General features: G+C 45.7%; 1 protein-coding gene across 1 annotated transcript; it reads left to right on the forward strand.

Annotated features, from left to right (window-relative positions):
• The first annotated feature begins 37853 nt into the window (after nt 1–37853).
• Nucleotides 37854–56603, forward strand: LOC112220938 (cystine/glutamate transporter). The gene is made up of 13 exons (XM_024382932.2): nt 37854–38370; nt 38627–39070; nt 40285–40411; nt 44673–44788; nt 44966–45091; nt 51886–51985; nt 52153–52197; nt 52306–52429; nt 53088–53191; nt 53664–53760; nt 54603–54752; nt 55006–55183; nt 55465–56603. The coding sequence occupies exons 2-13, from the start codon at nt 38788–38790 to the stop codon at nt 55518–55520; spliced, it is 1506 nt and encodes a 501-aa protein (XP_024238700.2). The 5' UTR covers nt 37854–38370; nt 38627–38787; the 3' UTR covers nt 55521–56603.
• The last annotated feature ends 10284 nt before the right edge of the window (nt 56604–66887 follow it).

Raw genomic sequence — 66887 nt, forward strand, 5'->3', positions numbered from 1 at the left:
AAGTGGTAGATAAAACAATATAGTACATCTTGAATGAACAATCCACCAAAGTGGTTGAGTTTTTAGAAATAATTCCCCAAAGGGTCCCCTGGATGAAATGGTGTGAGCTCCCACTGGATCTAAACAACCTGTATTGTGTATGGTTAGGCAGAGCTCCCCACAATACTATCTGTACTGCCTCACACAATCTGTGTTTAGCATCTCTCTATCTCTCTCCTGTCTATCGCTCTCTCACTCCCTCCTGTCTCTATCGCTCTCTCTCTCTCTCCTGTCTCTATCGCTCTCTCTCCCTCCTGTCTCTATTGCTCTCTCTCTCCCCTGTCTCTATCGCTCTCTCTCTCTCCTGTCTATCGCTCTCTCTCTCTCCTGTCTATCGCTCTCTCTCTCTCCTGTCTATCGCTCTCTCTCTCTCCTGTCTATCGCTCTCTCTCTCTCCTGTCTCTATCGCTCTCTCTCTCTCCTGTCTCTATCGCTCTCTCTCTCTCTCCTGTCTATCGCTCTCTCTCTCTCTCCTGTCTATCGCTCTCTCTCTCCTGTCTCTATCGCTCTCTCTCTCTCCTGTCTATCGCTCTCTCTCTCTCCTGTCTATCGCTCTCTCTCTCTCCTGTCTATCGCTCTCTCTCTCTCCTGTCTATCGCTCTCTCTCTCTCCTGTCTCTATTGCTCTCTCTCCCTCCTGTCTCTATCGCTCTCTCTCTCTCCTGTCTCTATCGCTCTCTCTCTCCTGTCTATCGCTCTCTCTCTCTCCTGTCTCTATTGCTCTCTCTCCCTCCTGTCTCTATCGCTCTCTCTCTCTCCTGTCTCTATCGCTCTCTCTCTCTCCTGTCTCTATCGCTCTCTCTCTCCTGTCTATCGCTCTCTCTCTCTCCTGTCTATCGCTCTCTCTCTCTCCTGTCTATCGCTCTCTCTCCCTCCTGTCTCTATCGCTCTCTCTCTCTCTGTCTCTATCGCTCTCTCTCTCTCCTGTCTATCGCTCTCTCTCTCTCCTGTCTATCGCTCTCTCTCTCTCCTGTCTATCGCTCTCTCTCTCTCCTGTCTATCGCTCTCTCTCTCCTGTCTATCGCTCTCTCTCTCCTGTCTATCGCTCTCTCTCTCTCCTGTCTCTATTGCTCTCTCTCCCTCCTGTCTCTATCGCTCTCTCTCCCTCTCCTGTCTCTATCGCTCTCTCTCTCTCCTGTCTCTATCGCTCTCTCTCTCTCTCCTGTCTATCGCTCTCTCTCTCTCCTGTCTATCGCTCTCTCTCTCTCCTGTCTATCGCTCTCTCTCTCTCCTGTCTATCGCTCTCTCTCTCCTGTCTATCGCTCTCTCTCTCTCCTGTCTATCGCTCTCTCTCTCTCCTGTCTCTATCGCTCTCTCTCCCTCCTGTCTCTATCGCTCTCTCTCCCTCCTGTCTCTATCGCTCTCTCTCCCTCCTGTCTCTATCGCTCTCTCTCTCCTGTCTATCGCTCTCTCTCTCTCCTGTCTATCGCTCTCTCTCTCTCCTGTCTATCGCTCTCTCTCTCCCTCCTGTCTCTATCGCTCTCTCTCTCTCTCCTGTCTATCGCTCTCTCTCCCTCCTGTCTCTATCGCTCTCTCTCCCTCCTGTCTCTATCGCTCTCTCTCCCTCCTGTCTCTATCGCTCTCTCTCTCTCCTGTCTATCGCTCTCTCTCCCTCCTGTCTCTATCGCTCTCTCTCCCTCCTGTCTCTATCGCTCTCTCTCCCTCCTGTCTATCGCTCTCTCTCTCTCCTGTCTCTATTGCTCTCTCTCTCCCTCCTGTCTCTATTGCTCTCTCTCTCCCTCCTGTCTCTATCGCTCTCTCTCTCCCTCCTGTCTCTATCGCTCTCTCTCTCCCTCCTGTCTCTATTGCTCTCTCTCTCCCTCCTGTCTCTATTGCTCTCTCTCTCCCTCCTGTCTCTATCGCTCTCTCTCCCTCCTGTCTCTATCGCTCTCTCTCCCTCCTGTCTCTATCGCTCTCTCTCCCTCCTGTCTCTATTGCTCTCTCTCTCCCCTGTCTCTATCGCTCTCTCTCTCCCTCCTGTCTCTATCTCTCTCCCTCCCTGTCTCATTCGCTCTCCCTCCCTATCTCTCTCCCTCCCTGTCTCGCTCTCTCTCCCTCCCTATCTCTCTCCCTCCCTGTCTCGTTCTCTCTCCCTCTTTCTCCTTCTCTCCCCTCCCATCTCTCTCTCCTCCCTCTTTCCCTCTCCCTCTCTGCCCCCTGTCCGTCTCTCACTCTCATCAGAGATATATTTTTGGATTGGCATAACAATTATCCTCAATTGGTCATTTCAACAGCCCTTGACATTCTGTCAGCCATAGAGGCAGTGATTTCATTAGACGTTTCTCAACATAATTGATATTCCTCTGTATCAGGACAGTCTCAGATCATGTACAACCTTCTGATTGGTCTCAAGTGCTAATTTGTGTGTGTGCGTGTGTGTGTTTTGGAGTGTTCTGTTCGTGTGTGCGAGTGTTACGTTCGTGTGTTTTTGAGTTTTACGTACGCACGCGTGTGCCCGCATGTGTGAGCACACCTGTGTCGTCTTTATAACAGCTTCATAAGAGTCGGGGGTCTTAAACCAGCCCAGTGCCTGCAGTAGTCCGCAGGCTCCAGTTTTCTTTACACACTGAGCCACTGATTCAGAGCCAAGCCGAGACGAGGCTGCATAGTCGTACATGAATGCCCCAGAGCCCTAATGAACATGCAAAAAGACGAGAGGAAAAAACAATTACACTAGCAAACTCCTCAGCCAGCCAGTGTTGTCTGCCTCCGGCCCAATAAAACCAGTGACCTGACAGAGCGCGGATAATAATTCAGATACATATGTATGCATGCATATACCGTGTTAATAGTTCTGTATTCGTAAGTACAGACATATGCATACAGTAGGTATGGTAATCTGGCAGTCATGGTGTTTTTGCTTCCTCTGGTCTTTGACAGTAATATATAGAGAAACATAATGGAGGGTTCTTCCTGACTGTGAAACTAACAAGTCTGTCAGGTACACAGAGTCAAGACGCAGACGGAGTGTCACTACCTGTGTGTGACAATGTCTGCATCTCAGTGTCCTACTGCCTGTGTTTAGCACCGATACACACATATTGTGGCAAGGTTGCTTTCATTGACAAAGACAAGACAACGTTGGCTTTGCTGGTCATTTGGTATCCATACTGTTACATGTATTCTTTAGTAGAAAAATATTTATTCATGACTAAACAGACTCATCTTTGCATGCAGTCTTTATAAGTATGCCTGGAAGCTAAAATATGAACCCATTCCCCTTTGACATTGACAATATAGACACTGTATACATGTGCAATTAGAGGCTCACCAGACATGACTGATCTAGTCCTCATGGATCTATGCTAAGGCAAGCGGAATCAATAGAGGGTTATATTAACATAAGATAAAGCCTGTTTGTCTCTTCAGAGATAAAGTGACAAACACACTGTGCATTTCTCTCATTGACATTATGATGTATAAACAGTTGGATGGATCACAGACTTATGTGCTCACACACACAAAACTTGGCATCTGTAACATCACTCTTATTAAGCTGTGCATCGGAATGCCAGCTCTCAGAGATTACTTGTTCAATCGATTGAGACGAGGCTTCTGGACAGGAATCGAATAAAGAGAGAGAGAGGGTCATGGAATATATTGAATGTAATTTCATCATCCCAACTTCCGTTACCCTCTCTGTCTCGGTCTCTCGGTCTTTCGGTTTCTCTGTTTCTCTCTCCATGCTCTGAATTATCACTCAGTCAAAGAGCTTTGAACTGTGAAGCCAGTGTCAGTACGAACAAAACATGAGCCGATATGGTATCAACACATCAAACCGAACACATCTATCAGACATACACTGTTGTTTTGGGTGAAATAGTACAGAGAGAAACAAAGATTAAAAAAAAGAAATCTTCCTGACAGATAAAATATTGTTAAAAGGTCATTATTTCAAGAGATGCATTATGACAACGATATGGAAGACTTTCCCGATTTCTGATTGGTGAGTCCCTACAACTGTAGAATGAAAGGAATTTCTGATGATTACCTCTGCCTCTCACTTACTTCTGTTTCCTTCCCACTCTATCTTTCATTCAACAATAGTCTCTATCTCTCCTCCTCTTCTCCTCGCCAGCTGTTAGTACCTCAGGACATGTGTCAAGGGGAACATGCAGCACATTGTAGGTGCATGATCCAGCGAGGCAGACTTCAGTGCCAGTAGAGACAGAGAGGCAGAGACTGTGTGTGTGTGTGTGTGTGTTCTGGTCTGGCAGGAGACTTTGATCCACACTAGAGACAGGGAGAGAGCGAGAGATAAGGAGAGAGAGAGTAGCCGCCTCAGCCCAGTGGAGATGAACAGGCCTTCAACCCAGCTGTCGGGAACCCCGCTCCCCCTGAGAAACACACACACTTGCAGCGCTGTGAACGGATGCTGATTTAAACACCTCAGAGGGATGGGGGTATTTATTAGCTTGGCGCTAAAAGATGCTGACTCTCGCCTTGCTGCGTGGTGGCAGGTGTGTGTCTGTTGGTGTGTTAGCCTGTGCGTGAATGTGTGTATGTGGGTGAGTGCGCTATGCCATGTTGTGTGTGTCCGGGGGGTGGGATGATTACATTTCACGGCACGCCGACCCTGCCTGGCACAAACATCTGTGCACTAAATCAGACTGTCAGGGAGATTTGCCTTCCCTTCTCTTCCCCTCCTTCCTCTCTTATCTTCCTCTCCTCCTTATCTCTTCCTCTCCTCCTTCTCCTCTCTTCCACTTCTCCTTCCCTTGCTTCCTCTCCCTCACAGACACATTGCGGGAGAATTAATCATGTCCTTTACTTTCTGTCTCCGAAGACATGCTCACACACAGGGACTGGTATGCTACTCAGCTCACTTGCACGCACAAGTGTTACCAGTCAACGCCCTAGCCCGAGTACCTGTCATGACTAGGTGTGTGTGCATATGTGTGTAGTGTGTTACAAATTGTGTTTGAATGAGTCTCAGAGAGCTTCATCTCCTCGTGAGCCCTATTGTTTCAGCTTGACTGAGCAGTGTCAATTCTCCTCTTGGCCACTTGGGGTCACTGCAGCACCATGCAGAACCCCTTAACAAACCCACCAGAGGTCTGTATCCTATTGTGGATGGATGCATAACGCTGCTGTAAGTGAAATAGAACATTAGGTATTCAGAAAAGATCAACATCCCATCAGGAGTGCAGTCATATCTAACCACACAAACTGGGCTATCAAAAACAAAGGCTTTCCCTTCAATTCTGTTCAGCAGCGTTTAACCCTGAGTGGTTGATTCTTACTGCAGGTGATGTAAGATACAAGTTGTGTCTTTACGTTGTAAAGCAATCAGCCTGAGCAAGACAAATGACTGACTGGGATTATTAGACTGAATAAAAGATCTTAGATGTGAGTGACGTGAAAGATCGAGATCTAGAATACTACCATTTTTCTTTGTGGTGGATGGCTAGGTTAGCATCGCGCAGTGATGTTACCTTCCTTAGACTTGAGGTACTGTAGCCCTGGACCCATGTCTTGTGTCATGGTTTGAATATGTTGTGATGAGTTCTTCTGTTTGGGTGTTGGATGATACTTCCATCAGTTGATTCCCTGGAGTCACACACTCTCTCTACCCTCTACTCTCTACTCTCTACCCTCTCGCTGGCAGCCTTTCCGCTAGAGTCCACATCACCTCTGTCCATCTTCTGTCACTCAATAACCAACAGGCAGGGGTCTACTACTCACTCACACACACATCCAGGGTTACTCCCATATCCCGACGCCTTGACCTCTAAATGTGTTATTCTGTTCAATGAAAATGTAATGTCTTAGTGATATCAAATCACATGTGATGAATGAAGCTCTGCAGTAGCTAGAAGCAACTTATTTAGCATATTTAGCAAATATGTCCCACTGGAGACAAGCTATACAAAACAGCTAAATTAACTGTAATTTCTCTGTCTGTGTTAAGTATCTCTAAAGATGTTTCCAGTAGTTATGGTGTCAACAAATAGATTTTTTTCTCATATAATTTGTTTCCAAATCATATTAAATATTCATATCTAAATCTCAATTATATTTAAGATATGAGTGGGCCAATCAAATGTGCTGGCCCATTTTTGGTGTGGAGGCAGCCAATCAGAAGCTCGGAACCAGAATGAGAAGGTGGACTTGGCCAATGGGCTGTGTAGGAGCACAGTGAGAGGTTAAAGGGTGGTGTGTGTGTGTGTGTGTGTGTGTGTGTGTGTGTGTGTGTGTGTGTGTGTATGACAGACAGACAGTGTTTGATGGGTCAGATAGAGTTTACTGTCCTACTCAGTGTGGTTCCTCAGGGCTCCTCTACCTTATTGATCGCCCTGAGGTGCTCCTGTCTACAGTGAAGAGAGCGAAAGAGGTGTGTGTGAGTGTGTTCATATGTGTGTATGAGTGTGTGTGTATTTATGTGTGTGTGAGTCAGAGAAAGGAAGAGAGAAAGAGTGTGTGAGAGAGCGGGACTCTAAGCATTGACTTCTAGGCTACTCTCCAAACACAATAAGAGTCCGCAACAGGAAAGGCTCTTTACGCCTGCTCTGCTCTTGGTTTGCTGTAGCTCCTCCGGAGCATATGGAGGATCTACATAGGGTGTGTGTGTGTGTGTGTGTCGGTGTGTTTCTGTGTGTGTGTTGTTGTGTTCTTGACCACGGTACCTCACCAGATGCTCAGTGTTTAAGCGGTGAACAAGGAGTAATCTGTGGAACCATCTCACAGCGCACTGAGACAAATAAACAGTCTTCTCTCTAAAGTGTGTGTGAGTATAAGTGTGTGCATGTATTGTCAGTTCCTTAGCATTGAAGGAAAATTCAAGTAAACCTGGTTATCGATTTCTTTCAAGATGGGGGTGAGAGAGTTGGTGTGATTTTGGCATAAATAAATAAAAGGGAGCCTAGAGGGTTAGCCGGGACAGGATTGAGATGTAGATTTAAGCACAACGTTTTTCAGTTCAGTTTGCACCTGTGCTATAAATCAATAACCCCTTAGCTCAGCTGGAGAACTCCACAGGCTAACTAACTCACACACACACACCAGACAGGTCGCTCCAGATTCACTTTGAAATTGGACATCCATCCATGTCCAGCGGACGTTGGGAGATGCTTTCAAAATCCACCACTAGGAGTAACGGTGAGCGCTATTAATATCAAGTAGGCTTGGGTTTTACTAGGGTGTTGTGTGTTGTGGACGCAAGCTCCGGCTCCGAGGGTCATGTATTCAGTCCCAGTACTAACTCTATCCCAAACCTTAACCTTTATCTTAACCATTCAGAATGAATTCCTCAAATGAACTCTTAGATGTTTTTGTTTTAACACTTTCCCAAACCTCAACTGTAGAATTTGACTTTTGGAGAAACGTGGAGAAAGGTCCGAATCTGAAGTTAAATTGGTAAAACTTTGAGATCTTGTTGTACGCACACACACACACACACACACACACACACACACACACACACACACACACACACACACACACACACACACACACACACACACACACACACACACACACACACACACACACACACACACACACACACACCCAGACACACAGACACACAGACACACAGACACACAGACACACAGACACAGACACAGACACACACACACACACACACACACACACACACACACACACACACACACACACACACACACACACACACACACACACACACACACACACACACACACACACACATAGACACAGACACAGACACAGACACACACACACATACACATACACATACACACACACACACAGGCAGTGAATACGCTAAATGAGGGTAACACACCCCTGGTCCCCACCTGTCTACATTAATCCAGCATGTCAAAGCTGAGAATCAGAGCTGCCTGCTTCCTGCTCTCCCAGACTGACTGACACTTGGCAGGGGCCTGGTCTGCATCACTTCTAATTTAGCCTATGTGTGTGCATGCGTGTGTATGTTTGTGAGTAAATGTGTATGTGTGTGTGTGTCATGTGAGAGGAAGTGATGGGAGAGAGAAGAGAACCATTTGAACCGCTGCGTCCCTAAAGGTAGGCGTTCAAAGCACTTCAAAGCCACTAAATAACCACTGATAGTTCAAAACAGCAGCAAAACACTGAGCCCAGCTCACCCCTAAACGGATGATGTTTGTGTATGAACAGACAGGCAGTCAGGCAGACAGATCGACAGAGAGGTAGACATAAGCAGGCAGGCAGAAAGACAGGCAGGCAGGCAGGCAAAAAGACAGGCATGCAGGCAGGCAGAAAGACAGGCACGTATGCGCGCACACACACACACACACACACACACACACACACACACACACACACACACACACACACACACACACACACACACACACACACACACACACACACACACACACACACACACACACACACACAGCCAGCTAGCTGACAGTGTGGACAGTGGGTCTGTTCTTGGTGATGGGTATTACAGCAGGCGAGCAGCAGCAGGGGACTCCTGACACTAATATATTTTCACATGAAAAAGAGGAGATAGAAACCATGATGGACAGAGAAAAAGAAAAACAGCAAAGGAGAGTGATACACGGAGAGGGATGAGAGAGAGAGAGAGAGAGAGAGAGACTGAGCAAGAAAGAGAAAAAGCGAGAGAATGAACAAGACAGTAAGGCTGAGGCGGGAGCCCAGGGGAGGAAGACGGACAGCAAAAGATAGTGGATGGGAGGTTGGAGGAAGAGACAGACAGGCGGGGAGAGATAGAGGCAGGCTAAGCTCCTTGGGGATGCTGGGAGTTTTATTATCATTCACATCCACTCTGATCCCTGTCCCTCGCCACCTGCGGCCATTTTGGAGCAATCCTGACCCGTTGGTGCGCTGGGCTCTCCATGGACCACCTGCAATTAAAAAGCCAGGGAGGAAACAGATTAAACAGGAACATCTCAAATCCATAATCCCCCTGCTGCTCCTGCTGCCGAGGCCTTTACGACTCCTGTTGTCCTCCTGAGGGAAGAGTATGTGAAGGAGAGAGAGACAAAGAGAGAGAATTTAGTCTGCACGAGAAAGTCGAGTTTGCTATTATCGGTGACATTCACCAACCTAATGTAAAACAGACAATCTTGCATTTGTCTCTGTCCCGATACCTATGGTTTTTCACCAGTAATTCTCATTAAGGACGATGCTGCCATCGCAAAGTGTGTCGGCATGGATTCGTTTTTAAATGTTAGAGCATGTACTGTAGCATAACGAAGCAAGGCAGGAATGACAAACAATGTGTAATGACATGTAGCATATTATAGTGTTGTACTGTAGCATACAGCATTGTAGCATTACGTAGTGTTAGCCTTGCTTAGTTGTCATTTCCACCATTCACTCCCCATGCTAACTGACTGACAGGAGAGATGACACTAGTAGTGTGAAGGTCAGATCAGGGAAAGAGGAAAGTTGGTAATTATTTAGGTATACAAATGTGCTTGTCTGTTTAAGTGTGCTTTGGAAATCTGACAGGGAATTACATGGACATGTCATAATGCAAAGTAGACAGATCTAAGACTGAGTGAGAGAGAGAGAGGCAGAGAGAGAGAGAGAGAGGCAGAGAGAGAGGCAGAGAGAGAGAGAGAGGCAGAGAGAGGCAGAGAGAGAGGGGCAGAGAGGCAGAGAGAGAGGAGAGAGGCAGAGAGAGAGAGGCAGAGAGAGAGAGAGAGAGGCAGAGGCAGAGAGCAGAGAGAGAGGAGAGAGAGAGAGAGGAGAGAGCAGAGAGAGAGAGGAGAGAGAGAGAGGCAGAGAGAGAGAGAGAGGGGCAGAGAGAAAGATAGGCAGAGAGAGAGAGAGAGGCAGAGAGAGAGAGGCAGAGAGAGAGAGAGAGAGAGAGAGAGAGAGGCAGAGAGAGAGAGAGAGGCAGAGAGAGAGAGAGAGGGGCAGAGAGAGAGGCAGAGAGAGGAGAGAGGCAGAGAGAGAGAGAGAGAGGCAGAGAGAGAGAGAGAGAGGAGAGAGAGAGGCAGAGAGAGAGAGAGAGAGAGAGGCAGAGAGAGAGGCAGAGAGAGGCAGAGAGAGAGAGAGAGAGAGAAAGAGAGAGGCAGAGAGAGAGAGAGGCAGAGAGAGAGGCGGAGAGAGGCAGAGAGAGGAGTGAGGCAGAGAGAGAGAGAGAAGGCAAGAGAAAGAGAGAGGCAGAGAGAGAGAGAGAGAGAGAAGAAGAGAGGCAGAGAGAGAGAGAGCCTCTGCCTGTGAATAACCATTTGGCTTACTCACTGTTGGCCTGCTGCACGTTCTCAGACCGTCAATCTGGATGGAATGTTTTATTCATGTCCTCTATCGCTCATTTCACACTCTCTCTCCCATTCACTCACTCACATACACACTATCTCCCTCTCCGTTGCTCTCTCATTATCGCACTCTCTAACACACTCCCTTGCAGTGGTACTTTACAGTCAGTAGAGGATCGGAAAGAATACTCCTCATCTGAGATGAGCTAAACATATTCATTTTGGTTCCTTGCTTTGTGTCTTTAACAGCCCAAGCAGACAACAGAAACACATCTTCCTTGATTTCCTCCTGTTTCAAACTGCTGTCTCTCTCTCCCTTCTTTATCATATTCCATGTCTCTTGGTATAGAGTATTCTAATATTTCTAAAGGAATTACACATCCCCTCTTTATTCCTTCCCCTAAGGCTCTCTCTCTCTCTCTCTCTCTCTCTCTCTCTCTCTCTCTCGCACTCCCTCCATCTCTCTCCCTCCATCTCTCTCTCTCTCTCTCTCTCTCTCTCTCTCGCTCTCCCTCCATCTCTCTCTCTCTCTCACTATCTCTCTCTCTCTCTCTCTCGCTCTCCCTCCATCTCTCTCTCTCTTTCTTCTCTCTCTCTCTCTCTCTCTCTCTCTCTCTCTCTCTCTCTCTCGCTCCATCTATCTCTCTCTCTCTCTCTCTCTCTCTCTCTCTCTCTCTCGCTCCATCTATCTCTCTCTCTCTCTCTCTCTCTCGCTATGTCTGTCCCTCACTCTATCTTTCGCTTTCTCACTCTCTATCTCTATCTTTTTGTCTTTTTTTTGTCTTTCTTTCTCAGCGGAATTGAATATTGCTTTTGTAATCTCGCAGACGGAAGGCCTTTGGTCATGCATTGGGTTCTGATGGCTGTTCCTGGTGCTGATGCAGGTATGTGTGTGTGTTTCTGCTGCTCTCAGCTTCCTGTGCTGATTAAACCCAGGGTAAAACAGGGGTCAGGTGAAACTAATTATGAGACTCTGACACCTGTAGTTCATTCAAATGTGAATAACAGTTTGATATCTGGGGAAGTATTTCCTTTGCAGCAGTAGGTCTATCTTCCCTCCCAGGGGGCTTGTGAATGCTTTGTAGGCCATCTAGAATACACCGGGAATTGTACATATGTGATCCAGATATTTTGACTTCTTACTTCTCTAAACATGTATTTTTTCTTTCCCCAACAGAGTTCTGAGATTTCTCATAGGTTTCTAATTTCTCCTAGTTACTACAGGATTCCATGTGTTTTATTTAATTGTTTCAATTGTTTCAAAACAACAACCCTAGAATGAGTAGGTGTGTCTGAACTTTTGACTGATACTGCATGTGTTTTTTTTAGAAGTGAATTCTTCCTGTCTCGGTGTACTCTGGCTTTATTGACTGGTAGTAGAGAACGTGGGAGGCAGATTGCTCCCTGATGGCATTGGTATGCATATTGCACATAGCAGACTCTCTAAATCTTATTGAAATATTCAAGACTCTCCTCTTTAATTGTGAATAATAGCATCAGGAATAGAATCAGTATAACGAATCCCTCGTTCACCACTTATACTGGCATCAATTTGCTACAGTCTAGAGAGAAAGGACGAGAAGATGTGTGTGTGTGTGTGTGTGTGTGTGTGCGTGTGTGTGTGTGTGTGTGTGTGTGTGTGTGTGTGTGTGTGTGTGTGTGTGTGTGTGTGCGTGTGTGTGTGCGTGCGTGCGTGCGTGCATGTGTGTGAGATACCCAAGCCCAAGTTAGTGTGTGTATATGTGTTTTTGGGTGTGTGATAACCAAGCCCAAGGTAATAAAACACGCTTTTTCACCCCTCACTTGTTTTGTAGAGAGAGCTGAGTTGCTATGCAGATTTATTCTGAATAATAACAAGATGTGAGTACATCCATACCAGTCGGGGTCTGTGTTCCTTATCGAGGTGAGTCTCACACAATGACACTGTCCTGAGGGACTCTGTCTATCTGGGAGACTAATGGGGAGAGACACATAATAGAGAAACAATTCAGCATAGAAAAGTCAGTAATGTGTTTTGACTTAATAAATCTGCTGTCACTCACTGAGACAAGTTTTGAGTAGTGTTTGATATTCCTGGCATTCGATTCATTTGAGGTATTTTACCTTTGGAAATCTATCATTCTATCAGCAGAGAGACGAAAGGCGAGGAAAAACAGAGTTGAACTCTCAGCTAAGACCTAAAGATAGCAGGGGGTAAAGAGCAAAGAGACTTACCAGGAAGGAGTTGAAAAACATGGCGTCTCACTCACAGGTGTTCTGGGAGGGGAAATGTCAGGGCCGGTCTGATAAACACACACTGTAAACACACAGAGACACAGTGAACCTCTGCCCCCAAACCCCTCCTCTTCCCTTCAATCACCCCACATCTAAATCTCTCTATTTCCTTCCCTGCTTCCCCTTTCAGCCTCCGCAACCCGGAGTCGGGTAGAAATGAATACACGAACAAACTGCGGAACTTCCGTTGACATCCTAATACACTACACACAGGACTGGAGGGCAATTACAAAAATAAAAGGAACGAGAGAGAAAGAGGGGGGGGGGTCAACAACAAATGATTGAGAGGCAGAGAACCTCTCCACATATGAGATGCGTTGGAAATTAGATTTCCAGTTTCCAATGAATTTGTAGCCAGTGCTTCCCAGCCATAGGCATAATCCATGACCTGGGTGTTAATGTGTTGTGATTCCTTTCTTTTCCCACTTCGCTTCCTCAAACAGCATATTGACTTTCTTCAGCTGTGTTTATTAGAATTTCTCATTATCTTGACATTTCGCTGAGGCTTTGCAGCTTATTGGGATCCCAGAGTGGTCTGACGTGTTGACTCGAAAGGAAGGAGGCAATCTTCCCGGTGAAATAAAACACTTTCAGAAAGTCTAACAATGCAAGACGGCTGCGTGTCTTATTGTCATGTAAAAATACAACTTTGGATTGGATGCTGTCATTATGGTGTATGGTAGGGGGAGGCTTCTGAGGGGCCGGAACGGAGCAAATGGAATGGCATCGTACACCTGGAAACCACGTGTTTGATGTATTTGGTACCATTCCTCCTATTCCACTCCAGTCATTACCACAATCACATACTCCCTAATTAAGGTGCCACCAAGTCCCTGTGGTGTATGGTATCTGATTAGGCATGTGTGGATCTGCACTTATGGGTGTTGTTCTAGTGTTATTGGTAGAGTTACCACATATGTTTTAAGAGCCCTTGGTTTCCTTCTCTAAGTGGCTGAAGTGAAATAACTCCAAGATTTTTTACTGGTCATGTCCCAACAGACCAGTTTGATGTTGAGGAAATATTAACAGGGCAAAGGGTTGAAGGACACATGGAACTGGGAACAGATAGTAAAAGATCCACTTACTGGGTCAAACAAAACCAACGGTTAGGGTTTTAGGTTGAGATATAGACCTGCACTACCACTACAACACATCTATAAGAAGATTAAAGACTGCCTTACAAACAGCCATTTATTTGGGGTTAATGTCTGCCTATAGGAAGTTATGGGTTAATGTCTGCCTATAGGAAGTTATGTGGCATCATAACAATATTCTAAAGCCCTAATTGGGGTTTCCTAAATGACATGCAAAATAACTTTTAATCACACATTTTCAGGTCAAGTTCAAGATTTCTAAATCACAACGTTGACATGGGTTGACATATCCCCCCCTCTCTCACTCTCACTTGCTCTCTTTCCCTCTCTTTCTCTTTCTTCCCCTCTCTCTCTCTCTCTCTCTCTCTCTCTCTCTCTCTCTCTCTCTCTCTCTCCCTTTCTCCCTCTCCCTCTCTCTCCCTTTCTCCCTCTCCCTCTCTCTCTTCCTTTCTCCCTATCTCTCTCTCTCTCTCTCTCTCTCCCCCTCTCTCTCTCCCTTTCTCCCTATCTCTCGCTCTCTCTCCCTTTCTCCCTCCCTCTCTCTCTCCCTTTCTCCCTATCTCTCTCCCTCCCTCCCTCTCTCTTTCTCCCTATCCCTCTCCCTCCCTCCCTCCCCCTCTCTCTCTCTCTCCCTTTCTCCCCATCTCTCTCCCTCCTCTCTCTCCCTTTCTCCCTATCTCTCCCTCCCTCTCTCTCTCCCTTTCTCCCTATCTCTCTCTCTCCCTCTCCCTCTCTCTCTCTCCCTTTCTCCCTATCTCTCTCCCTCCCTCCCTCTCTCTCCCTTTCTCCCTATCTCTCTCCCTCCCTCCCTCTCTCTCCCTTTCTCCCTATCCTCTCCCTCCCCCTCTCGCTCTCTCCCTTTCTCCCTATCTCTCTCTCTCTCTCTCTCTCCCCCTCTCTCTCTCCCTTTCTCCCTATCTCTCGCTCTCTCTCCCTTTCTCCCTCCCTCTCTCTCTCCCTTTCTCCCTATCTCTCTCCCTCCCTCCCTCTCTCTTTCTCCCTATCCCTCTCCCTCCCTCCCCTCTCTCTCTCTCTCCCTTTCTCCCCATCTCTCTCCCTCCTCTCTCTCCCTTTCTCCCTATCTCTCCCTCCCTCTCTCTCCCTTTCTCCCTATCTCTCTCTCTCCCTCTCCCTCTCTCTCTCTCCCTTTCTCCCTATCTCTCCCTCCCTCTCTCTCTCCCTTTCTCCCTATCTCTCTCTCTCCCTCTCCCTCTCTCTCTCTCCCTTTCTCCCTATCTCTCTCCCTCCCTCCCTCTCTCTCCCTTTCTCCCTATCCCTCTCCCTCCCCCTCTCGCTCTCTCCCTTTCTCCCTATCTCTCTCCCTCCCTCCCTCTCTCTCCCTTTCTCCCTATCCCTCTCCCTCCCCCTCTCGCTCTCTCCCTTTCTCCCTATCTCTCTCCCTCCCTCCCTCTCTCTCCCTTTCTCCCTATCTCTCTCCCTCCCTCCCTCTCTCTCCCTTTCTCCCTATCTCTCTCCCTCCCTCCCTCTCTCTCCCTTTCTCCCTATCTCTCTCCCTCCCCCCTCTCGCTCTCTCCCTTTCTCCCTATCTCTCTTCGTCTCTCGCTCTCTCTCTCTCTGTTAATCCTCCCAGCCCCATGCAGCCATTCCAACAGGTGAGGGATGTTTGTAGCACAATAACTATTTATACTCTGTCTTACCCAGCCGCTATTTCAAATATTAAATAAATAAAACAAGGCCTTCAATGAATGTGGAATCAGTGCTGCGTTGTCAGTCAGCTTTTCATCGGATTAGGTCTGGAGCCCTATCGCCGTTTCCTCTCGTCTCTGTCTCTGCCACAAAAGGTGGGGGTAGCATTACATGAGAAGCATGTTGTGTTAAAACCCTCAGATTGGGCCTGTTTTCATGAGCTGGCTTGTCAAGGGGATCATGGCATTTACTGTGTTAAAATATCACCAGCATGTCAGATCAGACAGGCCCCAGCTTGAGATTGGATGGGTTTTACAATCACACACACACGCATGCACACACATATAGACCCCCACACACACTGGATCTGTTACTGTACACCATCTTGGAACAATGGGGAAGAGATCTTTACCATTTAGGAAAGGTCAGGCCAGGGTTACTTTAAGAAATGAGGAGATGGGAAACTCTATTGATTCGTATTAACGGACATTGTGAACGATGCCCGTATGTTGTCAGTGGAGATTCTGGGACAAAAAGTGCACTCCTTCAATGAGTGAATGAGAGTCAATTGGGTGCTAGCTCAAAAAAAACAACATTAGCATGAATTACGTGGACAAGAAGCACAACATTACAAATAATATTTTCCGAGATGTGAGATAATGAACTTGTTGTTTATAATATTGAATAATTGTACAAATATTTTTGAGGACAATAGGCATATTTCTCGACTCATACCCCTGACTTTTAGAATAGATTGTGTGACAACTAGCTTAGCAACCGTGTGACGCAGCATGACAATTTGAACATGATTGTCTGCTGGGTGGGGTCTTATATGTTCCTCCATTCATTGGCCATTGAGATCAAATCAAATGTTATTTGTCACATGCTGTCAGGGATTTCCTCCTCTTCTTCCGAAGAGGAGAGGCGAGAAGGATCAGAGGACCAATATGCGGCGTGGTAAGTGTCCATGGTTCTTTTAATATGTAAATGTACACATGAACACTACAAAACAATAAACATGGAAAACCTAAACAGTCCTATCTGGTGCAAAGACAGAGACAGGAACAATCACCCACAAACACACAGTGACACCCAGGCTACCTAAGTATGATTCTCAATCAGAGACAACTAATGACACCTGCCTCTGATTGAGAACCATACTAGGCCGAAACATAGAAATACCCAAATCATAGAAAAACAAACATAGACTGCCCACCCAACTCATGCCCTGACCATACTAAATAATGACAAAAACAAAGGAAATAAAGGTCAGAACGTGACAGTACCCCCCCCCAAAGGTGCGGACTCCGGCCGCAAAACCGTAACCTATAGGGGAGGGTCTGGGTGGGCGTCTGTCCGCGGTGGCGGCTCTGGCGCGGGACGCGGACCCCACCTCACCATTGTCTTAGTCCGCCTTATTGTCCGCCTCCGTGGCTTTCTCACCATGGCCAGCCTTCTCAATGACCCCACTGGACAGAGGGGCAGCTCGGGACAGAGCAGCTGCTCTGGGCAGAGGGGCAGCTCTGGGCAGAGGGGCTCCGGCAGTGGCGCCGGATAGGCGGGAGGCTCCGGCAGCGGCGCCGGACAGGCGGGAGGCTCCGGCAGCGGCGCCGGACAGGCGGGGACTCCGACAGCAGCGCCGGACAGGCGGGAGACTCCGGCAGCAGCGCCGGACAGGCGGGAGACTCCGGCAGCAGCGCCGGACAGACAGGACCACCTGCAGGGAGGAGACAGAGAGACAGCCTGGTGTGTGGGGCTGCCACAGGAACCACCAGGCTGGGGAGACCTTCAGGAGGCTTGGTGTTAGGAGGAGGCACCTGAAGGACCGGGCTGTGGGGGAGCACTGGAGCTCTGGTGCGCAACCTTGGCACCACTTCCCCAGGCTGGACAACTACTCTAGCCCGGACCCTCCAGAGTGCAGGCACAGGTTGAACCGGGCTGTGGATAAGCACGGGAGATCTAGTGCTCACTACACGCACCTCTCCCTTAGGCTCCACTCCCACATTTGCCCGGCACGAGCGGAGCGCAGGCAGAGGACGCACTGCACCCTCCCAGCGCCCCGGAGACACAGCACGCAGAGCCGGCGCAGGTTACCCTGGACCAAAACTGCGTACCGGCGACCAGACCCGCCGAGCAGGCACCATACGCCCTGGCTCGATGCCCACACTCGCATGGCACTTTCGGGGGCTGCCCTAAAGCGCACCGGGCTATGGGCACGCACTGGCGACACCGTGCGCTTAACCGCATAACACGGTGCCTGACCAGTAATGCGCTGCTTATAATAAGCACGAGGAGTGAGCTCAGGTCTGCTACCTGGCTTAGTACCACACACCTCGTCTGCCCCCCAAAAAATTTTTTGGGGCTGCCTCTCGTACCTGTCGCACTGCTGCCTCCTCATATCGCCGCCGCTCAGCTTTCGCTGCCTCGAGCTCTGCTTTGGGGCGGCGATATTCCCCAGCCTGTGCCCAGGGTCCCTCTCCGTTCAGTATCTCCTCCCATGTCCAGGAGTCCTGTGATGCTGGCCGCTGTTGTTGTTGCTGCTGCTGTTGTCGTCGCTGCTGTTTACCACGCCGCTTGGTCCGAGTTGGGTGGGTGATTCTGTCAGGGATTTCCTCCTCTTCTTCCGAAGAGGAGAGGCGAGAAGGATCAGAGGACCAATATGTGGCGTGGTAAGTGTCCATGGTTCTTTTAATATGTAAATGTACACATGAACACTACAAAACAATAAACATGGAAAACCTAAACAGTCCTATCTGGTGCAAAGACAGAGACAGGAACAATCACCCACAAACACACAGTGACACCCAGGCTACCTAAGTATGATTCTCAATCAGAGACAACTAATGACACCTGCCTCTGATTGAGAACCATACTAGGCCGAAACATAGAAATACCCAAATCATAGAAAAACAAACATAGACTGCCCACCCAACTCATGCCCTGACCATACTAAATAATGACAAAAACAAAGGAAATAAAGGTCAGAACGTGACAGTACCCCCCCCCAAAGGTGCGGACTCCGGCCGCAAAACCGTAACCTATAGGGGAGGGTCTGGGTGGGCGTCTGTCCGCGGTGGCGGCTCTGGCGCGGGACGCGGACCCCACCTCACCATGTCTTAGTCCGCCTTATTGTCCGCCTCCGTGGCTTTCTCACCATGGCCAGCCTTCTCAATGACCCCACTGGACAGAGGGGCAGCTCGGGACAGAGCAGCTGCTCTGGGCAGAGGGGCAGCTCTGGGCAGAGGGGCTCCGGCAGTGGCGCCGGATAGGCGGGAGGCTCCGGCAGCGGCGCCGGACAGGCGGGAGGCTCCGGCAGCGGCGCCGGACAGGCGGGAGACTCCGACAGCAGCGCCGGACAGGCGGGAGACTCCGGCAGCAGCGCCGGACAGGCGGGAGACTCCGGCAGCAGCGCCGGACAGACAGGACCACCTGCAGGGAGGAGACAGAGAGACAGCCTGGTGTGTGGGGCTGCCACAGGAACCACCAGGCTGGGGAGACCTTCAGGAGGCTTGGTGTTAGGAGGAGGCACCTGAAGGACCGGGCTGTGGGGGGAGCACTGGAGCTCTGGTGCGCAACCTTGGCACCACTTCCCCAGGCTGGACAACTACTCTAGCCCGGACCCTCCAGAGTGCAGGCACAGGTTGAACCGGGCTGTGGATAAGCACGGGAGATCTAGTGCTCACTACACGCACCTCTCCCTTAGGCTCCACTCCCACATTTGCCCGGCACGAGCGGAGCGCAGGCAGAGGACGCACTGCACCCTCCCAGCGCCCCCGGAGACACAGCACGCAGAGCCGGCGCAGGTTACCCTGGACCAAAACTGCGTACCGGCGACCAGACCCGCCGAGCAGGCACCATACGCCCTGGCTCGATGCCCACACTCGCATGGCACTTTCGGGGGGCTGCCCTAAAGCGCACCGGGCTATGGGCACGCACTGGCGACACCGTGCGCTTAACCGCATAACATGGTGCCTGACCAGTAATGCGCTGCTTATAATAAGCACGAGGAGTGAGCTCAGGTCTGCTACCTGGCTTAGTACCACACCTCGTCTGCCCCCCCCAAAAATTTTTTGGGGGCTGCCTCTCGTACCTGTCGCACTGCTGCCTCCTCATATCGCCGCCGCTCAGCTTTCGCTGCCTCGAGCTCTGCTTTGGGGCGGCGATATTCCCCAGCCTGTGCCCAGGGTCCCTCTCCGTTCAGTATCTCCTCCCATGTCCAGGAGTCCTGTGATGCTGGCCGCTGTTGTTGTTGCTGCTGCTGCTGTCGTCGCTGCTATTTACCACGCCGCTTGGTCCGAGTTGGGTGGGTGATTCTGTCAGGGATTTCCTCCTCTTCTTCCGAAGAGGAGAGGCGAGAAGGATCAGAGGACCAATATGCGGCGTGGTAAGTGTCCATGGTTCTTTTAATATGTAAATGTACACATGAACACTACAAAACAATAAACATGGAAAACCTAAACAGTCCTATCTGGTGCAAAGACAGAGACAGGAACAATCACCCACAAACACACAGTGACACCCAGGCTACCTAAGTATGATTCTCAATCAGAGACAACTAATGACACCTGCCTCTGATTGAGAACCATACTAGGCCGAAACATAGAAATACCCAAATCATAGAAAAACAAACATAGACTGCCCACCCAACTCACGCCCTGACCATACTAAATAATGACAAAAACAAAGGAAATAAAGGTCAGAACGTGACACATGCTTTATAAACAACAGGTGCAAACTAACAGTGAAGTGCTTACGGGCCCTTCCCAAAGTAAAACACTTCATAATAAAAGTAATAACATATGAGTAACAATAACTTGGATATATACACGGGTACCATTACTGAGTGGATGTGCATAGGTACGAGGTAATTGAGGTAGATATGTACGTACAACTAGGAATACAGTGACAGATGGTCAACAGTAGCAGCAGCGTAATGTGATGATGAGACAAAAAAGTTAGTGCAACAAAACAAAAATGCTCAACGCAGATAGTCCAGGTAGTTATTTGGTTAAATATTTCATGAACTATTTAGCAGTCTTATGGCTTGGGGGTAGAAGCTGTTGAGGGTCCTGTTGGTTCCAGATTTGGTGCATTGGTATAGTTTGCCATGCGGTAGCGGAGCGAACCAAGGGAGCTCGACCCCAGTGATGTACTGGGCTGTACGCACTGCCCTCTGTAGCACCTTGTGGTCGGATGCCAAGCAGTTGCCATGCCAAGCGATGATGCAGTCAGTCAAGATACTCTCAATGTTGCAGCTGTATAACTTTTTCAGGATCTGAGGGCCCATGCAAAAAAAATGTCAGCCTCCTGAGGGGGAAGATGCGTTGTCGTGCCCTCTTCATGACTGTGTTGGTGTGTGTGGACCATGATAGATCCTTAGTGATGTGGACACCTGACGTTCTTGACCCGCACCACTACAGTCCCGTCGATGTGAATGGGGACGTGTTCGACCCTCCATTTCCTGTAGTCCACAATCAGCTTCTTTGTCATGCTGACATTGAGGGAGAGGTTGTTGTCCTGGCACCACACTGCCAGGTATCTGACCTCCTCCCTATAAGATGTCTCATCGTCACCGGTGATCAGGTCTAACACCGCCGTGTCGTCGGCAAACGTAATGATGGTCTGATATGCGCTGAGAGTCATGCGCGACCACACCAGTTGTGGGTGAGCAGGGAGTACAGGAGGGGACTAAACACACACCCCTGTGGGTAGATGTCTTCACGGATCTAACAGACCCAAAATGACGAGATCGGGTCCGATTCCTAAATATCTGACTTTTGTCTCGGATTTGGGTCGAGTCTGATATAATTGCCACGGGTCTCGGGTATATGCAGTTCAAATTGATTGACTGACGGGACCCAATTGGACCCATCCTCGCTTCATTTAATGTTTGTGAGGTGATGAGAACGGCACAAGCTTGTTTTCCGTGTCAGCCAATTGCAACTCAATAAAACGTATAGCTTATATCCAGCTCAAACTGGTTACAGCTGCTCACCTCATGTGTGTGCCCACTGCTGACAAATGAAAGAACAAATTAAATCAGCCTTGACCTAGACTACTGTTGACTGCAAAGCCTAAGGAAAATGAAAGTTAAAGGAGAAGGAATATAGTGGAAAGAAGCTGGCGAGGGAAATGTCCCCGGGACACGTTTTAATGTTGTGGTGGATCAAGATGAGAAGAACATTGGTGCAGCCAAATGGACTGTGTGCATCTCACTATTCAGGATTAATTGCAATTTTCAAACTTTCATATATTGATTTTCATATTTATTATACATTTGTTTTATCATTACTATTATTGTATATCATTATTATTATTGTAGGCCTATTTAATGAAAAATTGTTTTAGGAAAGTAAAAACTCTCTGTGGTCATTAAAGATCCCACGGCACTTATCGTAAGGGTAGCGGTGTTAACCCGTGCCCTGGCTGAAATGTCCAATCTGGCCTTAATCCATCATGGCCACCTAATTCATCCCCCCTCCTCTCTCCTGTAACTATTGCCGGGGGTGGGTCCCAAAGACCCTCCCCATTATTGATTAAGGGGACCTTAAGATTCATATGTCAACAGTCTGTAGAAAGAGTTTCAGGCGTTTTTTTGGAAAAATGACCCAGAAATTGTAGTTTTTCTAGGTGGCTCCCATTTTGGCTGTAATGTTTCCAAGCTCGTGGAGGAAAGTGCGTTCTTTCTTATTTATCTCCGGTAATGAACATACTATTCTCCGTCTTAAATTTGATTGTTTATTTGCGTATTAGGATACATAAGGTTTGATTATAAATGTTGTTTGACTTGTTTGGAAAAGTTTATTCGTTTGGGATTCATTTTGTATCCATTTTGATGGAGGGAAACTGAGTGGATTATTGACTGAAGCGCGCCAGCTAAACTGAGTTTTTATGGATATAAAGAAGGACATTATCGAACAAAAGGACCATTTGTGATGTAACTGGGACCTTTTGGAGTGCCAACAGAAGAAGATCATCAAAGGTAAGGCATTTTTATATCGCTATTTCTGACTTTTGTGTCACACCTGCCTGGTTTGCTTTCACAGTAAAGCCTTTTTGAAATCTGACACGGCGGCTGGATTAACAAGAAGTCAGGCCTTATTTTGATTTATAACACATATATTTCAAGAATGTTAAATATTTGAATTTAGTATTTTTGAATTTCGCGCTCTGCAATTTCACTGGATGTTGGTCAGGTGGGACGCTACCGTCCCATGTACCCTAGATAGGTTTTAAGCCCTGGCTGTTGCGAGAGTGTGCTTGCAGGCTAGGTCTGAGTCAGACCGAATGTCACGCCCTGGCTGCCCCTTCTTGGGCCGGCGTACATGGCACCAGCCTTACGCATGGTGTCTCCGGTTTGCCTGCACAGCCCACCTCGCCGCACTGGTAGGGCGACCGGGAGCATTCAACCAGGTAAGTTTGGGCAGGCTCGGTGCTCAAGAGCTCCAGTGCGCCTGCACGGTCCGGTCTATCCAGTACCACCTCCACGCACCAGCCCTCCGGTGGCAGCTCCCCACACCAGGCTTCCTGTGCGTGTCCTTGGTCCAGTACCACCAGTGCCGACACCACATACCAGGCCTGCAGTGTGCCTCGCCTGTCTAGCGCTGTCAGAGCCTTCCTCCTCTACAGCGTCGCCTGAGCAGCTCGTCTGCCCAGTGCTGCCTGAGCTGCCCGTCTGTCATGAGCCGCCAGAGTCTCCCCGTCTATCATGAGCCGCCAGAGTCTCCCGTCTGTCATGAGCCGCCAGAGTCTCCCGTCTGTCATGAGCCGCCAGAGTCTCCCGTCTGTCATGAGCCGCCAGAGTCTCCCGTCTGTCATGAGCCGCCAGAGTCTCCCGTCTGTCATGAGCCGTCAGAGTCTCCCATCTGTCATGAGCCGCCAGAGTCTCCCGTCTGTCATGAGCCGCCAGAGCCGCCAGTCAGCATGGAGTCGTCAGAGCCGCCAGTCAGCATGGAGCAGCCAGAGCCGCCAGTCAGCATGGAGCAGCCAGAGCCGCCAGTCAGCATGGAGCAGCCAGAGCCGCCAGTCAGCCAGGATCTGCCGGATCCGCCAGAGCCGCCATCCAGCCAGGATCTGCCAGAGCCGTCAACCTGCCTGAGCTATCTCTTAGTCTTGGGCTACCTCTCAGTCCTGAGCTACCTATCAGTCCTGAGCTACCTCTCAGTCTTGAGCTACCCCTCAGTCTTGAGCTACCCCTCAGTCTTGAGCTACCCCTCAGTCCCGAGCTACCCCTCAGTCCCGAGCTACCTCAGTCCCGAGCTGTCCCTCAGTCCGGAGCTGCCCCACAGTCCAGTGGGGCCCTTTGTTAAGGTTACTAGGCCAAGGTCGGCGGCGAGGGTCACCACTCAAGGGACACTAAGTGAGCGGACTAAGACTGTGTTGGAGTGTGGTCCACGTCCCGCGCCAGAGCTGCCACCGTGGACAGACGCCCACCCAGACCCTCCCCTATGGGTTTAGGTGTGCGGCCGGGAGTCCGCACCTTTGGGGGGGGTACTGTCACGCCCTGGTCTTAGTATTCTGTGTTTTCTTTATTATGTTGGTTAGACCAGGGTGTGACATGGGTGATTTATGTGTCTTGTTTTGTCCAGGGGTTTTGTAGTCTATGGGGTTGTGTTCAGTTGAGTGTTCTAGGTAAGTCTATGGTTGCCTGGAGTGGTTCTCAATCAGAGGCAGGTGTTTATCGTTGTCTCTGATTGGGAACCATATTTAGGCAGCCATATTCTTTAGGTATTTTGTGGGTGATTGTTCCTGTCTCTGTGTTTTGCATCAGTTAGGAATGTTTCGGTTTTTCCATGTTTTCTTATTTTGTATAGTGTTCACATTTTCATCTTTCATTAAAGATGTTTATAAATAACCATGCTGCATTTTGGACCGCCTCTCCTTCCCAGGAAGAAAACTGTTACACCGAAACTAGATAAAGGGAAGTAACCACTGTCTGGTTTTGATATTTTGATCTTGTGTGACAGCTGACAATTCTAATAAATTCAGATAAACTACTGTACTAGGTTGCCTTATAAGGTAACCTCAGCTTATTGATACACACATACATTGACGTAGGTGATCATACCACTAGGGAGTGAACACATGCATAAAATCAGCTGTGCCCTTAGGTCGGGTGCAGAACTTACTTAGAAACATGCGTGCTATGTTCCTGATTGTCAACCTCTGTCTGCAATTGCATTAATAAAGGTTTTGATTGATTTACTTAAAGAAGATATTGTCTGACTGCTGATTTCACCAATAAGCCAAAGATTGGCAAGGAACCAACCCCGACTCTATTCCCCAGGTCGTTGCTGTAAATGAGAATGTGTGCTCAGTCAACTTAATTGGTCAAATAAGGGTACAAAAATAATCAAATAAATACCAATAAAACAATAGGCTATACAGTCTTGAAAATACGACACATCGAAACACAACTGACAGTTTTTTAGTAATTTATTATAGCCAGTTTGTAACTATGTTTCATTTGGCCAATATCACTTGTTTATTGACGCTGCTGGCAGCACCCCGTCGGAGGTTTCTTTCTCTCTCTCTTTCTACTCTCGGATCCGAACCAGAACATGTCTGTTTGGGTCTGTTTTACCACAGGTCTTTTCAGAACGGGTCTGACGGTCCTCTGGTCTATTCGGAACGGGTCTCCTTAAATGCTTTATTTATGCATGCTGGGTCGGGTGGGAAAGCCACGGAACCGGGAAGACCTCTACTTGAGGGGTCCCAGTGTTGATGGTCAGCATGGCGGAAGTGTTGTTGCTTACCCTCACAACCTGGGGAGGCCCGTAATGAAGTCCAGGACCCAGTTGCAGAGGAAGGTGTTCAGTCCCAGGGTCCTTAGCTAAGTGATGAGCTTGGAGGGTACTTTGGTGTTGAATGCTGAACTGTAGTCAATGAACAGCATTCTCACATAGGTGTTCCTCTTGTCCAGCTGAGATAGGGCAGTGTGGAGTGCATTCGAGATTGCATCATCTGTTAGGGCGGTATGTGAATTGGAGTGGGTCCAGTGTGTCTGGGATGATGTTATTGATGTGAGCCATGACCAGCCTTTCAAAGCATTTCATGGCTACAGATGTGAGTGCTACGGGGCGATAGTTATTTAGACAGGTTACCTTGGTGTTTTCGGACACAGGGACTATGGTGGTCTCCTTGAAACATATACAGTGGTTCATTTTAAAGTTGCATCATACTGCAGTATAGTGTGCTGAGGTCTGTTAGGCCAAGGTGAGTCGCGGTGCTTGACGTTAATGCTCATTTCAAACACCAGAGGGCGGCTTTGCGCACATCTACTCCATCTAGTCTTTTTTAAAAATCATGATTTAATTAATGATAAAGATGGTGATGAACAAATACATTATATGCTTATGTCTATTAGATATACAGTAGATACATCACTAACTGGTAAAAGGTTGTTTTGATTATTATGTGGACTATAATACATTTACATATTTGTAGGGGGTTGATGTATTTTCAACAGGGCAAATCAGGTCTGTGATAGAGTTAGATATGTAAAACCTTCGTCTTATGTCAGGTGAACTGTTGTGTCCTCAACTTTTGGTCTGATCATTTCATTCAAGCATAAATGGACTGCAACATGTTGGGTAAAGCATGTTGCAATCAGGAATGCATGCCACTGTTTTTAATCTTAGCTGTACTATTATTGTATTTCTTGTGTTTTCCCAAATGGTCCACATTTTTTAAATAATGGATTTCCTTCTCCCTGCTGCCAATCGCAGCGCTCCGAAGCACCTCTCCCTCACATTACTCTATCAGATACAATGCATTCGCAAAGTATTCAGACCCCTACCCTTTTTACACATTTTGTTACGTTACAGCCTTATTCTAAAATGGATTAAATTCATTTTTCCCTCATTAATCTACACACAATAACCCAAAAGGACAAATTGAAAACAGGTTTTTAGAATGTTTGCAAATGTATATATAGATTTTTTATTGAAGTACCACGTTTACATAAGTATTCAGACACTTTACACAGTACTTTGTTGAAGCACCTTTGGCAGTGATTACAGCCTCAAGTCTTCTTGGGTATGACGCTACAAGCTTGGCAGACCTAGACAAGAACAGCTCAAGGGTAGAACTTCAGCAGTAATAAGCGCAACATTCCAAAATGCAAATAGAGGGAAAACACTGTTCTCAAAAGTGCACTGCAAATGTGAGGGGTTTCATATGACAGAGATGGAAATATCCTTCAGAAATGTAGAAAGAGGGAAGCTGTAAAGACGCATCATCAAGCTTTCAAGGGTTGTTAATATGACTAGGATTTTGTCTTTGGCTGCTGGACAACAAAGGAAAGTTGAAAACATGAGAGAAAAACTGGTTTCAATGGCATATCAGGAATGTTTATAGAATAAAATCTCCTTAACATTCCTATGGTCGGAACATGGTAAGACATGCCTCAAAAAATTACAAAAAAACGCCAGGGTTTAAAAAACTACCTTTTATGGTTAAATAGTCTCAAAATGTTGACATCCTCTTCTGAGATCGCAAGTGTGCAACAAACACCGGCCTTTCCTTATCAGAAAGATAAAAGCTGTTTGCTTTAGGGTCATTGTCCTGTTGGAAGGTGAACCTTCGACCCAGTCTGAGGTCCTGGGCGCTCTGGAGCAGGTTTTCATCAAAGATCTCTCTGTACTTCGCTCCCTTTCATCTTTGCCTCGATCCTGACTTGTCTCCCAGTCCCTGCCGCTGAAAAACATCCACACAGCATGATGCTGCCGCCACCATGCTTCACCGCAGGGATGGTGCTAGGTTACCTCCAGACATATTTCTGTTTTTATGTTTAATAAAACAGCAACATTTTCTAAAAACATGTTTACGCTTTGTTATTATGGGGTACTGTCTGTAGATTGCTGAGTATTTTTTACTTTTTATTTAATCATTTTTAAAACAAGTTAAAGCGTACGTTCCGGAGGTACTGTAGGTCTGGACATGACAGGTTGTAGCCAATATGCAAAGGATACCATCTACATTTCGAACTGTAGGCTAATTGTTTATGTACATTTACAAACACGTATGTTTTTCTTAAAAGAATCGCTGCTGTTTTTCTGTTTTCAAACCCAATTTCATTTTCTATTTTGGTTAATGGCCTTGGTGCCCTAGCAGATGGCCTTGGTGCCCTAGCAGATGGCCTTGGTGCCCTAGCAGATGGCCTTGGTGCCCTAGCAGATGGCCTTGATGCCCTGGCAGATTGGGCACCCTTTGAAGGGCAAATGGTCTTGGCCCTAAAATCATGAAATTCCAGGCCTGGCTATACCTAAAACATGAATTTCTCAGCAAGTCTATTGTCCTGCTTGTAGCCCATCAAGGGTGAATGGCTTCGTTTGTATTCCAATAATAAACTCAGCAAAAATTATAATTTGTAAAAATCCAAATAACTTCACAGATCTTCATTGTAAAGGGTTTAAACACTGTTTCCCATGCTTATTCAATGAACCATAAACAATTAATGAACATGCACCTGTGGAACGGTCGTTAAGACACTAACAGTTTACAGACGGTAGGGAATTAAGGGCACAGTTATTTTATTTATTTTTATTTCACCTTTATTTAACCAGGTAGGCAAGTTGAGAACAAGTTCTCATTTACAATTGCGACCTGGCCAAGATAAAGCAAAGCAGTTCGACACATACAACGACACAGAGTTACACATGGAGTAAAACAAACATACAGTCAATAATACAGTATAAACAAGTCTATATACGATGTGAGCAAATGAGGTGAGAAGGGAGGTAAAGGCAAAAAAGGCCATGGTGGCAAAGTAAATACAATATAGCAAGTAAAACACTGGAATGGTAGATTTGCAATGGAAGAATGTGCAAAGTAGAAATAAAAATAATGGGGTGCAAAGGAGCAAAATAAATAAATAAATTAAATACAGTAGGGAAAGAGGTAGTTGTTTGGGCTAAATTATAGGTGGGCTATGTACAGGTGCAGTAATCTGTGAGCTGCTCTGACAGTTGGTGCTTAAAGCTAGTGAGGGAGATAAGTGTTATGAAAACTTAGGACACGAAAGAGGCCTTTCTACTGACTCTGGAAAACGCCAAAAGAAAGATGCTAAGGGTCCCTGCTCATCTGCGTGAACGTGCCTTAGACATGCTGCAAGTAGGCATGAGAACTGCAGATGTGGCCAGGGCAATAAATTGCAATGTCCGTACTGTGAAACGCCTAAGACAGGACTACAGGGAGCCAGGAAGGACAGCTGATTGTTCTCACAGTGGCAGATCATGTGTAACAACACCTGCACAGGATCAGTACGTCCGAACATCACACCTGCGGGACAGGTACAGGATGGCAACAAAAACTGCGCGAGTTATACCAGGAACGCACCCTCCCTCCATCAGTGCTCAGACTGTCAGCAATAGGCTGAGAGAGGCTGGACTGAGGGATTGTAGGCTTGTTGTAAGGCAGGTCCTCACTAGACATCACCGGCAACAACGTTGCCTATGATCACAAACCCACCATCTCTAGACCAGACAGGACTGGCAAAAAGTGCTCTTCACTGACGAGTCACGGTTTTGTCTCACCAGGGGCGATGGTCTGATTCGCGTTTATCGTCGAAGGAATGAGTGTTACACCAAGTCCTGTACTTTGGAGCTGGATCGATTTGGAGGTGGAGGGTCCGTCATGGTCTGGGGCGGTGTGTCACAGCTCATTGGACTGAGCTCATCGGACTGAGCTTGTTGTCATTGCAGGCAATCTCAACGCTGTGCGTTACAGGGAAGACATCCTCCTCCCTCATGTGGTACCCTTCCTGCAGGCTCATCCTGACATGACTCTCCAGCATGACAATGCCACTAGCCATACTGCTCGTTCTATGCATGATTTTCTGCAAGACAGGAATGTCAGTGTTCTGCCATGACCAGCCAAGAGCCCGGAACTCAATCCCATTGAGCACGTCTGGGACCTGTTGGATCGGAGGGTGAGGGCTAGGGCCATTCCACCCAGAAATGTCTGGGAACTTGCAGGTGCCTTGGTGGAAGAGTGGGGTAATATCTCACAGCAAGAACTGGCAAATCTGGTGCAGTCCATGAGGAGATGCACTGCAGTACTTAATGCAGCTGGTGGCCACACCAGATACTGACTGTTACTTTTGATTTTAAACCTCCCCCCCTTTGTTCAGAGACACATTATTCCATTTCTGTAAGTCACATGTCTGTGGAACTTGTTCAGTTTATGTCTCAGTTGTTGAATCTTGTTATGTTCATACAAATATTTACACATGTTAAGTTTGCTGAAAATAAACCCAGTTGACAGTGAGAGGACGTTTCTTTTTTTTGTTGAGTTTAGGTTAGGCTGCCGAACAATTACACCTGGCCCACAGATGAGGCATCGCAAGCTGTGAACTCTACAGCATGCTTCAGACAACCGAGGTGAATGTGACTACATTAAATGTTGCAATGGTAAAACCATAATTATCATTTATATCATTTATACTTTAAAACCTTAATTTTCGCCTGATACGATTACTTTGCCTACTTTAATTGTTGCCTTATATGTTGTTATGCATGGCACCAAGATGGTTGTAGAGGGTGCAACAGGTCAGCACCTCAGGAGTAAACGTCAGTTGACTTTTCATAGCCAATCATTCAGCTGATCATTCAACTCTGGATGATGAGCTATGAAAAGCCAACTGACATTTACTCCTGAGGTGCTGACCTGTTGCACCCTCTACAACCATCTTGGCCGTGTACTGTTATAATCTCCACCCGGCACAGCCAGAAGAGGACTGGCCACCTCTCAGAGCCTGGTTCCTCTCTAGGTTTCTTCCTAAGATTCCTACCTTTCTAGGGAGTTTTTCCTAGCTACCGTGTTTCTACATTTGCATTGCTTGCTGTTTGGGGTTTTAGACTGGGTTTCTGTATAGCACTTTGTGACATTGGCTGATGTAAAAACGGCTTGATAAATACATTTGTTTGATTGATTGATTGATAACCTTATTTAACCAATTGTTATATTTTGAATGATGTGATAGGCATTTCACTGTATCATGCAGTATTATGCTTATTGAACAATTCTACATCGCTTTTGCATGCTCTTCTATGGGATAACTTGAAATAACATATGACATAGGTTAATAATGAAATAATCAGAACGAAATGTGATTATTTCTTAGCCAATTGGTTATAGGTATTTTAGGCATATTATGTAAATTATAACTCATGTAAAACCATTGTCAAAAGCGCAGGAGATACTGTTACATGCACAGTAGGTCTAGATTATTTATGGGTTGATCATATAGAAATATAAAAACATTACTTGAACAAATCCAAAGCCTGTCTATGGCGCAGGAACAACTGGCTAGCTGCCTTTTTCTAGAATCAAGACACATGCTGGTAACGCTTAATTGTTAGGACAGCTCATGAGGTCTCTTAAATACCTCAACTAGGTGGAACTATTATGACTGGAGAGGCTTCTGGCATAGCGTCACGCATATCAAGTTAAGGTATTAAGACTAATTAATTAAACAAATCAGAAAATATTTTCTATTTGAGATTCTTCAAAGTAGGCACCCTTTGCCTTGATGACACTCTTGGAAATCTCTCAACCAGCTTCACCTGGAATGCTTTTCCAACAGTCTTGAAGGAATTCCCACATATGCTGAGCACTTGTTGGCTGCTTTTCCTGCACTCTGCCAATTCATCCCAAACCATCTCAATTGGGTTGAGGTCTGGTGATTGTGGAGGCCAGGTCATCTGATGCAGCACTCCATCACTCTCCTTGTTCAAATAGCCCTTACACAGCATGCAGGTGTGTTGGGTCATTGTCCTGATAGTCCCACTGAGCGCAAACCAGATGGGATGGCGTATCGCTGCAGAATGCTGTGGCAGCCATGCTGGTTAAGTGTGCCTTGAATTCCATATAAATCATAGACAGTGTCACCAGCAAAGCACCCCCACACCATCACACCTCCTCCTCCATGCTTCACCTACTCTGTGTCTAACAAAGACACGGCGGTTGGAACCAGAAATCTTACATCTGGACAGAAATCTTACATTTGGACAGATTTCCCCCAGTCCTATGTCCATTGCTCGTGTTTCTTGGCCAAGCAAGTTTCTTCTTATTACTGGTGTCCTTTAGTAGTGGTTTCCTTTTAGAAATGTCATATAAAATTAAATTAAATCAAATCAAATGTTATTAGTCACATACGCTGAATAATACAGGTTGCTGTGAAATGCTTACTTACCCTAACCAACAATGCAGTTTAAAAAATACGAATAAGAATAAGAATAAAAGGAACAAATAATTAAAGAGCAGCAGCAGAATAACAATAGCGAGATTATATACAGGGGGTAGCGGTACAGAGTCAATGTGCGGGGGCACCGGTTAGTCGAGGTAATAGAGGTAATATATACAGTGTCTTGCAAAAGTATTCACCCCCTCTTTGCATTTTTTCTATTTTGCTGCATTACAACCTGTAATTTAAATGGATTTTTATTTGGATTTCAGGTAATGGACATACACAAAACAGTCCAAATTGGTGAAGTGAAACGAAAAACATAACTTGTTTCAAAAAATGTGAAAAAATGAAAAACAGAGAAGTGGTGTGTGCGTGTGTATTCACCCTCTTTGCTATGAAGCCCCTAAATAAGATCTGGTGCAACCAATTACCTTCAGAAGTCACATAATTAGTTAAATAAAGTCCACCTGTGTGCAATCTATGTGTCACAAGATCTGTCACATGATCTCAGTATGTATACACATGTTCTGAAAGGTCCCAGAGTCTGCAAGACCACTAAGCAAGGGGCACCACCAAGCAAGCTGCACCATGAAGACCAAGGAGCTCTCCAAACAGGTCAGGGACAAAGTTGTAGAGAAGTATAGATCAGGTTGGGCTATAAAAAAACATCTGAAACATTGAACATCCCACGGAGCACAATTACAACCATTATTAAAAAATAGAAAGAATATGGCACCACAACAAACCTGCCAAGAGGGGGCCGCCCACCAAAACTCATGGACCAGGCAAGGAGGGCATTATTCAGAGAGGCAACAAAGAGACCAAAGATAACCCTGACGGAGACTGCAAAGCTCCACAGCGGAGATTGGAGTATCTGTCCATATGACCACTTTAAGCCGCACCCTCCTCAGAGCTGGGCTTTATGGAAGAGTGGCCAGAAAAAAATAAGCAACACGTTTGGTGTTCGCCAAAGACATGTGAGAGACTCCCCAAACAAATGGAAGAAGGTACTCTGGCCAGATGAGACAAAAAAAAGCTTTTTGGCCTTCAAGGAAAACGCTGAGTGACAAATGGATTGTTTTTTAAGTTGTTGTTTTAGTAGCTTTATTTCTAATATCAGAAGGATCTTTCAAAGCGATTTGATTGTCAATGTGCCACATTGCATTGTGAAAATAGAAATATATCATTCTTAATTTATGGCATGGTTTCTTAGCCAAATGTTGAAAATAAATGTAGGTAATGAGGAATAATAGCCTACTGTCTGTAGTGATAAAAACAATTGGGCTAAATACATGTCTGTTTTTCTTGTTGGGTAATGGATCGACTCTCGGAACTAAGAGGCAGCTTCTTTCTTCAATATAATCATTCATTCAGAAGGTTAAACCCATAGGTCTTAGGCACGCAGTAAATTCATTTAGATTACCAGGTTCATTTTTCATTAGGTTATAATAATCCATGCCTTCTGGGAATGTTATAAAGTCCAAAAGTTATGGGTGGAGTTACAAAATTGGACGTCAGAAGTATTACAATGGAAATATGCGTTGCGGAAGTTAGAATAGCAATGATCCAAGGTTTTACCAGCCCTGGTTGCGCAATCGATATGCTGATACAATTTAGGGAGTCTTGTTTTCAGATTAGCCTTGTTAAAATCCCCAGCTACAATGAATGCAGAATCAGGATATGTGGTTTCCAGTTTGCAAAGAGTCAAATGAAGTTCGTTCAGGGCCATCGATGTGTCTGCTTGGGGGGGAATATATACGGCTGTGATTATAATCGAAGAGAATTCCCTTGGTAGATAATGTGGTCGACATTTGATTGTGAGGAATTGTAAGCCAGGTGAACAGAAAGACTTGAGTTCCTGTATGTTGTTGTGATCACACCACGTCTCGTTATTCATAAGGCATACGCCCCCACAGGATCCGCTTCGCGAAAGTCATATTCCTGGTCGTACTGATGGTGAGTTGACGTTGCTCTTATATTCAGTAGTTCTTTCCGACTGTATGTAATGAAACCTAAGATTACCTGGGGTACCAATGTAAGAAATAACACGTAAAAAAACTAAATACTGCATAGTTTCCTAGGAATGTGAAGCGAGGCGGCCATCTCTGTCGGCGCCGGAGGTAGTGTAAATCCCGGAACATGAAGAATCCCGGAACATGTTTCAGTCTGTGATAGCAAAACAGTCCTGTAGTTTAGCATCTGCTTCATCTGACCACTTTTTTATAGACCGCGTCACTGGTGCTTCCTGCTTTAATCTTTGCTTGTAAGCATGAATCAGGAGGATTTGTGGTCGGATTTACCAAATGGAGGGCGAGGGATCTCTGTGTGTGGAGTACAGGTGATCTAGAATTATTTTCCCTCTGGTTGCACATTTAACATGTTAATAGACATTCGGTAGAACTGATTTAATTTTCCCTGAATTAAAGTATCCGGCCACTAGGAGCGCCGCCTCTGGGTGAGTGGTTTCCTGTTTGCTTATTCCCATATACAGCTGACTGAGTGCGGTCTTAGTGCCAGCATCTGTCTGTGGTGGTAAATAAACAGCCATGAAAAGTATAGCTGAAAACTCTCTAGGCAAGTACTGTGGCCTGCAATTCATCGCAATATACTCTACTTCAGGCAAGCAAAATCTAGAGACTTCCTTAGATTTCCTGCACCAGCTGTTGTTTAAAAACATGCACAGACCGCACCCTTCATCTTACCGGAGTGTGCTGTTCTATCTTGCCGGTGCAGCATATATCCTGCTAGCTGAATGTCCATGTCGTCATTCAGCCACGATTCCGTGAAACATAGGATATTACAGTTTTTGATGTCCCGTTGGTAGGATATTCGTGATCGTCTAATTTATTGTCCAATGATTGCACGTTGGCGAGTAATATTGACAGTAATGGCAGCTTTTCCACTCCCCTTCTGTGGGTCCTCACGAGGCATCCCGCTCTGTGTTCCCTGTACCTGCATTTCTTCCTCTTGCAAATAACGGGGATGTTGGCCTTGTCGGGTGTTTGGAGAATGTCCTGTGCCTCCTGCTTGTTGAAGAAAAAATCTTTGTCTAATCTGAGGTGAGTGATCGCTGTCCTGATATCCAGAAGCTTTTTTTTCATGTAAAATACAGTTGCAGAACATTATGTACAAAATAAGTTACAAATAACGCAAAAAACATACACATAATAGCACAATTGGTTGGGCACCTGTAAAACTGCTGCCATTTCTTCTGGTGCCATTTTAGTGTATGTAAACTTCTGACCCTGTCACGCCCTGACCTTAGTTATCTTTGTTTTCTTTATTATTTTGGTTAGGTCAGGGTGTGAGAAGGGGTGGTTTGTTGTGTTTTCGCCCTGTCTAGGGTTTTTGTATGTTTATGGGGTTGTTACCTAGTCTAGGTGTTTTGTATGTCTATGGTTGCCTGGATTGGTTCTCAATTAGAGGCAGCTGTTTATCGTTGTCTCTGATTGGGAACCATATTTAGGCAGCCATATTCCTTGGGTAATTCGTGGGTGATTGTCTATGTACTAGTTGCCTGTGTCTGCACTTATTCTATATAGCTGGCACGTTTGTTCTTTTTGTTTGTTTTTGTATAGTTCAGTGTTCTTCCTTCATTAAAGAAGATGTATTCAAATCACGCTGCGCCTTGGTCTCCTCACTACCATCGTGACAGACCCACCGGAATTGTAATACAGTGAATTATAAATGAAATATTCTTTCTGTAAACAATTGTTGGAAAAATGTACTTGTGTCATGCACAAAGTTGATGTCCTAACTGAAAAACTCAACTCTGGACCTCAAACCATTGTTCCCCTCTAATCAGGCACTGATTTAGTAAATCATTTGTGTTTGACCCAAGGTCAGGGGGAGGGTCAACACTGTGTGGGGTCAAAATGGCCTAACCCTCCCGCTGTCCTCGGGTCATTTTGACCCGACACTACAGAAGTCTCTAGCCTCCTGGTTTTCTGTTCTACCTGATAATTAATTATACAAATTAATTACTAAATCAGTGCTGATTAGAGGGGAACAATGGTTTGAGGTCCAGAGTTGAGTTTGAAGGCTCTAGTGTATCTCATATCAGTAAGGAAATGTACATTATCTTGTGACACTGACAATGCAGTCATACATGACTACATAACCACACCGTGGGAGTTTTTTTCCATGACTTTAGTTAAACACAGGCCGACAGAAACAGACCTCTGGCCACGCTATGAAAAAAACACTTCATCTTCTCTAACCAATACTACTGCTCTCTCTCGCTCTGCCCCCCCCCCCCCCAACACCCCTTCAGTGCCTAGTTGGCAAGGTGATAAAATCTGCTGTTCTGCCCTTTCACATACAGGCCCACAGAAACAGACCTCTGGTCACTCTATGAACAAACAACTTTCTCTTCTCTAACCAATACTCCTGCCCCCTCTCTCTCTCTCTCTCTCTCTCTGCGCCCCCAACACCCCTCAGTGGCCAAGCCGGAAAGGTGGACAAATCTGCCGTTCTGCCCTTGAGCAAGGCAGTTAACCCCCAACAACAACTGCTCCCCGGGCCCCGATGATGTGGATGTCAATTAGGGAAGCCCCCTGCACCTCTGATTCAGAGGGGTTGGTATAAATGCAGAAGACACATTTCGGTTGAATGCATTCATTTCGGTTGAAGTGCAACTGACTTGGTATCCCCTTTCCCATTCCTTCGCCTCTTCCAACCCACCTTACTCTTCAAGCTTGACCTACATTTCACAGGGATTCCCTGGATTTGGTGGAACACTGTTGCTCTCGGCAGCTCCCCGCCCTGGGAGATGCCAGTGTGTTCTCCTCCCAGATTGGAAGGGGGAGGGTCTTAATAATTAAAATACAGACAAACAGAAACACAACAGGAGCCAAACAGAACAGCAGCCTATAGCCACAGGACCAACAGCAGCATGGCACCATGCTATTGTGTTCTCTCTTTCCATCCAACATCTGCCTGCCTCTGCCGGAAGTGTTAGCCCACTCAGCGTTTTGTTGCATTATGAATCGCTGTAGTAATTGTTTCATTAGGAACACATCCTCATTAGGTTTCACTCTCCAGATAAACACATCCGCTCACAGTAGATCATGTGAATGCTCTAGGGATGTGTGTGCATGCCCTGCAGATATCAAATGTGCCCTGTTTGCGTGTGTATGTTGTTTTGGAGACTAGTAAAGTGTATGTATGTGTGTGTGTGTGTGTGTGTGTGTGTGTGTGTGTGTTATGGCCCAGGTTAACCAGCTCTGACATCATTATCACTGCTGTGGCTCAGCTAAACAAACTGTCTGAGCTTCTGTTTTAATAACCAGCTCTGAGCGCACACACACACACACACACACACACACACACACACACACACACACAGATTAGTTAGTGTTTGTATAAGCCTCACCCTGTAGCATCCCAGGGTGTTGGAGCACTTCAGGGTAGAGCACAAGGGAAAAGCAGAAAGGTTTTGTCCATTTTCTCTTTAATCTCTTAGTGTTGGATCCTTTAGAGAGAGTGCGAACCCTCTCATTACCATAGTTGCCCTGACAAGGATAGCTTGCCTGAGGGGGAGTGTTTCAAATATGCAAATACATTTTCTCACCCCACAGAGGGAAGAGAAAAAATTGAGGCTGTTCCAAACGTTTGGCTGACTAGTCTCATCGTCATGGTGACTGTCAGGCTATGACTAGGCAATATCAAACTATCCAGAATTCTCTGAAAAACAGTCACCGTTACAACGCTATGGTAACAGGAACTAGGAACCTTTCGACATCGTTGGAGTGTTAAGCAATTGGATGATGATGAAATGTTTTTCAAAGTGTTTGATTTTAGGAGAATCTCTGAATTCTTAGAATGTATATTCATTCAAAAAAGCTACAACTTCTAGATAAGTGAAAAGTTATTTTGGACAAAGAGGAAACAAATCACTGACCAAGGTTGCTTCAAATTGAGCACTAGTACACCGTAACTAAAGTGACATTAAAACTTACATCTTTATATCACAGGAGGTTGTTGGCACCTTAATTGGGGAGAATGTGATTGTGGTAATGACTGGAGTGGAATAGGAGGAATGGTACCAAATACATCAAACACGTGGTTTCCAGGTGTACGATGCCATTCCATTTGCTCCGTTCCGGACATTATTATGACCCTCAGCAGCCTCCGTTGCCTCGGGTACATCACTCCACCTAACATATTTTGTATCCACGTATCACCTGGCTTCTCATAAGTGTCAGGCAGCTGTAATGTTGCATCATTTTTTGGCTACACCTCCCCCACACTTACTAGCATGCTACACAGTTTCCCTCTGCTGGTGTTCTCTGTTGACTTGCTGGAAGGCAGATGGAACCACCAGCATACCTTTTCGGAGCCAATAGATGGAATCACCCAGGTATGCTGGTGGTTCCATCTGCCTTCCAGTGAGTCAACAGGGAACCCCTGTAGCACGCCCCTATAACTTTGAAACTTTGCTTGAATCAATGGGTTATTTGCTTTTGTCATTACTTGGTTGTTAGTGTTTGCTTGGTGTGGTATTGTGTATGATCTTACTGGAAGCCGTGTGTATTCACAAGGATATTTGTGGTAAATGTGGTCAATGACAAGTCCAGACCGTAGGCGTTTATGATGATTGACATGCGTCATGTGACATCAGAGGCGTTTGGCCAGGCAGCTAGCGTTGGGTGACAGAACCTAGTTTCTTGTTCCCCTTTTGTTTTGGGGGAACTGTGATGGAGCCTTCAAAGGGGGAGTGTGGAGTTGGCACTCGGGTGATTATTTAGATACATCCTGAGGCAGAGGGTATCAGCGAAACACCTCTCACAACAGAAACACTACCAGACTGCTTCTACAGGGAGGCACAGGGACCAGCCAGATAATACAAGGTCTGGGAGAGAGGGAATGCTGAAGAGAGAGACATAGAGCGAGGCAGACAGACAGAACTAGTGGAGGACAGACAAAAGAGGGTGAGAGACAAAAGTGTGGGGTAGTGTAACAAAGTGGGAGAGTGAAAGAGAGATCGACTGAATGAGTGGGGCTTCAGAGCGAGATTAGGGTGTGCGTGTGTATGTGTGTCTGAGAGAGAGAGAAAGGGTGAGAGAGAGAGGAGAGACCATTCCCCAGAGGTTTGGTCAAGCTCCCAGTAATAGAAGTTTATTTGCACAGCAGGACCAGTAACAACCTACCTTGTCAGAGTAACTTACTGTTCTGTCGTCCCAACAGCAGGTCACTGAAGACAGAAGGAAAAACACTAAGGTTGATTTGGGACCTAGCGTGCCAGAAGGGAGTGTGAGGGGCTTGTTTATGACATATCTTGTGTTGAAGAGAGCGTGTGTGAGAAACACTGCATGTGTGTGTGTGTGTGTGTGTAAGAGAGTTCAAGGATGACCAGGAGGTCAGTTAATGGTGAGGGGACTGGGGTGAACAACACCCCCCAAAATGGGGGACACCCAGGGGATACCCCTGTCCCAAAAGAGGACCCTGACTCCCCGCACGGAAAGGTAGAGCTTAAGAAGAAGGTGACCCTGCTTCGGGGAATCTCCATCATCATAGGGACCATCATCGGCGCGGGAATCTTCATCTCTCCCAAGGGAATCTTGAAGAACTCTGGGAGTGTTGGAATTTCTCTGGTGGTGTGGATCGCCTGTGGAGTACTGTCTCTGTTTGGTGAGTCACACGTGTTTGTCGCCACAACAACACCCCACCTCCTCAGGGAGAAATGGAGGGAGAGTGGAGACAGACCTGAGTAAAGGTGTGCAGAGTGGTTTTATGATGCCAGTGAACTGAAGGTACGGGGAAGGAGCTTTTGTGTTTTTATTGCAGTTCAGTCTATTGGGTTACGACTCCCTTGCTTCCCCTTCGTTGAAGACACTAGAGCTGATGCCTCCTTAAACAAAGTGCTAAACTTGTAAAGCAGCTTTTCTCGAGACAATGAGTGTGATTTCTTGAGACAATGAGTGTGATTTAAAGCTTAGGGGGATGGATGAACTTTGCTAACTGTCTGCTGCTATGGGAAAGCTTCCGCTTCTACCCTAGTATTATTTCATCATGAAACTGTAATTACAGCAGCGTTATTCTAGCTACTGCCTTCTAACTAACCATCAAACTGCTGAAACCTCAATTACCCTTTACGTTAACCTATCTTGCATTTTCTCTTTCTCTCTCTCGCTCTGACGCACGCACACACAGACAGACACACACAAGCGCACTCACTCACTCACTCACTCACTCACTCACTCACTCACTCACTCACTCACTCACTCACTCACTCACTCACTCACTCACTCACTCACTCACTCACTCACTCACTCACTCACTCACACAGAGCTGTAGGATCTTGAAGGGATACTCCTTACCCAGAGTCAGATGAACGCGTGGATACCATTTTTATTTCTCTGCAACTAGTAGGAAGGAAGTTAGCAGGAGTTTGTGAGTCAATGCTAACTAACTTCCTTCATATTGCACACAGACATGTTAAAATGACAAAATCCTACAGTGTCCCTCTAATTTAACCAATACTGTCACAGCAAAATAATCCTGCAGCAACATCATTTTAACATTTATGTTTCTTGAGCAGTGGCTAGGCTATTAACTGGCCAAAAGTAGGTTACATGAAAAGTGCAATAGTGTTAATATAGCCATGTTAGCCAGTTAGTGTTGGTATTCAGTCAATTTATGTAAATCACAAAGCTCATCTGCATCTCCTGGAAAATTCTCAGCAAAAAACAGGGATGAAATTTAGGTCCTACAGACCTGTACAATGCATACAATGAAAAATACAAGGAATCACATTTTCCTCTTACAGTAGCCACTTACCTGTTTGTTGTTGTAGATGGGTAGCCAGTTTCCTGTCCAAAACCTTTCCCTCTCTCCTATCCCAGGGGCCCTGTCCTATGCAGAGCTGGGAACCAGCATCAAGAAATCTGGAGGACATTACACCTATATTCTGGAGGCCTTTGGACCACAAATGGCCTTCATACGTCTCTGGGCTGACATCATCGCCATCAGGTGAGTGTGTGTGAAAGTATTTATTGTGTGTGTATCTTGTATGTGTGTTTGTGTGTGTGACAGAGACAGAGGCAGGAAGTGGGGTAGACACTTGCAATACAGTGTGTGCACATCACTCTATACTGTCTGTTTGTGAGAAGGGGAGGGGCATTCAAATCAAATCAAATCAAATTTTATTTGTCACATACACATGGTTAGCAGATGTTAATGCGAGTGTAGCGAAATGCTTGTGCTTCTAGTTCCGACAATGCAGTAATAACGAGCAAGTAATCTAACTAACAATTCCAAAAAAAACTACTGTCATACACAGTGTAAGGGGATAAAGAATATGTACATAAAGATATATGAATGAGTGATGGTACAGAGCAGCATAGGCAAGATACAGTAGATGGTATCGAGTACAGTATATACATATGAGATAAGTATGTAAACCAAGTGGCATAGTTAAAGTGGCTAGTGATACATGTATTACATAAGGATGCAGTCGATGATATAGAGTACAGTATCAACGTATGCATATGAGATGAACAATGTAGGGTAAGTAACATTATATAAGGTAGCATTGTTTAAAGTGGCTAGTGATATATTTACATCATTTCCCATCAATTCCCATGATTAAAGTGGCTGGAGTAGAGTCAGTGTCATTGACAGTGTGTTGGCAGTAGCCACTCAATGTTAGTGGTGGCTGTTTAACAGTCTGATGGCCTTGAGATAGAAGCTGTTTTTCAGTCTCTCGGTCCCAGCTTTGATGCACCTGTACTGACCTCGCCTTCTGGATGGCAGCGGGGTGAACAGGCAGTGGCTCGGGTGGTTGATGTCCTTGATGATCTTTATGGCCTTCCTGTAGCATCGGGTGGTGTAGGTGTCCTGGAGGGCAGGTAGTTTGCCCCCGGTGATGCGTTGTGCAGACCTCACTACCCTCTGGAGAGCCTTACGGTTGAGGGCGGTGCAGTTGCCATACCAGGCGGTGATACAGCCCGCCAGGATGCTCTCGATTGTGCATCTGTAGAAGTTTGTGAGTGCTTTTGGTGACAAGCCGAATTTCTTCAGCCTCCTGAGGTTGAAGAGGCGCTGCTGCGCCTTCCTCACGATGCTGTCTGTGTGAGTGGACCAATTCAGTTTGTCTGTGATGTGTATGCCGAGGAACTTAAAACTTGCTACCCTCTCCACTACTGTTCCATTGATGTGGATGGGGGTGTTCCCTCTGCTGTTTCCTGAAGTCCACAATCATCTCCTTAGTTTTGTTGACGTTGAGTGTGAGGTTATTTTCCTGACACCACACTCCGAGGGCCCTCACCTCCTCCCTGTAGGCCGTCTCGTCGTTGTTGGTGATCAAGCCTACCACTGTTGTGTCGTCCGCAAACTTGATGATTGAGTTGGAGGCGTGCATGGCCACGCAGTCGTGGGTGAACAGGGAGTACAGGAGAGGGCTCAGAACGCACCCTTGTGGGGCCCCAGTGTTGAGGATCAGCGGGGAGGAGATGTTGTTGCCTACCCTCACCACCTGGGGGCGGCCCGTCAGGAAGTCCCGTACCCAGCTGCACAGGGCGGGGTCGAGACCCAGGGTCTCGAGCTTGATGACGAGCTTGGAGGGTACTATGGTGTTGAATGCCGAGCTGTAGTCGATGAACAGCATTCTCACATAGGTATTCCTCTTGTCCAGATGGGTTAGGGCAGTGTGCAGTGTGGTTGAGATTGCATCGTCTGTGGACCTATTTGGGCGGTAAGCAAATTGGAGTGGGTCAAGGGTGTCAGGTAGGGTGGAGGTGATATGGTCCTTGACTAGTCTCTCAAAGCACTTCATGATGACGGATGTGAGTGCTACGGGCGGTAGTCGTTTAGCTCAGTTACCTTAGCTTTCTTGGGAACAGGAACAATGGTGGCCCTCTTGAAGCATGTGGGAACAGCAGACTGGTATAGGGATTGATTGAATATGTCCGTAAACACACCGGCCAGCTGGTCTGCGCATGCTCTGAGGGCGCGGCTGGGGATGCCGTCTGGGCCTGCAGCCTTGCGAGGGTTAACACGTTTAAATGTCTTACTCACTTCGGCTGCAGTGAAGGAGAGACCGCATGTTTCCGTTGCAGGCCGTGTCAGTGGCACTGTATTGTCCTCAAAGCGGGCAAAAAGTTATTTAGTCTGCCTGGGAGCAAGACATCCTGGTCCGTGACTGGGCTGGGTTTCTTCCTGTAGTCCGTGATTGACTGTAGACCCTGCCACATACCTCTTGTGTCTGAGCCGTTGAATTGAGATTCTACTTTGTCTCTGTACTGGCGCTTAGCTTGTTTGATAGCCTTGCGGAGGGAATAGCTGCACTGTTTGTATTCAGTCATGTTACCAGACACCTTGCCCTGATTAAAAGCAGTGGTTCGTGCCTTCAGTTTCACACGAATGCTGCCATCAATCCACGGTTTCTGGTTAGGGAATGTTTTAATCGTTGCTATGGGAACGACATCTTCAACGCACGTTCTAATGAACTCGCACACCGTATCAGCGTATTCGTCAATGTTGTTGTCTGACGCAATACGAAACATCTCCCAGTCCACGTGATGGAAGCAGTCTTGGAGTGTGGAGTCAGCTTGGTCGGACCAGCGTTGGACAGACCTCAGCGTGGGAGCTTCTTGTTTTAGTTTCTGTCTGTAGGCAGGGATCAACAAAATGGAGTCGTGGTCAGCTTTTCCGAAAGGGGGCGGGGCAGGGCCTTATATGCGTCGCGGAAGTTAGAGTAACAATGATCCAGGGTCTTTCCACCCCTGGTTGCGCAATCGATATGCTGATACAATTTAGGGAGTCTTGTTTTCAGATTAGCCTTGTTAAAATCCCCAGCTACAATGAATGCAGCCTCCGGATAAATCGTTTCCAGTTTGCAGAGAGTTAAATAAAGTTCGTTCAGAGCCATCGATGTGTCTGCTTGGGGGGATATATACGGCTGTGATTATAATCGAAGAGAATTCTCTTGGTAGATAATGCGGTCTACATTTGATTGTGAGGAATTCTAAATCAGGTGAACAGAAGGATTTGAGTTCCTGTATGTTTCTTTCATCACACCATGTCACGTTGGCCATAAGACATACGCCCCCGCCCGTCTTCTTACCAGAAAGATGTTTGTTTCTGTCGGCGCGATGCGTGGAGAAACCCGCTGGCTGCACCGCTTCGGATTGCGTCTCTCCAGTGAGCCATGTTTCCGTGAAGCAAAGAACGTTACAGTCTCTGATGTCCCTCTGGAATGCTACCCTTGCTCGGATTTCATCAACCTTGTTGTCAAGAGACTGGACATTGGCAAGAAGAATGCTAGGGAGTGGTGCACGATGTGCCCGTCTCCGGAGTCTGACCGGAGACGGGCACATCGTGCACCACTCCCTAGCATTCTTCTTGCCAATGTCCAGTCTCTTGACAACAAGGTTGATGAAATCCGAGCAAGGGTAGCATTCCAGAGGGACATCAGAGACTGTAACGTTCTAGCGTTGATCTCAGCGTTGTACAGGTAGTAAAGCCCCTCTGATCCCATCCTGGTCCGTTGATACCCGTGTTAGCAGAGCAATTTAAACAAACCTGCTATACTATACTGTACTACAGAGTATCATCGGGCTAGGGGGGACGTATGGTTTTGGGTATATGGGGAATGAACAGTGATCGGGGATGAGCCCACAGACTGGGAAACAGTTATTAGATTCTAATTAGAGCCAAGATCAATAGAAAACACTGGAATTGATTCACTTTCACGTGTGGAAGAAATGTGTGCTTGCTATTTGGATACTTAGTGTGTACGTCTACCTGCTGTGTAGTGTAATAATGTCTCAGTGTTCTGAGAATTAAGTTTGACGGTTATTAGCTTCTACATGTCTGACCAGATTTGTTCCAGATATTCTGAATACATAACATTTTCCATTTCATTCTGGACACAGAGTACCTTTAGTCATATGTATTTACTCAATGTACTTTATTTCTATTGTATCCATTTCGTATCAATAATAATCATATATATTTTTTTGTTTTTTTGTCTCAACTGAACCTAACAGACATCTTTGAGTTAGTAACCACTGAATATCAGCAATAACAGTTAATTGACTGTTATAAACAAGTGTGAGGTTGTGTAAGACAGGTCAGTTAGAGGTCAAATGCTCCCCAACACTCTGAACAGTGCATGCGGCCCCAGATCTCACAGCTTTGTGGGTCAGCATTTCCGATCGATGTGTTTGCTGCATGTGTATTTTTGGGTCAGTGTTTTGGGGTCTGTGTGTGATGGTGTTGTTTGTTCTAGACCTGCAGGGTTGGCAGTGATATCCCTGGCCTTCGGACAATATATCCTGGAGCCCATATTCATGCCGTGTGGAGTGCCAGAGATTGCTATCAAACTGGCCACCTCTATAGGAATAAGTACGTCTAAGATTTATGCTACAGTATTATATTGAATTGAACAAACGTTTGGAATATAGGATTTTAGTGCTTATCAGTGAGATGGTTCAGCTGAATGTAAGATACCGGTCAGTTTCACATAAAGTGTGTGTGTGCGTGTGTGTGTGTGTGTGTGTGTGTGTGTGTACTACTCCACAGCGTCAGTGATGTATCTCAACAGTATGAGTACGAGCTGGACAAACAGGATTCAGATCTTCCTCACCTTCTGCAAGCTGCTGGCTGTCGCCACCATCGTCGTACCTGGCCTCTATATGCTCTTCAAAGGTTAGCCTTCGTCATCTTAATCCTCATCCTCATCATTATCCTCATCATTCTCATCTTCATCATCACCATCATCATCCTCATCCTTCTCATTCTCATCCTCATCCTCCTCATCATCACATTAATCATCATCATCACATTCATCCTCATCATCATTATCATCCTCATCATTGTCATCATCCTCATTTTCACATTAATCATCACCATCATCATCCTCATCATTCTCATCCTCATCACATTTATCCTCATTGTCATGATCATGTTCATCCTTATCATCATCCTCATTATCACATTAATCATCATCATCATCATGACATTCATCCACATCATTATCATCCTCATTATCACATTAATCATCATCATCATGACTTTCATCCTCATCATCATTATCATAGTCATCATCCTCATTATCACATGAATCATCATTCTCATCATCACCATCATCATATATTTTACACTGGATTAAAACAATACAAATGGCTTATGCTCACATCACATTGAATCTGACACTCTTTCTTGGCTCTCATCAAAAACCTTGAAACCCCGTTTGTGGTATAGGGTTATATTTGTTTGTTTGTTACAGGGACATTCCACAGATACCAGGTGTACTTTAACTAGACGATTAAACGCAACTCCACGGTGTGTAATGGCTACAGAGTACCTGTTCGACACATTACAGGCTATAATAACTACAGAGTGGCTGCAGGCCTATACATAGCTAACAGACTTTTAGAGGGTTATTATCTGCCCCTTTGGAAGTGTGTTCCATTAGACAGAAATACACTACATATGTGTGTATTGTATTGGAATGCTCTTGGGGGTGCATTCTTACACATACCCATGCTGATATACTTAGAAAAATGCACCTAGTCAAACAATCAACTAGAATCGATATTCTTTGGTGTTTGTGTAATTCCTTCTTATGTGTGTGTCTCACTCTGTGTGTCTGTGTGTGTGTGTCTCACTCTGTGTGTGTGTGTGTGTGTGTCACTCTGTGTGTGTGTGTGTGTCACTCTGTGTGTGTGTGTGTCTCACTCTGTGTGTGTGTGTGTGTGTCTCACTCTGTGTGTGTGTGTGTGTCACTCTGTGTGTGTGTGTGTGTGTGTGTGTGTCTCACTCTGTGTGTGTGTGTGTCTCACTCTGTGTGTGTGTGTGTCTCACTCTGTGTGTGTGTGTGTGTGTCTCACTATGTGTGTGTGTGTGTCTCACTATGTGTGTGTGTGTCTCACTATGTGTGTGTGTGTGTGTCACTATGTGTGTGTGTGTGTGTCTCACTATGTGTGTGTGTGTGTCTCACTATGTGTGTGTGTGTGTGTCTCACTATGTGTGTGTGTGTGTGTGTCTCACTATGTGTGTGTGTGTGTGTGTGTGTGTGTGTGTGTCTCACTATGTGTGTGTGTGTGTGTGTCTCACTCTGTGTGTGTGTGTCTCACTCTGTGTGTGTGTGTCTCACTCTGTGTGTGTGTCTCACTCTGTGTGTGTGTGTCTCACTCTGTGTGTGTGTCTCACTCTGTGTGTGTGTGTGTCTCACTCTGTGTGTGTGTGTGTCTCACTCTGTGTGTGTGTGTGTGTGTCTCACTCTGTGTGTGTGTGTGTGTGTCTCACTCTGTGTGTGTGTGTCTCACTCTGTGTGTGTGTGTGTCTCACTCTGTGTGTGTGTGTGTCTCACTCTGTGTGTGTGTGTGTCTCACTCTGTGTGTGTGTCTCACTCTGTGTGTGTGTGTCTCACTCTGTGTGTGTCCCACTCTGTGTGTGTGCGTGAGTGTGTCTCACGCTGTGTGTGTGCGTGAGAGTGTGTCTCACTCTGTGTGTGTGCGTGAGTGTGTCTCACTCTGTGTGTGCATGAGAGTGTGTCTCACTCTGTGTGTGTGCGTGAGTGTGTCTCACTCTGTGTGTGTGTGTGTGTGTCACTCTGTGTGTGTGTGTGTGTGTGTGTGTGTCTCACTCTGTGTGTGTGTCTCACTCTGTGTGTGTGTGTGTGTGTCTCACTCTGTGGGTGTGTGTCTCACTCTGTGGGTGTGTGTGTGTCTCACTCTGTGTATGTGTGTGTCTCACTCTGTGTGTCTGTCTCACTCTGTGTGTGTGTGTGTCTCAATCTGTGTGTGTGTGTGTCTCAATCTGTGTGTGTGTGTGTGTGTGTGTCTCACTCTGTGGGTGTGTGTGTCTCACTCTGTGTGTGTGTGTGTCTCACTCTGTGTGTGTGTGTGTCTCACTCTGTGTGTGTCTCACTCTGTGTGTGTGTGTCTCACTCTGTGTGTGTGTGTGTGTGTGTGTGTGTGTGTCTCACTCTGTGTGTGTGTGTGTGTGTGTGTGTGTCTCACTCTGTGTGTGTGTGTGTCTCACTCTGTGTGTGTGTGTGTCTCACTCTGTGTGTGTGTGTGTGTCTCACTCTGTGTGTGTGTGTGTCTCACTCTGTGTGTGTGTGTGTGTGTGTCACACTCTAAATCAAATCAAATCAAATTTTATTTGTCACATACACATGGTTAGCAGATGTTAATGCGAGTGTAGCGAAATGCTTGTGCTTCTAGTTCCGACAATGCAGTAATAACCAACAAGTAATCTAACTAACAATTCCAAAACTACTGTCTTATACACAGTGTAAGGGGATAAAGAATATGTACATAAGGATATATGAATGAGTGATGGTACAGAGCAGCATAGGCAAGATACAGTAGCTGATATCGAGTACAGTATATACATATGAGATGAGTATGTAAACAAAGTGGCATAGTTAAAGTGGCTAGTGATACATGTATTACATAAGGATGCAGTCGATGATATAGAGTACAGTATATACGTATGCATATGAGATGAATAATGTAGGGTATGTAAACATTATATAAGTTAGCATTGTTTAAAGTGGCTAGTGATATATTTACATCATTTCCCATCAATTCCCATTATTAAAGTGGCTGGAGTTGAGTCAGTGTCAGTGTGTTGGCAGCAGCCACTCAATGTTAGTGGTGGCTGTTTAACAGTCTGATGGCCTTGAGATAGAAGCTGTTTTTCAGTCTCTCGGTCCCAGCTTTGATGCACCTGTACTGACCTCGCCTTCTGGATGATAGCGGGGTGAACAGGCAGTGGCTCGGGTGGTTGATGTCCTTGATGATCTTTATGGCCTTCCTGTAACATCGGGTGGTGTAGGTGTTCTGGAGGGCAGGTAGTTTGCCCCCGGTGATGCGTTGTGCAGACCTCACTACCCTCTGGAGAGGGTTGAGGGCGGAGCAGTTGCCGTACCAGGCGGTGATACAGCCCGCCAGGATGCTCTCGATTGTGCATCTGTAGAAGTTTGTGAGTGCTTTTGGTGACAAGCCAAATTTCTTCAGCCTCCTGAGGTTGAAGAGGCGCTGCTGCACCTTCTTCACGATGCTGTCTGTGTGAGTGGACCAACTCAGTTTGTCTGTGATGTGTATGCCGAGGAACTTAAAACTTGCTACCCTCTCCACTACTGTTCCATCGATGTGGATAGGGGGGTGTTCCCTCTGCTGTTTCCTGAAGTCCACAATCATCTCCTTAGTTTTGTTGACGTTGAGTGTGAGGTTATTTTCCTGACACCACACTCCGAGGACCCTCACCTCCTCCCTGTAGGCCGTCTCGTCGTTGTTGGTAATCAAGCCTACCACTGTTGTGTCGTCCGCAAACTTGATGATTGAGTTGGAGGCGTGCGTGGCCACGCAGTCGTGGGTGAACAGGGAGTACAGGAGAGGGCTCAGAACGCACCCTTGTGGGGCCCCAGTGTTGACGATCAGCGGGGAGGAGATGTTGTTGCCTACCCTCACCACCTGTGGGCGGCCCGTCAGGAAGTCCAGTACCCAGTTGCACAGGGCGGGGTCGAGACCCAGGGTCTCGAGCTTGATGACGAGCTTGGAGGGTACTATGGTGTTGAATGCCGAGCTGTAGTCGATGAACAGCATTCTCACATAGGTATTCCTCTTGTCCAGATGGGTTAGGGCAGTGTGCAGTGTGGTTGAGATTGCATCGTCTGTGGACCTATTTGGGCGGTAAGCAAATTGGAGTGGGTCTAGGGTGTCAGGTAGGGTGGAGGTGATATGGTCCTTGACTAGTCTCTCAAAGCACTTCATGATGACGGATGTGAGTGCTACGGGGCGGTAGTCGTTTAGCTCAGTTACCTTAGCTTTCTTGGGAACAGGAACAATGGTGGCCCTCTTGAAGCATGTGGGAACAGCTGTGTTTGGGATCTGATTGAATATGTGTGTCTCAGCTGGTCTGCGCATCTGAGGCGCGGTGTGTGTGTGGGTGTGTCTTCTCACCTCGGCTGCAGTGTGTTTTCATTGGTGTGTGTCTCACTCTGTGTGTGTGTGTCTCACTCTGTGGGTGTGTGTCTCAATCTGTGTTTGTGTGTCTCACTGTCTCACTCTGTGTGTGTGGTGTGTGTCTCACTCTGTGGGTGTGTGTGTCTCACTCTGTGTGTGTGTCTCACTCTGTGTGTGTGTGTGTCTCACTCTGTGGGTGTGTGTGTGTCTCACTCTGTGTGTGTGTGTGTGTGTGTGTGTGTGTCTCACTCTGTGTGTGTGTGTGTGTGTGTGTCTCACTCTGTGGGTGTGTGTCTCACTCTCTGTGTGTGTGTGTGTCTCACTCTGTGTGTGTGTGTGTGTCTCAATCTCTGTGTGTGTGTGTCTCACTCTGTGTGTGTCTCACTCTGTGTGTGTGTGTGTCTCACTCTGTGTGTGTGTGTCTCACTCTGTGTGTGTGTCTCACTCTGTGTGTGTGTGTGTCTCACTCTGTGTGTGTGTGTCTCACTCTGTGTGTGTGCGTGTGTGTGTGTCTCAATCTGTGTGTGTGTGTGTGTCTCACTCTGTGTGTGTGTGTGTGTGTCTCACTCTGTGTGTGTGTGTGTGTGTGTCTCACTCTGTGTGTGTGTGTCTCACTCTGTGTGTGTGTTTGTGTCTCACTCTGTGTGTGTGAGTGTGTCTCACTCTGTGTGTGTGAGTGTGTCTCACTCTGTGTGCGTGTGTGTGTGTCTCACTCTCTGTGTGTGTGTCTCAATCTGTGTGTGTGTGTCACACTCTGTGTGTGTGTGTGTGTGTGTGTCTCACTCTGTGTGTGTGCGTGTGTGTCTCAATCTGTGTGTGTGTCTCAATCTGTGTGTGTGTGTCACACTCTGTGTGTGTGTGTGTGTCTCACTGTGTGTCTGTCTCACTCTGTGTGTGTGTTTGTGTCACTCTGTGTGTGTGTGTGTCTCACTCTGTGGGTGTGTGTGTCTCACTCTGTGTGTGTGTCACACTCTGTGTGTGTGTCTCACTCTGTGTGTGTGTGTGTCTCACTCTGTGTGTGTGTGTGTGTGTCCCACTCTGTGTGTGTGTGTCTCATTCTCTGTGTGTGTGTGTGTGTGTGTCATTCTGTGTGTGTGTGTGTGTGTCTCACTCTGTGGGTGTGTTTGTCTCACTCTGTGGGTGTGTGTGTCTCACTCTGTGTGTGTGTCACAATCTGTGTATGTGTCTCACTCTGTGTGTCTGTCTCACTCTGTGTGTGTGTGTGTGTGTGTGTGTGTCTCACTCTGTGTGTGTGTGTGTCTCACTCTGTGTGTGTGTGTGTGTGTCCCACTCTGTGTGTCCCACTCTGTGTGTGTGTGTCTCACTCTCTGTGTGTGTGTGTCTCACTCTGTGTGTGTGTGTGTGTCATTCTGTGTGTGTGTGTGTTTCACTCTGTGTGTGTGTGTGTGTGTGTCCCACTCTGTGTGTGTCTCACTCTCTGTGTGTGTGTGTGTGTGTGTCATTCTGTGTGTGTGTGTTTCACTCTGTGTTTGTGTGTGTGTGTGTGTTTCACTCTGTGTGTGTGTGTGTGTGTGTCATTCTGTGTGTGTGTGTTTCACTCTGTGTTTGTGTGTGTGTGTCTCACTGTGTGTGTGTGTGTGTGTGTGTGTCCCACTCTGTGTGTGTGTGTCTCACTCTCTGTGTGTGTGTGTCTCACTCTCTGTGTGTGTGTGTGTGTCATTCTGTGTGTGTGTGTGTTTCACTCTGTGTGTGTGTGTGTGTGTGTGTGTGTGTGTGTGTGTCTCATTCTGTGTGTGTGTGTGTTTCACTCTGTGTGTGTGTGTGTGTGTCTCACTCTCTGTGTGTGTGTGTGTGTGTCATTCTGTGTGTGTGTGTGTTTCACTCTGTGTGTGTGTGTGTGTGGCATTCTGTGTGTGTGTGTGTTTCACTGTGTGTGTGTGTGTGTGTGTGTCTCACTCTCTGTGTGTGTGTGTGTTCTGTCATTGTGTGTGTGTGTGTGTGTTTCACTCTGTGTGTGTGTTTGTGTGTGTCATTCTGTGTGTGTGTGTGTGTGTTTCACTCTGTGTTTGTGTGTGTGTGTCTCACTGTGTGTGTGTGTGTGTGTGTGTGTGTGTCCCACTCTGTGTGTGTGTGTCTCACTCTCTGTGTGTGTGTGTCTCACTCTCTGTGTGTGTGTGTGTGTCATTCTGTGTGTGTGTGTGTTTCACTCTGTGTGTGTGTGTGTGTGTGTGTGTGTCTCATTCTGTGTGTGTGTGTGTTTCACTCTGTGTGTGTGTGTGTGTGTCTCTCTGTGTGTGTGTGTGTGTGTCTCTGTGTGTGTGTGTGTGTGTGTGTTTCACTCTGTGTGTGTGTGTGTGTGTGTGTGTCATTCTGTGTGTGTGTGTGTTTCACTCTGTGTGTGTGTGTGTGTGTCTCACTCTCTGTGTGTGTGTGTGTGTCATTCTGTGTGTGTGTGTGTGTGTTTCACTCTGTGTGTGTGTGTGTGTGTGTCATTCTGTGTGTGTGTGTGTGTGTTTCACTCTGTGTGTGTGTGTGTTTCACTCTGTGTTTGTGTGCACACAGGGGAGACTAGGAACTTTGAGAATGCGTTTGAGGGCAGTAATATCAAGCTCTCAGGTCTTCCTCTGGCCTTCTACTCTGGGATGTACGCCTATTCTGGGTGGTAGGTATGGACTTCTTATAACGTGAATAGCTCTTATATCTAATTCTAGGTGACACTTTGCATGAATCCAACAGGTATTATGCATTATTGACTTGTCATATTGACTTGCTCTTGTTATCTATATCCTAATGTCATATTGTTGTAAATCTCTAACTTTTATCCAACAGGTTTTACCTTAACTTTGTGACTGAGGAAGTGGAGAATCCAGAAAAGTGAGTTTCTCATTTCATATCTCATTTACACAGGTTTGCCTCATCGTAAGGTGAGATCAAGTTATATTTTGATTGGGTTGTCGGTCTCAAATTTGTACATATCCTCAGGACTGTGCCATTGGCCATCTGTATCTCCATTGCGATAGTCACTTCCTGCTACGTGCTGACCAATGTGGCATACTACACTGTAATGTCAGCAGAGGAGCTGTTGGCCTCGCAATCCGTCGCCGTGGTAAGGCATCTAACAAACTCTCTGTCTATCGGCCAATGTCATTGACACTGATCTTACTACACCCCCCGAGTCCTATAGATTTCTGTGTGTGATGTATTGATACACTTGAGGTGTAATGAGTGCAGTCTTAGACCTCGTTCATCTGGGCCTAATTCCATCTAGCTCTGAGGAGTGACTGATCTGCGGTGTTGCTTTCCTGCACTCTAAACTGCTCTTAACCTTTCATCATTAGTGGGACGCCAAGCCCAACACCTATGCTTCCCAGTATGGCCTAATGTGATTCCACACAGTCCATCCCTCTCAACAGTCCATCCCTCTCAATAATAATTACATTAGGTCCAGTGTAAATTGCATAGTCTTAGACAGAGCCTAAAATTAGTCTGCACGCTGTTCTCCGGCCAGTTTGGTGTCGGGGGAGATTCATTCACTAAAAGGGCTCTGATCTGATCAGGCTTTTTTAAAGGAGTTTGTTTCATTACAGTTTAAAAGGTCGGTGATGCTGCTCTTAAGGAAAGACTGAATGCATTTAGCTACCTATGTTCTTAAACTAGATGTTCAGTGAATTGAGAATATTTCTCTGTATCTCTTTGTCCCTGTTTGGTTCATACTATTTCTCTCTCTCTCTCTCTCTCTCTCTCTCTCTCTGTTTTGTGTGCAGACATTTGCAGAGAAGACGATGGGGAACTTTTCGGTGGCAGTGCCGGTATTTGTAGCCTTGTCGTGCTTCGGTACGATGAACGGCTGCTTGTTCGCTTTCTCAAGGTGGGCTGCGTCAACACAGGTGTCAAACCACACAGCCTTGGCTAGCTTTTCCTGCCAAGGAGAATGACAAAATGCCTTCCCTCCCTGACACACAACTGTGTGTGAGGAATCTCGCCACTTTTTTAAAAAATTCAACTGCCAAACTGTGTTATGCAGAAGTTTGAATGTTGAGGTCGAACATAGAATACGCAGTATAGTGGTATAGTGAAAACAAAATAGCTGACATTGCCTTACTTAGACACTGCCAACTTTAATAGAAGAATAACAGAAGAGGGAGTTCTTGGGCGCCGTACTACTATGACTGACCCTGTAAAACAACACATTTCACTGCACCTCTCCAGTGTATGTGACAATAATACAATATATATATTTTTTTGTGCTTTTTTTTTGGCTCTGACGATGATGAAGTGTTGTTTTTGATAGTATTTCACAGTTTCTCATGTAACCCTGAAGATTGTGTTGGTCATTCTAGAATGTTTTATGTGGCGTCACGAGAAGGCCATCTCCCTGAGGTTCTGTCCATGATCCACGTCCGCAGACACACACCTTTGGCAGCCGTCATCATTCTGGTCAGATAAACATTTTTAAAAAATACACACAGATCAGGGGTCGGATTCACAGAACCTTAAGAAGCAATTTATTTTTCACTGTCATTTTTTCCTTAACTGTAGACTTAAGAAGTAAGTTAAGCAAAGTGTCTATTGCTCTAAAAGGTTATTGGAAATGTTCTTGTGTTGTTTCTTTATGTTATGTTTCTTATGTTAAGCACAAGGTTAAGAAGAAATTAGATTTTTTTAAATTAAGTTCTTGGAAGCTAAACCCTTGTCTTCAACTCAGGGCAGTGAGAGAAAAAGCTCATGAAAGCAATTGACCATGTTTAATTCACACAAACGTTATCTGAAAGTTTCAGTATTGATTATTTTAAACAGGTTTTAGAACCGTAATCTCAGTAAGAAATATGCTAAAATGATTGCCATTGCTAGACAGCTAAATTGGTTGCCTAGCAACACACATCTTAAGAAGATTCGTTCGAAGGTATTTGAGAAGTTCATGAGAAAATCATTCAATCTTAAGATATTGTTGAGGAATTGCACTTACGAATGAACTTCGTATCTCTTCTCTTAAGAAGCGTCTTACATTTTTGCAAATCTGTGAATCTGGGCCCTGTTCTTTTAGAGTTCACAATTCATACTTTGCATTCCTTCATGTACTCATCGTTTACATGTTTAACTGTTAACATGCTTCGTGGTTACCTTTTAGCATCTCTACGTAATCCTCATTGGATCCGTGTGTGTTCTCTGCGTGTGTGTGTGTGTTCTCTGCGTGTGTGTATGTGTGTTCTTTCTCTGTGTGTGTGTATGTGTGTTCTCTGCGTGTGTGTATGTGTGTTCTCTGCGTGTGTGTCCTCCAGTACCCTATGACAGTGTTCCAGCTGTTTGTGGGAGACATCTACAGCCTGTTGAACTTCATGAGCTTCCTTCGCTGGCTCTTCATTGGTGTGGCTGTGCTGGGCCTCATCTACATGAGATACACACGCCCTGACATGCCACGCCCTTTCAAGGTCAGTCCAACACACGTGAACACAGAAATACCCACATACACGCACAGACAGGCATGTAGTCACACACACACATTCACATGCACACGTCAAAGTCAACGATGACACCTCTCCTCCGGTGCCACTTCATAGTCAAGCATCTTGCACACATGGACGTACAAACAGAGGGTCTGTCTGACGGCTGTCTTAGTCAACTAATGAACACTTTACGGAATCGATCCTTGAGTCCTTTGTACTTCTTTGTCTTTCTCCCCAGGTTCCTCTTTTCATTCCAGCCATTTTCTCCCTCACCTGTTTCTTCATGGTGTTCCTCTCTCTCTACTCTGACCCCGTCAACACAGGGATAGGATTCGCCATCTCACTAACAGGAATCCCGGCCTACTATATCTTCATTGTGTTTGACCGCAGACCCAAGTGGCTACAGAAGAGTTTAGGTAACACGCTACCTACACGTAGGAGCCATTACATGGACTTGACATAACAGTGAAAATCATACTACTGACATACGGACTGCAAAAGGATTGATCAGTGCTTCAGTGGACCATGAAACTATACATGCATTGATTACAACTATACATACATTTTCTGCATTGCATCCTATTGTAATTGCTGCATTAATACCAGTAATGTGTCCATTTGGACACTTTGCAAATAATCTTGTCCTAACCACAATGGTATCATAATTGTTTTTCTGTGTATTTTATTCTGTCGTCAGATTCCTTGAACAGATCTGTCCAGATCGTCCTGGAGGTGATCCCAGCAGAACACTGACACCAGACCAGATCCCCATACCAGATCCATATTTATGATCATCCACACCACAGGAGAACAGGATCGGGTGTATGAGTGGAATGGTATCAAATACATTAAACAGATGGTTTCCAGGTGTTTGAAGCCATTCCATTTGCTCTGTTCAGGCCATATTCTTTTGAGCTGTCCTCTCCTCAGCAGCCTCATGTGCTCCACACCCAAGGACATCACACCGATCGCCTCTTCTATTGTATCATTTCACATTATACATTATTATGAGTCTCCCATCCTGCTGACCTTATCTAGGCAGGCTTCATTTCACATTACCAATTCAAACCGCCTGAATACTCTCTCTTCTCTCCTCACCCAAGTATTTGAAATGGAGTGGCCAGGCAGGCAGGGAGGTGAGGCTGTGTGCTTTGTGTGTGTCCCTGTGTGGGATTTGTAGGTAATCCATCTCTGTAACCACTACCCTACGGCTCCAGAGTGTAGTGGGAGCCCAGCCTCTTAGAAATGCAACAGCTTTTACTGTTGATAATATTCCAGGGAATCCTTGTAAGCTTGGAGTATAACTATCTTTGGCTACAATCACAGTTCTATTTGTGTCATTGTTACAGCTAGCATTAGCCATAATTACAGCTAGTGTTAGCTACATTCAGACCTAGCTTCAGTCATTGTTACACCTAGCATTAGCCACAATCACAGCTAGCATTAAGTCAAAGTCATCACTAGCATTGGCCACTGCTAGCATTAGCATTACACTGGATACTCAGTTTTCACCAGATCATTCAGGATGTACACAATATGTACCGTAGCCTACCCATTGTTATTTCTATATTTTAGGAAATAAAGACAGATCCGTGAGTGTTAATTGATGTTTGTTCTATAGTCTGAGTAAGAAAAGCACTCATTAGAGCAGTAAAGTGTGATTCATACTCAATCTACAGATGCCTTTGAAACATGATGTCCTTACACAAATGACAACTAACACAAATGGGATACACTTTTATATTTAACATTTTTTTGAAAACACGTATGTCCTGCATAACCTGAGAAAAACTCATCTGATTTCATGGAAAATAAAAATATTTTTTTTCAATCTGAGAGAAACTGCAGACAATGAACGACACCATTTGCACAAGGGATAAACATTTTATTTTGACTTGGTGGAGATGGAAACCTTAAGAGACGATGGCTGCGTATAAAACAGTTTCCACACCATGTGCAGAATCTGTGTGTATGTGTGTTTGCATGTGCTCTGGCTTAATTTAAGCCTCAAACGCGCTGGGCAGAGGAGCTCTATTACCACAGATGATTCACACCAGGATTATTCAAGCTGTGAAACCAACAGAAACCCTTTCCATCGAGAAACACACACAAACACACACTCAAACACACACACACTCACGCGCTCGCTGTATGCCAGGATGCTGGCTGGGTACCAGAGGCTAATGCTCTCACACACACATGTGAGTGAGCACACTGCCAGAGTCCTGGCTAGTAGCCCAGAGTAGAGACAGAAAGAGAGCATCCCCCTGCTACTGCACAGCCAGGACCAGGCACATTGCCCAACTGAGAGAGAGAGAGCTAGTGTGTGTGTGTCTGCATTCCCATCTTACTAAGATGACTTGTATATCGTGCATTATATTGAGAAGTTGCCTAGAAACACATGGCTAGATCATGTTGACACATGAAATTACTTCATTTACTTACAATCTCCCTCTTGTTGGTAGGTCTGTGTAATCTCCGCTTCTCCTCCTCCTTCTCCTGTATGTTGCTCAGCACTGTCTCTGAGTCTGACCTTTCCTTCTGCTGAGCAACACACGCATACACAAGCATGCACGCACACACACACACACACACACACATACACGCACACACACACACACACACAAAGATACGCGCGCACACACGCATGCACCCACCCACACACACACACACACACACACACACACACACAATCTCTCTCTTTTCCCGATGTCTCCTCACAGCATCTTTTTCTGCATTGCACCTCTTCCCCTGCAGTTTACTAAAAAGACACAAGGGGGCGATACAGTGCAATGTAACAGTCTTGTGAGGGGAAGTTAGTTGGTAAAAAGAGACTAAACATGAGACATTTAAATCTGAGTCACTCTATCTGTACAGCCCATCTCCACCTCTCTCTGCTCCAGGCAGGAATAAGGAACATAAACATTGTTCCCTCTGGTTGAAACCATGACCCTGTTCTATTGGCGTACCTACAGTACTTCTGTAGGTAACAGGTTAATGTTTCTATCCAACTACAATTGTAGGTTTCTAGATGCAAACAAAATGGATTCCTCTTTCTTTTCTCTTTAAAGGGAGAGTTCACCCAAATTACAAAATGACATGTTGGTTTCCTTACCCTATAAGCAGTCTATGGATTAGCATTTTTGCGCTGCGGGTCCAAATCATCCAAACGTATCTAAAAATGCATTGTGTAACTCAATGAAGTTACCTATAGATGATGTGACGAAGCGAACCAAGCAAACCATTGGCTTGCATCGGATTTGTGCCACAAATGCTGAAAAGATAGCATTTGAGACAGTGGCCAGGTAAAAATCAATGTCATATTTTGTCCATAAACTGCTTATAGGGTAAGGAAACCATTGTGTAATTTGGGTGAACTATCATTTTGAGTGGATGATATAAACTGATATGTATGAAATAAACCACAGTGGACAACAGGCCACACATAGCAACCACGTAGTAACAACACAGTGTTTCAATTCAATGAGACCACAGTGAAACCCGAAGATGGGGGATAGAGTGATGGAGAGAGAGAGAGAGGGCAGTACTGACAGGATATGGAGGGAGAGAAAGAATGAGTGAGAGAGAGAGAGAGAGAAAGAATGAGCGAAAGAGAGAGAGGAATAGGGAATTGAAAAAAAAGTCCAAAACAAACAGAGAGACTCATTCATAGCTGGAATGCCAGAGGGCTGAGATGTAGGTGACCTCTAACCTTGTTACTGTGGGGTCAGAGGTCATATGGTGTAATAGGTTTATTAGAAGCACTATCAGGCAGCGGTAGTGTGACTCAGACCCCTTGAGGGTGAGTCAGTCTACTGGCCCAGTATGACTAATCTTGCTAACGGAATGTGGGGATTGAAAGGTGTGTGTGTGTGTGTGTGTAGGGGGTGTAGTGGAAGCCTGAAGGGTTGTGAGACACTGCCATTAAAAGAGCAGGATGCCTTCAGGTGATGGGGTTCCACCCACTCTCAAGATTCTGTGTGCCTGATTCCTCTCTCTGTGTGAGGTAGGTTAAAGTTTATAGTAATGCTGTTTATGTAACTTTCCATGCATGCTTGCACATGTGCGGCCACATGTGTGTGGAAAAGGCCTGTGGTGTTGTTCTGTCACTGTGGCTGACAGAGCGACTGTCGTTGTGACTCACCTGAAGTGAGTAATAGTGAACACACAGTATATAAGGATAGAATGGTCCACATCCACCCTGCTTGACAGATTCTCTAATTATAACAGAGGACTGGGCGGCTGCCCTCGGGTCACTTAATGGGTTAACCATTGGTGCATGAACACACACACACACGCCCACACACACACTGCAGGCACTATGAGCTAAGTGCATTGTCACAAAGCTTTAATCAGAACAATGTGACTGTAGTTCATGTTGTGCTGTAATGCAAATTCACATTCAGTTTCATTTTCTGTGGATGTCACAGTGAATAATAAAAGACTAATATTCAACAGCTTACTTTACGTCGCTTCCTGCTCTCGTGAATGAAACTAAAAGAATTCATGCATTCACATGATTATGCCAGTTGGAATGAATGGTCTAGAGTCTAGACCAGTTAAAAGGTCTGTGGAGTGCATTTAAGTGCAGTCATAGCAATGACACATATTCACATAATCTTACATGCCCTCTTTCAGTGTGCCATGGCATTACCGGGTGGCTGCCTTGCATGGAGCGGCAGGTCATTCCTGATGTAAATTAAGTTCTGGAACGCCACTGGTTGTTGCCTGGCAAAAGAGGTGATTTTTTTTTTTTATAAGACTAACTCTGCGTTTAATTGGTTGGCTGTGTTACAGAGGATGACTCACTGTTGCCATAGTGTTGCTCCTTTGACAGGGAGGAGAGGAGAGAAAGGAGACAGAGAGGAGAAAGGAGATGAGGAGAGGAGGGGACAGGATAGAGAGGAAAGGAGAAAATAGGAGGGATGAAGAGAGAGGAGAGAGAACAGGGGAAGAAAGACAAGAGGAGAGGAAGGGCAGAGGACAGAAGAGGAGAAGAAAATAGAAGAAAAAGGAGAGAAAGAGGGAGGAGAGGAAAGAGGATAAGAAGGAGAGGAGAAAAGAGAAGAGGAAATATCATCTGATTTAGATGCACAACACACAATGCAGGCAGGTTCCCATCCAACACGAATTTCACCAATTCCACCCCCCAAATCAACAGTCCAGGCCACAGTCCAGCTCATCTGGCAAAGACTGGCAGACTGGTACTGCTACAGACTAAATAACCTAAACAAGACTGGCAGACTGGTACTGTTACAGACTAAATAACCTAAACAAGACTGGCAGACTGGTACTGCTACAGACTAAATAACCTAAACAAGACTGGCAGACTGGTACTGTTACAGACTAAATAACCTAAACAAGACTGGCAGACTGGTACTGTTACAGACTAAATAACCTAAACAAGACTGGCAGACTGGTACTGTTACAGACTAAACAACCTAAACAAGACTGGCAGACTGGTACTGTTACAGACTAAACAACCTAAACAAGACTGGCAGACTGGTACTGTTACAGACTAAACAACCTAAACAAGACTGGCAGACTGGTACTGCTACAGACTAAACAACCTAAACAAGACTGGCAGACTGGTACTGTTACAGACTAAATAACCTAAACAAGACTGGCAGACTGGTACTGCTACAGACTAAACAACCTAAACAAGACTGGCAGACTGGTACTGCTATAGACTAAACAACCTAAACAAGACTGGCAGACTGGTACTGCTACAGACTAAATAACCTAAACAAGACTGGCAGACTGGTACTGTTACAGACTAAATAACCTAAACAAGACTGGCAGACTGGTACTGTTACAGACTAAATAACCTAAACAAGACTGGCAGACTGGTACTGTTACAGACTAAATAACCTAAACAAGACTGGCAGACTGGTACTGTTACAGACTAAATAACCGAGACAAGACTGGCAGACTGGTACTGTTACAGACTAAATAACCTAAACAAGACTGGCAGACTGGTACTGTTACAGACTAAATAACCGAGACAAGACTGGCAGACTGGTACTGTTACAGACTAAATAACCTAAACAAGACTGGCAGACTGGTACTGTTACAGACTAAATAACCTAAACAAGACTGGCAGACTGGTACTGTTACAGACTAAATAACCTAAACAAGACTGGCAGACTGGTACTGCTACAGACTAAATAACCTAAACAAGACTGGCAGACTGGTACTGCTACAGACTAAATAACCTAAACAAGACTGGCAGACTGGTACTGTTACAGACTAAATAACCTAAACAAGACTGGCAGACTGGTACTGTTACAGACTAAATAACCCAAACAAGACTGGCAGAATGGTACTGTTACAGACTAAATAACCTAAACAAGACTGGCAGACTGGTACTGTTACAGACTAAATAACCGAGACAAGACTGGCAGACTGGTACTGCTACAGACTAAATAACCTAAACAAGACTTGCAGACTGGTACTGTTACAGACTAAATAACCTAAACAAGACTGGCAGAATGGTACTGTTACAGACTAAATAACCTAAACAAGACTGTCAGAATGGTACTGTTACAGACTAAATAACCTAAACAAGACTGGCAGAATGGTACTGTTACAGACTAAATAACCTAAACAAGACTGGCAGACTGGTACTGTTACAGACTAAATAACCCAAACAAGACTGGCAGAATGGTACTGTTACAGACTAAATAACCTAAACAAGACTGGCAGAATGGTACTGTTACAGACTAAATATCCGAAACAAGACTGGCAGACTGGTACTGTTACAGACTAAATATCCGAAACAAGACTGGCAGACTGGTACTGTTACAGACTAAATAACCTAAACAAGACTGGCAGAATGGTACTGTTACAGACTAAATAACCTAAACAAGACTGTCAGAATGGTACTGTTACAGACTAAATAACCTAAACAAGACTGGCAGAATGGTACTGTTACAGACTAAATAACCGAAACAAGACTGGCAGACTGGTACTGTTACAGACTAAATAACCTAAACAAGACTGGCAGAATGGTACTGTTACAGACTAAATAACCTAAACAAGACTGGCAGAATGGTACTGTTACAGACTAAATAACCGAAACAAGACTGGCAGACTGGTACTGTTACAGACTAAATATCCGAAACAAGACTGGCAGACTGGTACTGTTACAGACTAAATAACCAAAACAAGACTGGCAGAATGGTACTGTTACAGACTAAATAACCGAAACAAGACTGGCAGACTGGTACTGTTACAGACTAAATAACCGAAACAAGACTGGCAGAATGGTACTGTTACAGACTAAATAACCGAAACAAGACTGGCAGAATGGTACTGTTACAGACTAAATAACCGAAACAAGACTGGCAGAATGGTACTGCTACAGACTAAATAACCAAAACAAGACTGGCAGACTGGTACTGCTACAGACTAAACAACCTAAGCAAGACTGGCAGACTGGTACTGTTACAGACTAAATATCCGAAACAAGAACCGAAACAAGACTGGCAGACTGGTACTGTTACAGACTAAATAACTGAAACAAGACTGGCAGACTGGTCCTGTTACAGACTAAATAACCGAAACAAGACTGGCAGACTGGTCCTGTTACAGACTAAATTACCGAAACAAGACTGGCAGACTGGTACTGTTACAGACTAAATAACCGAAACAAGACTGGCAGACTGGTACTGTTACAGACTAAATTACCGAAACAAGACTGGCAGACTGGTACTGTTACAGACTAAATAACCGAAACAAGACTGGCAGACTGGTACTGCTACAGACTAAATAACCGAAACAAGACTGGCAGACTGGTACTGCTACAGACTAAATAACCGAAACAAGACTGGCAGACTGGTCCTGTTACAGACTAAATTACCGAAACAAGACTGGCAGACTGGTACTGTTACAGACTAAATAACCGAAACAAGACTGGCAGACTGGTACTGCTACAGACTAAATAACCGAAACAAGACTGGCAGACTGGTACTGTTACAGACTAAATAACCGAAACAAGACTGGCAGACTGGTACTGTTACAGACTAAATAACCGAAACAAGACTGGCAGACTGGTACTGTTACAGACTAAATAACCGAAACAAGACTGGCAGACTGGTACTGTTACAGACTAAATAACCGAAACAAGACTGGCAGACTGGTACTGCTACAGACTAAATAACCGAAACAAGACTGGCAGACTGGTACTGTTACAGACTAAATAACCTAAACAAGACTGGCAGACTTGTACTGCTAAACAAGAACCTAAACACGGATCTGAACCACCTCTAAGAAATCATGACAGATATAAGAATGCATGCAGACAAACAAACACATGAAAGCAGGAACGCACACACATCCACGCATACTGACCTACGGGCTTGGCCTGTTTTGACCTGTCAGGGTGGTTTAGGCTCAGGCTACCTGTTATTACAGGCCAGAGTGTGTTCCCTACTGTGTGTGTGTGTGTGTGTGTGTGTGTGTGTGTGTGTGTGTGTGTGTGTGTGTGTGTGTGTGTGTGTGTGTGTGTGTGTGTGTGTGTGTGTGTGTGTGTGTGTGTGTGTGTGTGTGTGTGTGTGTGTGTGTGTGTGTGCACATGTTCGCTCCCAGGCTTTACACTCTCTAAAAGGGACTTGCTGTTTTTATAAAGGCCATTTTAGACCTGGTTTATTCCAGTCCATACACAACCATAGAACACTGTGCCGGAGAAGATGGCTGACGTTTTACGTGCTCCTAAGCGATTGTGTTATTATGTTGTTTTTTTTTGAGATGTTTATAATTTGGAAATAAATTCATTAGAAATTCTACAATGTGATTTTCTGGATTTTTTTCCTTCTCATTTTGTCTGTCATAGTAGTTGAAGTGTACCTATGATGAAAATTACAGGCCTCTGTCATCTTTTTAAGTGGGTGAATTGCACAATTGGTGGCTGACTAAATACTTTTTTTGCCCCACTGTATATGCAAACAATAGCTGGTGCACAATATCTAAGTAAGTCTTAAGGTTTTGAGTATCTCATGATAAGCTGTAGACCACATTATCTACTAGAGAGTTTTCATCTGTATTTTTCGTAGCTGTCTACATACCACTACAGTCCAATGCTGGCACTAAGACCACCCTCAATGAGCTGTGTAAGGCCATAAGCAAACAGGAAAACGCTCATCAAGAGGTGGCTCTCCTAGTGTCCGGGGACTTTAATGCAGGGTAACTTAAATCTGTTTTACCAAATTTAAACCAGAGGGAAAAAAAGTCTAGAGCACCTTTACGCCACTCACAGAGATTCGTACAAAGCTCTCCCTCGCCCTCCATTTGGCAAATCTGACCATAACTCTATCCTTCTGATTCCTGCAAATATAAGCAGGAAGCACCAGTGACTAGATCAATAAAAAAGTGGTCAGATGAAGCAGATGCTAAGATACATGATTATTTTGCTAGCACAGACTGGGATATGTTGCGGGATTCTTCCTATTGCATTGAGGAGTACACCACATCAGTCAATGGCTTCATCAATAAGTGCATCGATGACGTCGTCCCCACAGTGACCGTACGTACGTACCCCAACCAGAAGCCACTTTCAAGGAGCGGGACTCTAACCAGGAAGCTTATAAGAAATCCCGCTATGCCCTCTGACGAACCATCAAACAGGCAAAGTGTCAATACAGGACTAAGATCGAATCGTGCTACACCGGCTATACAGACTATTTGCATTGATGAAAGCATGTGCCAACAATAAGTGGGGGCCAATACAATCCCAGTGGATACTGTAGACATTAGCAGTCAATTGTGTCTGTGAAAAACTCCCGTGTGAGAAGATGACCGACAAGAAAAAAAAAGTTCTGCACGTATGCATGAATGCATGTCACACACACACACACACACACACACACACACACACACACACACACACACACACACACACACACACACACACACACACACACACACACACACACACACACACACACACACACACACACACACACACACACACACACACCAACTGAAACCCACAGTTTTCCTGTAGACCAAAAAAGAGGCAATGCAAGGTGAAATTGATCTCGGGGGTAAATGTATTTAAAGTCCTTAGAGTCCTCTCCCTGCCATGCAACTCAGAAAGCTCATTTTCACCCTTGATTTATGATGCCAACATCAATCCTGTTTAACACAATAATAAAGGGGAAATGCTGCTATAACACCGGGGAATGAGAATGGCCTCTAAATGATGAAGTGTGGTATGTGGTGGATATTCACTCTGCTGCTATGTAGTGTGTGTGTGTGTATGTGTGTGTGTGTTTGTGTGTGTGTGTGTGTGTGTGTATGTGCCCCCTCCCCTGTTTGTGGTCCCCTGATGGTAATGATAATAAAGATTGGGGTTATTGGGGTTATTGGGGTTATTGGCTCCACATGTTGACTCCCCTGGCTCCTCTCTGTTGGCGATGTGATCTATTGGCTCAGCTCCCCGCGGTCCAAATGAAATAGGACACGGTCCAGGCAGTCCGACCGGGTTCAGACCGCCCGTACTCCCGTAGGTGATTTGTTTGCATGGATTACATGTCCTATTCTGGATATAGGTTATTATAGCAGGGTCCTCTGGAGCAAATGAGGTCATTATAAGAGAGAACACACATCCATTGAAACACACACATACACACACTGATGTAGACATGAAAACCCGTCTCCACCCCACAACCCCATCTCCCTCTCTGGTGGTCAAGCTGCGTGTTCTGTCCTGTAGCATTACTGCAGCTTCCCTGCCCTCCTGGACGTCTTTGTGTTGTTTCCTTGTGAGAGCGGCCTGTTATGCATCTCTGACATCTTAATGGCCATTGTTGGACTGAGTTTGAGTCTTATTAAAGTGAACAGGAGTCACCAGTCCTGTCCATCTCTGTAGCGCTGTGAAGGTTGGAGTGGAGAGACAGAACCGTAAACATGTTTATGGACCTTCACAATCTTTCTATTTCTTTCTTTCTCTATTTCTATACCCCCCTCCTCTTTCTCTTCCCCTCTCTCTCTCTCTCTCTCTCTCTCTCTCTCTCTCTCTCTCTCACAAACACACATGCAAATACTGAGACAGAAATATGTATTTTTCTGGAGAGTAGGGCCTTATCTTATTGCAGGTCTTGCCACAGGAGTCTGATGCATACCTTTATCACCCAGAATAACAGCTTTCTCTTGTGGAGAAGACAGAGATAAAGGCTTTCACACAGAAATATGTTTTACCCCTAACTACAGTCACTACCTTGAATGGGGGAATGTCATGGACAGCTGTGTTGACAATCACTGACCTTCTGTGAGCTGGCAGATGTAGGTATGTGTGTGATAAGGTTTGAGCTCAGGTGTGATGTGTAGGTTGCTGTGTGCGTGTGTGTATTTCTGAGCTGAACCTGGGAGTTTGTAAGGGCTCATCTCAGATCGTTGCCCTCCACATCCAGGATGATCCTCAGAATCCTGCTCTTCCAGTCGGGATCAGTCCAAAGCTGCCTCTGAGTGGTCCAAATACCTCCCACGCCTCCGGTTACGCTGCTACAAAGCCCCTTACAGAGAAGGAGGGAAGATGGGAACGCCAGGCCAGTGTACAGTATACTGTATCAATGCAAGAAAGAAGACAGTATACAAGTTGAAACATCTAAAATATGACTTTCTGTTTTTGATGTATTATCTCTCAGTTGAAATTATGATTTATAAAAAGCATTTCTAAAGAGGGGTGACATTGGGTTGAGTTGTTTTGTTGCTCTGGGGAGGTGGAGACATTTAAGCATCAACTTTCCTTTCCTTTCTCAGGCTCATCAACTTGCCCTGAAGACTTGTGGGAAGGTTTGAACAAACACCACTAATCACCCATTATGTCTGTACTGTAATATACACTGAGTGTGAAAAACATTAGAACACCTGCTCTTTCCATGACATAGACTGACCAGGTGAATCAAGGTGAAAAAGCTATTATCCCTTATTGATGTCACTTGTTAAATCCACTTCAATCAGTGTAGATGAAGGGGAGGAGACATGTTAAAGAAGGATTTTTAAGCCTGGAGACAATTGAGACATGGATTGTGTATGGTGCCATTCAGAGGGTGAATGGGCAAGACAAAATATTTAAGTGCCTTTGAATGGCAGTAAGTGCCAGGCGCACCGGTATGTGTC

Source organism: Oncorhynchus tshawytscha, linkage group LG21 (genome assembly GCF_018296145.1).
Source record: "Oncorhynchus tshawytscha isolate Ot180627B linkage group LG21, Otsh_v2.0, whole genome shotgun sequence".
Lineage (NCBI taxonomy): Eukaryota > Metazoa > Chordata > Actinopteri > Salmoniformes > Salmonidae > Oncorhynchus > Oncorhynchus tshawytscha.

Coding starts and splice junctions, on each gene's coding strand:
- LOC112220938 (XM_024382932.2), top strand. CDS start 38,788: ATGACCAGGAGGTCAGTTAATGGTGAGGGGACTGGGGTGAACAACACC. Junction 40,412..44,672: donor GCTGACATCATCGCCATCAG/GTGAGTGTGTGT, acceptor TGTTTGTTCTAG/ACCTGCAGGGTTGGCAGTGA. Junction 45,092..51,885: donor CCTCTATATGCTCTTCAAAG/GTTAGCCTTCGT, acceptor GTGTGCACACAG/GGGAGACTAGGAACTTTGAG.